The 72089-nt window shown below is 36.6% G+C and overlaps 1 protein-coding gene across 2 annotated transcripts; it reads left to right on the plus strand.

The window, feature by feature from the left end:
• Positions 1-2309: 2309 nt before the first annotated feature.
• LOC131062281 (ras-related protein Rab11A) lies at positions 2310-22929 on the plus strand. Of its 2 annotated transcripts, none has more exons than XM_057995902.2 (2): positions 2310-3082; positions 22185-22929. In XM_057995902.2, exons 1-2 carry the CDS (start codon positions 2856-2858, stop codon positions 22630-22632), a joined length of 675 nt encoding a protein of 224 aa, XP_057851885.1. In that variant the 5' UTR covers positions 2310-2855; the 3' UTR covers positions 22633-22929. The 2 variants fall into 2 exon arrangements, with proteins under 2 accessions (XP_057851885.1, XP_057851884.1); XM_057995901.2 differs by lacking the exon at positions 2310-3082 and adding an exon at positions 20230-20966.
• Positions 22930-72089: the final 49160 nt, after the last annotated feature.

The raw sequence follows: 72089 nt of genomic DNA on the forward strand, positions 1-72089 counted from the left end.
CAATAGGTTTTTTTCAATATTCATCCTTAGTGTGTAGACTTAAATCCCTTTATGACATCAAACAAGTCCTTAGGGCTTGGTATATTAAAGTGGATTCCTTCCTTCTAGCTTCCAGTTTCACTTTATGCCATTCAAATCATAATGTGTACTTCTTGTGATAGGATGATGCATTGTTGATACTGGTACTTTATGTTGATGATCTTTTAATTATAGGGAGTTCTTTTATTATTGAAGTAGTTAAGTTAGCTCTACAATGAAGATTTGATATGACTAAAGTTTAGGGTTACTGCACTACTTCCTTGGCATAAAGATTTCATAGTAAGATTCAAGGATTACTCTTTCTTAGCACAAGTATACTACTGATCTTCTTGCTTGGTTCCACATGGCTAATTGCAAGAAATCTCTAACTCCCTTTCTTTTTGGAGTCAAGCTTGAGGTTGACTATTCTTCACCATTGGTTGATGCTACTTTGTATGGAAAACTTGTGGGTAGTCACATTTATTTGACTCATACCATGCCCAACATTTCATATGTGGCCAACATGGTTTCAAGGTTTATGCATGAGCCTCATGAGTTGTATTGGAAATAAGCTAAGAGGTTTCTTTATTATTTTCAAGATATTAATAGGTTTGGGATTCACTGAGAGTTGGCATGGAGATTGATTTGGTTAGCTATATAGATTTAGATTGGGTTAGTGATTCACATAGTCACAAGTCCACTTTAGCTTATAGTTTATCACTTGGTCTTGGTCCTTTTAGTTGGTCTAGCAAAAAGCAACATGCTATTGCTTTCTCTTCCATAGACGCTGAGTATCGAGGAGCTATTAATACAACTACTAAGGCTATTTGGCATTTCCTTTAGACAACATATAGTAGCCATCTATTGTGACAATTAGAGTACTATTTGAGATTTATATGTATTTTATTAGGGAGTTCATCCATGGTTAGATTGAATTGACTTAGTCTTCTACCAATCTTCAGAGTAGGTTGCTAATATCTTCACCAAACCCTTCACTAACAAAAAATTCATCCATTTACAAGCTCTTCTTGGGGTGCATTCCACTTTAATAACAACATCCTCTTCCTTTTCCCTCATTTGGGGAGGGAGTTTTTTCCCATGAGATTTTCTCCTCTTTTTTATGAGCCACATTATACTTGGGTACCTTATCAGGCTATGTTACGTCACATATTTTACTATAGGTTAACTACTGCTAGTTGACATATGTAGTTGGAGAGATAGTTATCTCTCACTTCTTAGGTAGTTACAAATTTGAATGAACTTTTTCCCTCCATTTTGAGGAATTCGATTCACTCAAATTCCTTTACATGTACCTTCATTTCAATCAATTTAGCATCTCATTATTTACAATTTCTTTCATTTTCTAATTCATTTTCACATTTTGACAATATCAAGTTTGAGACATCTATGAAATCTAATATATGTGTTTCAAGAACCATATCTTTTAGTCTCCTTTAGAAATATGGATTTAACATGTTTTTGTTAGTTCTAGTTATATTGTTAAACTTAATTATACTAGTAATAATAGTAATAATAAGAAGTGTAATTAAGTGAATGAATAACACAAACTCATTAACTTATTGAATTTAATAAAATAATATAAATATCTCAAATACATCTATCCAAAAAATAATAAGAAATATCATTTTAACAACACTTTCTAATCTTTTCAATAAATCTTTTTACATTATAACTCTTATAACTCTTTATAGATAACATATGCCACCACAATAATTAGAAATAACCTCTTTATTTTATTTTAATTTTTGGTTGAGGTGGGTAACAACTATATATTGATGGAAGCATGTAGCAAAGATTACAAGTAAAGAAATCATTGATATTATGGTTGTACTAGAAAATAGCTCAGAGTCTAACCACTTCACATGGTGAGGTCCACCTAGGAAGAAATTCATTCCTCTAGAAAACAACTAAAATTATGACAACCCCTAATGTTTTGTATTTCCCTAAATCATACTCATACCCCACATAACACTCATACTGATACTGTATAATGCTAATGCTAATGCTAATTTTAAGAAAACATGATATCTACCCCACTCAACCTTAACTTTCAAGTGGTTTAGTCATGGGCAATTGTGGGCTCCATTTTTATATTATATTTTTCCCTCTTGTCCCTGGAGCGACAAGATCTACGTATTAGGCAACATAAAAAATATTTATCATGAAAATCCATTTCATTTAATTAGTGCGTGATACAGGATTAGTTAACGGTTCAGGTAAGGTTATTTGATGGACTATTTAATGGATTCTCCGCGGAACAACCTTAAGATTCTCCTCATTAGAAAAATCTGTTTGCTCAATTGAAGTGAAATAAAATCCCTCTTTACTGTTGCACAACCTTTTTTATGTAGTGGTTGAAGTGGTGAGGCCCTGCTGTACCGCTCACGTTTACTTTATGGAAAACAGAGGTACCATTTTAGGGTTGAACCATTGAAATTTCGCTGCTAAATTCTCTGAGGATTTCCGTACATGTCGATGCTTTTCCCGTGAAAAACGGTGAGTTTTCTTTTTGGCGGAACAGGCTCTAAATTTAGCGGTTTTTGTGGACATTCAGTAAGATACTTGCGCCATAGAAATAGCTTCGAGTTTTTGCAGAAATGTTAAATGCGTGCTCTCGGGCATGTTTTGTGACGGATTTGGAAATCTTTTGTAAATTTGACCGCTGATTGTGTTTTTGGCGAAGAATTTAGCGGTATTCTTGAGATTGCCGAGATTTTGAAATGTTCTGAGGTTTATTTATCTTTTGGCGGAGAAGTTTGAAGTTTTTGCTCGTAGAGGATACTTTTTGGGGGCTTTTCTGCGGTTCTTTTTCAAAGATGGCGAGTGCATATGGAGATTATAGCCATAAAATTGATTATGTGTTCAAGGTCGTTGTGATCGGAGATTCTGCAGTTGGAAAGTCGCAAATCTTATCGAGATTTGCGAGGAATGAGTTCAGCTTGGACTCCAAGTCGACAATTGGAGTTGAGTTTCAGACGAGGACACTTGTTATTGAAGATAAAACCATTAAAGCACAAATATGGGACACCGCCGGCCAAGAGAGGTTCGCCATTTTCTTTTAACCTTCTCACGTTTTTGTTCCGAATGATTTTTCTGCTTTCTTAAGCTCTTGATTTGTATGAAGATTTAGAAGTAATTGTTGAAATTTCCGTAGGCTTCCAGCTGTTTCTAAGGGTTTCGAGGAGTATTTTAGATGTTTAAATATGAAAAGTAGTTTGCTTGAAGATGTAAAATTGGCGATCTCGTTTGTGTAACCGTACGGTCTTTAAATGGTTTTGGAAAGCGTGTTTTTGATAGAAGTGTTTATTTTCGCTTTTATTTGCAGTTCAATGCTATTTATTTGCTTTTGGGATTTAGCAATTTGTTTTTACTGAAGTTTGTACTTAGGCAACTTTTCTGGATATATCTGCTACTCTTCCAAATGCTGTGCTGTTTGATAGTTGAAATATCTTATATTTAAAAGAAAAGTTTTACTGCAATTCTGTAATTAGGCCACAGTTTATGTTCACGGCTGCAAACTACTAGATTAATCGTCTCATAGTTTCTACAGTGGTTGGAACTTAAGACCTCTCTGCTGTGAAGGATACGGCATACCGATATCCACCCTTAACACTTCATTAGATATAAACCGCCCTAATTCTAGAGGCAAATTGGACCTTAATTGATTGAAATTCAAAATAAAATATGATTATGAATTTCAGAATATTGAATAAATATAATTTTAATTTATAATTATTTATAAAAATAAATTACAATAAGATTAAAAATTTAATTATAATTATATAAAAAATATTATAGTCTAAAAAATTAAACCTTTTTTAAAATTTATTTTTGAATTTCAATGAAAGTAATTCCTTCAGATTTATTTTGAACTGTTTCCCTTGTTTATTATAGCATATAATGTTGGAGCATGCTATTTTATAAGTAAGCCTGGCAACCTGTTTGAATGATCAATCAATTGAACACATTGATCTGAGCATATACATTAAATATTTAATTAATTTCAATTATAGCCAATTTTACCAGGTATAAAGTTCTAAATTTTTCTATATATATTTCCTTTTTATAATTAAATTAAAAATATCTGATATTTTACAAACCTTAAAAATGGTTAACAGTTGGGAAGAAATAAATATTTCATTTGCCCCAATATGGCTTGCTCCCTGGCAAAGCTCTGCAGCATTTGGGTTCTACATTTGCCTATTAATTTCCCTGCAGGCTTCATTAGAGTTCTTTTAGAGAATTACAGTGTGTCTATAATAAAGTTCATAAGTTTGGCTGATTTAATATTATGCCTTGAAACAGATGAGGCAAAAGTAGAGGTGGTTTTAAAAGGTCATTTGTAATTAATGTATTATTTTACATATTGATTTATCAGATCTTTAATTTTATTAATCGAAATCTTTATTATTTTATTAGTATATCTATATTTAAAAAATATAAGTAATTTATTGGGAGAGATATCTAAGAAAATGTAATGGTTTCTCTGTTCTATTAGAAGGAAATCTGACGATTGCAACAATATTAGTAGTATACAAGAGTTTCAAAAATATTATGGCTACGGTTTCATATAGTTGGAGACAAGTGGGGAGGGTTCTATTTTATTTTGAGTAATAAAATAACACCTCCATAAAAACCAAAGATGGCATATTTCATGCATCTACCTATGGATATTTTGATGTCATTGTAGATGCCTCTGGACATAATGATTCAAATAGACAGAATTAAATATCTTAATTATTTTATGATTCAAATAAACAGAATTAAATATTTTTATATTAAGAAAAGAGATTTTAGTAGTGTTTTTAATGACTTGATGTAAAATATGAAAAATGACAAATCCATATTTCTTTAAAATATAAAATTTCTGATATATCTTGATTTTGACTATATAACATATTTTATCATTAATATTTAAGAATATATTTCATATTCTATTATCAAAATAAATTAAATCCAACAAATATTTCCTATTTTACTTTCATATGAAACTCTGCTTAAATATCACTGGAGTTGCACCAATAAAAACAGAATCCTAATGATCTTCTAAGCTTGAAGATTTAGAGACATTTTTACCATCTAGCATTTATCTGATCGGGACGTTAGGATACCTGTCCGAAATGCTCTGCCTCTAACAAGCTAAAGTCATTTAACTTGCATGCTTTTAACTTGAAGATTCAGACTTTTGGGCTGTAGTACAGGGTAGCAAAGATTGGCTTGCATATGATTCATTGAAGTGATGTTCCATAAATGTTGGAACAAAAGTATCTCGGGCCTTCCAGAGTAGAATTATGAGTTTTGAATGCTGCTGCAAGAGTTGGCCTAGATTGTCAGTCTAGTCCACAATTCATATGGCAAGGATAATATTTCTGCATTTTGCAGTCCTTAGATTCAGCGTGCCAACAAAACTTTTGACATTATTAAAATGAGAGAGTTTTTGTATTCATCATTTTCTGTAAGTGGCATGGAATGATCTTTCCTCTAATATCATTAAATGGTGCTCTGGGTGGACCCAAAAGGAGTTAAGAGCATACTAACTTACCCACTTCCAGACAGGAAGATTTTAAAAACCATAATTTGCGTCGGTGGGCATGTGACATGTGACTGACAACCCGTCCACCGTTTCCATGGTCCAATGTCTTGATCTCATAAAAAGCCTTGATGTGCCGTAGCATAGAGGTTGTCTTTGATGAGTGGGAGTGGGAAGATTACAGAGGCTATACAACTAGGGAGGGAAGATAATATATTTAAACAAATCTCAATATCCAAACAATCTCATCGAAGTTTATTTGTTTCATTGATATTTTTCTCATCCTTATCGCTTCTAAGTTACAAACAAAAATCCACGTCACAGAGAGTAGCAAATATAAAGACAGCAGGCTGAAAATTATATACGGCAAAAAAAAGGTAGTTTTCATGAGAAGGTTTTGCAACTTATCACAAAGTATATCTGTTGTATCTTTCCAATCCTAATATGCTCAAATAACTTTAATATTAAGATAGATTAAAGTAGAAAAACAATGAAGTTTTGAGATGTAAGTTTTATTATAGGGTTATTGTCATCTTATTTTACTAAAAAAATTAATATATAATTTTAGTATATATAGAAAAATAATGTTAAAATTTTGTGTACAATTTTTTTAATTTGATGTGAATAGTGTAAAAAATATTATATATTATTAAATAAATTTATTAAAAAATATTTTAATTATTTTAATAGAAGATATTTTATGTTTTTGATTAAAAAAGTAGTGAGTAAAACTATTAATGAGACCACAATGCTCTACAGGGGCACCTTTCGCACCCCAGTGGCATTCATGGCACTATTCCATTCATTAGACATAAACTTATACAGGGCCTTAGCCTCCTGCTTATCCTCCTCCGTGTTCGTAGTACATTCCCTTAGCAAAGAGGGTGAGCGTCGAGCTATGTAAAACCTGCAGATGAAATTTGTTAAGGCCCGCAATTTGGGCATCCCAGGCCTCCATCTTGCTTTTGAGCCGATTGACACCGTCCATGATAGCCTACAATTCAAGCACAAGACCCAGGTTCTCAATCCTTTGTGTGATGTCCAACACGTCCGTGTGCAGCTTTTCCATTTGCTCCAGAGTAGGGACACCCTGGGGGTTCATAGTAGCCATGTCATCCATAGTCTTATCCATCACCTTGACCACATCTTCAGCAGGGGAACAATCAATATCATTGCCCAGGTCCATCAGGGGAAGAGAGAGGTCATCACCTATTCGGCCATCTTTATATCCGAATCCAAGTTATTAAAGTCCAGGGCTTTGGTATCAGAATTTTCCTCACCCATGACACCCACAGTGCCCATGTTCATAGGGGCCCTATCCTTGACATCAACAGTCCTGGGTTTGCATCTCGGAATTGCTCGTGCCAACAGCACCAATAGTGATCAGAACCATGGGGTCCCTAGTCATATCCACATTCACAACATCCCCATTAGGGGCCCCCATAGTGGAATTAGGGTCCTTTGCCTCCTTGTCCTCAATGGGGTCCTCCTCCGAGTCAATATTTTCGATCACATGGGTCTTCTTTTTGCGCAAGCTTTTGGAAGCCAATCTGGAGGATCTCCTTTTAACCTCAAAATCAGGGGAAGGATTGTCATTCTCAGCATCCTCAGAGGACGAATTGTCATCAAAGGCAATACGTTTGCGTTTAACAAAGGTTTTGCCTTTTCCCTTGGACAAGGAGTGGGAAATGCTGAGAGAGGCGAATAAAGTCAAGCTGGGGGAGACTGCAAATAAAGAAACAACAGAGGCATAAGCAGGTAGAGACATGGAGAAGTTGGTCGTAGCAAAGCCTTCATGAGGATATTGGAAAAATCTAGGGAAGGCCATAGACAAGGCGGCAAGTTGTTGAGGAGTAGGCATGGGGGATATTTTATGTTTTATCATAAATGATTTGATAATTTTGTTTAAAAAAATGATATATCAAAGGGTTGTTTTTTATTAAAAAAGCAGGATATATCAAAGGGTTGTTTTTTATTAAAAAAGCAGGATATATCAAAGGGTTGTTTTTTATTAAAAACGCAGGATATATTAAAGGGTTGTTTAATTGATTAAGATTAATAATAAGGATGATTGCATATGTTTTGATTACACCATCCACAAGGGTCAAACCTTATCGATATGATATAAGAGATGAGTTTGGTCCGGAACTCCGGTGTCTTCCATAACTTTAGAAAAATGAACATATTTCTATCTTTTATTCTCAACAATTACACTCTTCCAATCACAAATCTATCTTTAAACTTCAAAGCTTTTATCAATAAATACCCAATCATATTCAAATTATTTCATTCACTATAATCATTTTATAAATTGAATCTTTAATTATTAATATTTTTAGCAACATATCACTTTAAACATTTTATGTAGTATACCAAAGAATTAAAACAACATTGATAAAAATGATGGTAACGGAAATGCTGAATGATACCTATAAATCTTCCATTTAATAAAACTAAAGTCTATGCATGTAAATGCCCCACCACTCCGCGTAATTAATGCCCCACCACTCCACGTAATTAACCGGGTTTCATAGGTGTGCCACGACTCAAAACTTCCATCCATTCAGCCATACACTAGAAGCTGAAGTGAAATCTATGACATTAACCATGTATTAATTGAGGTGATTTAAAACCCCCTCAATGGTCAATTAAAACCCCCTCAATGGTGCACAATTACTTTTAAATAGTTGGAGAGATGAGCTTTGCGCTTTGCTATAACCTGTACCATTTTAGTGTTCAGCCATCCTTGATGCTATTTGCAATTGCAATTCCATACATGCTTATGCTTTTCCCGTGTAAACGGTCCTTTTTTTGGGAACATACTCCGAATTTAGCGAAATATGTAAGTCATGTAGTACGATTCTTCCGCTTTATTTATGTTTTTGTGGTTAATTTTGAAGGTTTTGCTTTTCGAGAAAGATAATCGAGTTAGGTTTGTGTTTTTTAAATTATGTCAGGAATGAAGACATCGAAATTATCGCCATAAATTATGTGCAATGTTTCCTTTCTTAGAGGAATGTCGGGATTTTTCTGATGTATGGCCGACAAAAGTAATTATGCATCCTTTTATGATATGATTAGAAGTGGCGACGTTTTGAATACCCTAAATCATAAAAAAAAAATTAACATGCCTTAAAATGTTATATGTTAATGCGTCTATAGATTCCAAAGTAAGTATTCAAATTCTATGAGAGAAATTAAAATGTTTATTTATACAATATATATTTTGAATAAGAGTTGTTTTCTTGTGGAACGAAGTTAGTTTTTATATGTGCATTTTTTTATCAATGCAAGAAAATTATACAATTTTAGGTGATCAAAAGACTGCCAAAAAATAAAAATAGAGAATCATGATAAATCTAACAACTCAAACTCATTACATAATCTTTAAACCTCATAGCAATGGAGCACTTTAGACTACAAACAATATCAAATAATGTTGTTCAACAAAATGAACCTCATGGAGGTGTAAACACCATTACAAAGGAATAGTCGTAGAAATCTAACCAAATACATACAATGCTGGAGCAAGATAAAACGGTTAGTAAGATTAGTCATCAATATAAAACCAAACCATTTTGAAGCAATATCAAGAAAGATTAAAATAGAAGCCTAATGAGAGATGAACGAAAAGAAACAACCTCATCACGAAGTTGTATTGTAAAGCCATAAAACGGTTAGTAAGATTAGTCATCAATATAAAACCAAACCATTTTGAAGCAATATCAAGAAAGATTAAAATTAAATTCTAATGAGAGATGAACGAATAAACTAATTATTATCCCTCATGACGCTTCCATTGTCGTCTCTTTCTTGTCCTCCTTGTCTTCACGAACCACGTTGCTTTGAGGTTGATGAATGAAGAGTGGGAGAGATAGGTGGGGGTGAAATGTGGATTGCTCACAATTGCATAACAATATAAGGATGTGTGGATGATGATTTGGACATGGTGGGTGTGCAATGGATATGATTTATGTTCTCATAAGGACAACATAAGGATACTAATGAAGTGGATATGCAACCAAAAGGGTAGCATAAGCTTATGATGAAAAGTGATGAAAATTGGATGAGTGTAGGCTTCGATTTATAGAGTTTGGAGATTGAAAATGGATGGTTAAGATTAAAAAGATGATGAAGGGCTCAAATTAAAAGGGAGTGTGGTACTAGATTTGAAGGCTTAGCCTTGTGACAAGTGTCGCAAGGAGAAGTGGGGTGCAAGGGCAAGTGTTCTCACACATGGGTAAACTCCTGAAAGGCACATGTCTATGACATGTGTAAGAGGTAAGGTGGTTATGAGGTGATTTGTGAGTCACATGTTGAAAAGGTCGAGGCTTGTGAAAATGACATGTGTAAGGGGTAGGCTGACTTGTGAGTCACATGTGGACTTGGGTAGATGTGTAGTATTTAAAGATTGAATAAATACTAGCAGGGATTAGGGTTAGGGTTAATTAGTTTAATGAAGGGATTAGAAGATAGGTTTGTAGGAATCACTAAATTAAACTTAATTAATTATTAATTAATTTAGCTAATTAGGATTAGGAATAAAATTGGAATATTCCTAAGGCTGGGGTCCCATGGGAGGGGCTTGGGCTCTATTTTTAAGGAAGAAATGGTCCCATGAGCAATTTTTTTTTCCTATATAGGATCAATTGGAATCTTTCCCCCAAAAAAGGAAGCCCCTACTTTTTAGGAAGCAGGCAAAAAAAGGGTGGGGCTAAAAATTGCCCCACCAACTTAGGAACTTTGTTTGCCACTTGTCAATAATATGCACATTCCATTTCCCACCAAAATCAAATGAAGAGGGAAAATGACATTTATTTAATTAATTTTACCTTTTTTTGTGCTCAAACTTCCTTAAATTTAGTAGTTCAATTTTTTAAGTTGGTTGCATAACAAAACTCATGAGACCGCCATGTTTAAATTTTTCCAGCTCTATTTTTAAGGAAGCCCCCCTCCATGGGACCCAACCTAAAGTTGAGTTTGATATATAAAAATAAATCAAACTTTGGGAGGAATGAGGAGGTATTAATTAAATATGATTTAATTAATTTAGGGGTAATAATAGGATAATATGATTAATTAAATTAATCAAGGGATAATTAATTAAATATTGATTTAATCAATTTTAAGTGTACATGTATAATATTGTATCAAGTTGGTACTTCAGAACTTGCTCCTTGATTTGCTACATGACTTTACGATTTTCTTTTTGCGTAAAACCTAGATTTGGGAAACCAAGAAAGCCACCTAAAGAAACTTGTTAGAGTAAAGCCTTAGAATACCAATTGCCTAATAGAAATTGTTAGGAGACATAGCTTCACATCTATCTTTCCATAAATGCTTTAAAATAACTTGTCTAATAGAATCAACAATAACATCATTTTGCATTCCAGACCCGAAAATAGCCTCTTTCCAATTAAGATTATGAGTAAAAACAACAACAAAGTCTTTAAACACAACAACCATTGCTTCTTAACATATATGCAATCCCAAAAGATGTGTTTTAGATTTTCAACACCTTGACAAAAAAGACAATTGATTGGTTGAACCATAATGTCAAAAACAAAAGCAATATGCATATGTGTTGGTTATTAACATTATCTCGAATGTTTAGGCTCAATAGTCATCACAAGAATGCAACACATATTATGTAGGTAAAATTTCATATTTAGTTAAAGTGGTGTGGAGTTCACTAATGTAGTTTGTATTGTCAAATGAGTAAGGATAAATGTTTATAGTTGTGAAACATTTTGGGTCAATAAAGTGGATTAAGGTGAAATAGTATTATTCAAAATTACTTGATATTTATATTTTCAAGCAAATCATTTTCCTTAAAATTACTAGATAGTTATTATAATTTAATTTTAAAATTTAAATTAGATTGAATTTATATAAATGTTTTAACTTAAATATTTTCAAGCAAAAGGATTCTGGTCAAAATAATTTTACTTGAAATTGTTCATGTGACAGTTTAGCCCCTCTTTTATGACAAAATGAAAAAAGAATCAATTTTAATTTTAGAATTTTCCAACAATTTTTTTTTTTTGAAAATATGAAAATATACTTGTATAGAGCCTATAGTCTACGTTATGTATGTATATATGTATGTACATGTATGTATGTATGTATTACATACACACACATGCATGTATAGATACATGCATATATGTACATACATATGCATGCATGTATGTATGTATGTATACACACACATGTATAGATACATACATACATGCATGCATGCATGCATGCATGTATGTATGTATGTATGTATGTACACACATAATAAATTTGTCCCTCTAAATATAAATCCTAATGCCAAGCCCCATCATGGCATTTTCATCTGACTACCTTATGTCAACATGCATGGGGTTTATACGACCTTGCCCCCTAACTATTCTAATAGAAACTAGGTATCCTATACAGGATGTGTATTTATCATTATTCCTATAAGCATGTGTTAGGTCATCAATTTTGGGTTACAATAAGTAGGCTATTATAATCAAACATGAGATTGATTAGAAAATCTTAAAACATTTTTAAATTTTAAGAAACATATGGTACACTATATCAGAGAATTTCAAGAAGATATACTTTTTTTAAATGATAAAAAAAATTTGAAAACAATTGACATCTCATGAAAACTATGATGTTTAAAGTGCATTCAAACAACTTCTCACATTTCCATATGTACTTAGAGAACCTTGGGCTACTTAGATCCAACATATTACTTGTCAATAATAAACAATTAAGGCCTCAACATTAGACTTATGGTGAAGGAGTTGGTTACGTGTTTGCACTTTCACTACACACATTAAAGCTCATTTTGGTGTTGCTTTCATGGGATATTGTCAAGGATTTCTCAAGCAATGACACTCCATTTTTTGTCAATCCCTTGTGTCACAATGGTCAACAATAAACCATCGCCATTGTCTTATCTTGTAGATGTTCTTTATGTTTTCAAAGCCATGTTGCCTTTGCACTCTAACAAGTGGCAAAGAAATCTCTTATGGTCATATTTTTAAGAGACTAATTTGTATGTAGTTCATGCCAAGAGGATCGATGCCCAAGGATATTTGAGTTTCTAGACAAATTCATGGTGGGATGACTTAGTCATAATCTTTATGTTGTGATTAAATTTGTTAAATATGAATTTTGAGTGAGTGGAGTTTAGTTTGTCTGTGTAAAATTCTCTTTCTTTATTGTGGACGAGACTTCTAATTACTCAATTGCCAATGCTAGCACCATAATATCTTAAATTTTGTGTTTAGGAGATGATAATTAAATGCATTAAATGGATATGTACTTTGAGTAAATATTATAGAGTATATAGTTGGTCAAATTAAATGTCTTAATGTGATTCACTCTTCTTAGTGTGTATAACTTGTTTAATGATCTCATACGATTTTGAGATGTGTTTGAATGCCAACTTGATTATATTTGTTTTAAGGAGGCCTACAAATGCCTCACTAGATGGACTTGTACATTATGTGAAGTCTTACATAGAACAAAGTTCGAAGATTGTATTATAGTAAAATGTTACTTTAGGGTACATCTTTAAGCTTGAGCATTCCCCATATCTACTAGTTATATCACTAGTTCATAGGTGTATAAACAATTCAAGACATTTCTTGTTGCAAATGTTGGGGAAGTATGAAGTTTTCTCATCATTTCCATCGATAGGTTGAACTCTCCCTTAACAACTAGATGGATTTAATTTAGATGAGCCTATAGAGTGGCATCTCATATGTAATATCTATCCAAGTGTTTCAATTGAATTTGATGAAATTGACATGCTTGGTCACTATGACTTTAACGACCACTACAATTTGAGTGCACCTACCTCTCACCTCTCCTTGTAGATGTCAATAGTTGATTTCATAGAAACCCTTGAATCAACTCATAGCTAGGAAAACAAGAGCCTTAACTTGACCAACACACAAGAACATTATATGAGGCAGTTGCTCATCCTTGAGATAGGAAGATGATCTCCCCCTCAATTGATCTCCCATAGGATGCCCCAACATATATAGGAATGTTTTTGATAGGTGACAATTAACCCAAATCATGAATGAGGATGAAAGAGTGAACACTTATAGGAATGCAATTGTCCATGGGAAAGGCTTTACATAGGTAACTACCATTGCAAACCACCAACATGGGTTTACTAAAACTCATTCAACCAATTAAAGTATATTGAATGAGGTTCATTAAAATGTAGTACCCCTAAGTATTTGTCTTAGATCTTCTTAAGATTTATTTATATTTTGGATAAGGAAACAATAAAATAAACAAGTTTAGCCATCTACTAGTGAAATAAAATAATCAATGCTCAAATGTGGTAATTTCATTATGGGGAGAAGGAATAGAGCCCTGAAGATCCCACTAAATGAATGCCAAACTTAAAATCAATCCTTTCAAGAGAAAACATAATCTTAATTTCAATGTCCTTAAAAGTTTATATAGATTATCAACATCTATAGTATAAAAAAGAATGTCACATTATGTGGAGAATCAATAATAGATGGAGCCCTAATTTTCTATCTCAATCATTTTAGTTTTCTCACATGTGGTAGTCATCACAACTCTCACTGGTGTTGGCCTTGAGCATCAAATGACATTGGATACGTCAATCATTAGTGACACATTCTTTATGATTTTGTTAGTGTAGTGTTTATTTGAACTTCATATCTCATCAAACTTCAACTACTAATAGTATGCTTGCATGCAAGTTAGTGCTTATGATCCATTAGGAAGAATGAGGGTGAGCATGTACGCATGACATTAGTTCAAATTACTAGACAATTCAATTGAAACATAATACAATCCCTAGTAATATACATTATGTTTAATGGTTGTTATTGCCACAAAATATAATGTTTACATTTATTTTTATTTTTTGATTAACTAAGCATTTTACTCATTACAAATACCTATCAATGTACTCATTATATATTAAGAAAAATTTGCAGTTTGATATGATGCATTGAAATAAATGAGGCAAATGTAGGAGTATTTATTAAATATTTTAGGTATTAAGGTATTATTTGATGTTATTACCGATATTCAATTGCGTAGTTTTTTAGTCGATGTCATTGACCCACATTTCATGGGTAGTTGCTCATATTAGATTCTCTCTCTCAAAAACTTGAATGATCTACTTAACGCTTGTTGCATCTAGGTGAAGCTCATAAAGATGAAGCATCAACACTTCCCAAAAGGTTACTCATCCTAATACTACTCGACCTGAGTGCACTTAACTAAGGAATTTCCCCCAAGGTCGATCTCATTTAGCTTGCCACCCTATTTACAACAAATATTGTACAATTGAATCCAAATAATAACACCACATAAATTAACGAATGCAAAAAGCACCATCTCCCTAATAACAAATAATTATTTTATTTTATATGTTGACCTACCTAACGTTTTTTTAAAAGGTTATCGACAATTACGATAATATTCTAAATATCCACAACTTTTGATTCTATTATGAAGTGTAGAGTGTCTATGTCGTTAGATTAACTAATAATGAAGTATAAAAGTCACTATTATTAGACTTTTCACGAAGTACAAGTGTATATGCTTTCATCATTACATTATTAACTCATTATGAAATATATATTATTATTAAACTATCTCAAAATAAAATACATCACTTCTATTATTAGATTAACTAATTTAAATTATGTTCACTATTAAGCCAACTCAAATTATATTCCATTATACATTATATAACTTGAGTTGGGTTAATGATGTATATCTATATTTTAAAGTATATTTTATTATCTATTTAATATAGAATATGAAATTTGAAATGTTGCAGAAAAATAAATTGAAATTATATATATATACCATCAAACTAATTTAAATTGTGTTCACTATTAAACCAACTCAAATTATATTCCATTATACATTATATAACTTGAGTTGGATTAATGATGTATATCTATATTTTAGTATATTTTATTATCTATTTGATATAGAATATGAAATTTGAAATGTTCCAAAAAAAAAAAAAATTGAAATTATTTGTTTTATCCATGAATCTTATAATAAAAATATATAGTTTTTTTATATTTCGTAACTATCTTAAATTAATATATTAAAATTTAAAAGTCAACAAGATTTCTAAATTTTGTAATGATTTTGAATTGAATGCTGGTAGTTTCTATTTTTTTTTTGACAGCCTTATGATTACCTTAATTGATATAATTATATTACTAAAAACTCCACAGACTACTCATTATAATTTTTTTTAGAAAACATGGAATAATTTTTCCTTATATATCACTAAGTTAGTTGACTTCAGACGCAATTTCTGCAGATCTAGTCAGAAAGTTTTAAATATAATATTTTGTGTCGTCGGGTACTCGATCGTTTTAAAATGTACAACTCGTTCACATGCAATAAAAAGCTATACTAAAGCTGCCAAGAAATATCTATAATAATTGAGTTAGGAGATTATAAACTTAGGTACACAACGGACATTCTCATTCTTTAATAATGTGAGGGGAGATTAGAGAACTTATATTACCTATATTTAAACAAACCTTGTATAAAAAAATTCGTTGTATACACAATCGTACAGAAGTTCCTCCGTTTTATTGCTTTCTGTCTCGTGCTTAGTGCATCTTTCCACTTTTTAAGGTCATAATTAATATGCTCAATTCTATTCAGATGTATAGGTAGAAGTTTTGAGATGCAAGTTTTATTATATGACTATTATATAGTTGTACCATTGAAGTTAAATTAATTTTGTAGAGGGAAAAAATATTAAAAAGGATAGAGAAGAGAGTCAAGAGTATTTTAGTAAATTTGTTTTCAATTGAGGAGTTTGATCTTAACAAGATTGATCAAGAGGAATCTATTATCTAATGTGATTGATCCACATTCAACTTGATCAAAAAATCAACTTTGTTATTTTCTCAAAGGATGTAATCAATTCTTTTTTCAAATATGAATAAGAGACTTTTGATTTCTTGAAGGTAGATGTTAAGATGCCAGTATATATCATTCGTATTGTTATTCTTACTAAGGAGTTACACCAAGATCATGGAATTAGTTTCAAACTAGACACAAAAAACAACATTATCCAAGGCACACTAAAGACCATTTTGAATAATGAAAGCCTCGTGTTGTGCAATATCTTTATAATTTATAGGCTAAAAACCAAGTTTCTAGCATTTCTAGCATTGCTTGTAGAAGCACCACCTTAACTGATCTTGATTCAAGGATAAGTCAATGATAGCCACACATTAGATCAACTGACACTAGTAATAGTTGAATAGGGATGATCATTTGCCAAGAAACCCAACTTTTCACCAAGTTGTCTCATAAAATGAGCAACGATTTTAGAATTTAGAAGGCTCTCCCTATCTTGACAACATAATAGATCATTTGCATCCAAATTTGACCAACAAATATAGAGACATCTTGGAAGATTCTATGATCTTTTACACTAGCCAAGATTACATCAAATATTTTGAAAGCAAAAATGCCACAAAGACTTCACATATCTCAACAAAATCTATATTTTGAACAGGTCTTTAGATTTGACTAAAAGTTTCAAAATAGCAAGCCCAAAGAGGTTGAATGAATGACCATTTTGAAATTAAACAAGAAATTGTTTTCCAAGTAGATCTAGTAAGAAAATATCAGAATGGTTGTTCCATCCACATTTTTTAAGATTTCATGAGTAAGAAATTGTACGTTAGGAAATAGGAAATCATCACAAACATTATAAAAACTAATCTAGCTCAATCACAAATGCATTCATTGCAATGATCTATCCTAAACAACACTCAATAGAGACATGAAATAGAAACATTCAAAAGCAAAGATTATGCAAACCAAAGATGTGATTTGAATGCTCCTTCATGCGGCTCCATTGTTCTTCTTTCCTCTCCAAATAGTTTTGGTTGTGGATCTCACCTACAAGTGCACACACACAATTGAAAGCATGTAGATGAGATTTTTGATCAAGAGTACTAGAAGCGTAAATTCGATAGTCTGATTACCAATTAGCTTTGATTGATGAAGATCATCCAATTTATAGAAGAATTGGAGAGATGACAAGATTAGCATGATTCAATTCAAATGGAAATTGCAAATCAATTATGTCAATTATGACAAATTATGACAAATTATGCACTTTCTATGCAAAATTTGTTGATTGATAATTTATGACAAATTATGACAACTTCTATGTCAAAATTGATTGATTGTCAATTATGACAAATTTATGACAAATTGACATGTCATTTCCATGAATTTAGGAGAGAAATAGGAGGAAATTGAAATTAGGAATTAGAAAATTAAGAAATTAGGAAATTGATGGAAATTAGAAATTAGGTAAATTAATTAATAATTTGTCATTTATTAATTAATTCACAAAGAGGAATAATTAGCCAATTAAATGAACATTTAATTGCAATGAGAAGACTTAGGATAAATAAACAATTTATTAATCCTAAAGGAAGAAATGACACACACAAGGTTAAATGATTAAATCACGAAACCCTAGAAGATGAATTAGGTCTTGATGAAAGATAATTGACTCGATCATGATTTGATTTTGGATTGATAAATGACCAATGTGATAAATGATTTGATTGAGAAAATGCGCCAATTGACGAGGAACAATGACAAATTGATCCAAATTGACATATTTGAGACAGACAACGATCGATGACAAATCGATCGCAAAATGACAAGATCGAACAAGATGACAAGAGTTGATGATAAATAGATTGCAAAATGACAGGATTGAAAATGACCACGATCAATGATGAATTGATCGCAAAATGACAAGATCGAACATGACAACGACCGATGACAAATTGATCGTTAAATGACAAGATTGAAGGATTGATGATAAATCGATCGCCAGATGACAAGATTGATAAGAGGACAACGATCAACGACAAATTGATCGCAAGATTGACAGGAGGACAAAACCCTAATTAGGATTGACGATGTCCAAAATGATGACAAATAAGCACGCACATTGATGCAATAGGATAAGATCGATTAAAATCATGATTGGATAGTGTTGTCGACAAGACCAAATTCGAGAGCGAGATAAATGAAGAATGTAGAAGAATGACTCGATGTTCGCAAATGATAAAAACCAAGTACGAATCATAGGAGAAATGTTAATGCGACGCAAAAACCTAAAATGAGGCAATGCGCAAATGTTAAAGTATGACTCCGCAAGCGTTGACCATTTTTAGGTGTCTACAGAAACTTTTTGTGCACAAAATATCAACTTTTGACCAATTTAGAGGATTTCAAATCATGTGCTTGACAACACTACTAGATGTTACCCCAATAAGAGCTTATAACTAGGCTTAATAAAAAAAATTACTTGATCCTTTCGATACCTAGCCAAGGACATCCTCACTAGCATTCTTGAGATCTTCAATATAAGGTCTACTTTGGAGGACTTTCTAAAATTTCTCTCTAAGTTCTATTTGACCTCTTTGAGGCAAAAAATGTCCATGTGCATCCATTTCTTGATGAGGACACCACTTAGATCTTTGAAGGAAAAAATAATAGCCACTTTGCTCTAGCCAAGAGGATCCCAAATTTCTTTGAAGGCATGGATTTAAAAAAAATCAATTTCAATAAAGTTTGAATTCTTGTCTCTTCCATTAGAATATATAAGACTGACTATGGAACCCTTAAGATCTTTATCTAAGACAATTGTGAAAAAAACAACAATCAAACTCTAAACTTTGAGCTTTGCTTGCTTCCTCTCTAACCAATCTCAATTTCATTATTTTATTTTAATTTAATTATTCTTCTTATACATTTTTCTTATATACTATTGAAAATAATAATCATACATAACTAAAATTAATTGAAGAATTCGTCATAAAATTTAATCTTTTTTATATACTGAGTAAATTTCATATTTTACTTTAATATAAATTGTTATTATAAAATATATAATTTTATACAAAATAATAATTGTTTTTATTATAAAAGATGTTTATATTTAATAATTTTTTTATTATTATTAAGAGCTTGATTGCCATAAAAATGAATTAAGAACTTCCTCTAAATGTCCCTCCATGGTTTTAGCATAACAAAGGTTAAAAAAAAATAAAAGGCAATTACAAACAAAACGACATCGATCAAACCATCTTAATTAGATATAGCATCTAAATTAGATTGTGCAAGAAATTAATTACAAAATTTTAATTAATTATTACAAAAATTAAACCAAATTAAAATACACATATAATTCTACTCATATTACTTCACCAAAAAAAAAAATATTTTTTAAAATCTAATTAATTATTTATTAAACCTATAAAATGTAAGAGGACATTTATGTTTTCCACGATACCATAAACTAACATTACCTTAAAAATCCACACATACTTTATATATATATATTTTTCATATAACTAGAACCGCGTGGGGAGGTCCACCTTACTATTATATTGGGAATCTGTGTTAACCCCTTCACACTCAAACTCAAATTTTAAGGCGTTCACTAAAGGTGCCCAAATATCCGGACGTGTAAGGTGTAGATTCATTCCAAAGAGCTTGAAGTACATTCCACAGAGCCTGGAGTGCATGTACACCGTCCGTACAATGTGCCTGACAGAAAGTTGAGCTTCCTTGCAATTCCAGATTTTAATGAATCGTAACGTGACCTTGTTTGCCAAATTTGGCCCACATTAAGACGATTTCCCAGCCTGGTAATTATGGTTTGTTTCTCCTAGCTGCTTTAGCTACTGTTTTAATAGCACGCTGGGCTCTACTGGTCGCCTTTTTAGCTTAAGCAAAATAAATCAACCGTTTGATTTGTTCAGTCATCGGATCTTCCACGCCATAATTTCCTTAAAGTACTCTTCTGGGTAGAAAATGGCGATCTTTTAGGTAGAGTGCTTCAAATTGGGCGGAATTTACAGGAGTCCTTTGGTCGAATACCAGCCTTGGAAGAGGGATAGACAGAAGTGTCAAACGCGAGCTTGTTGCTCATTTTCTGGCGGAATTTGACCATTTGTTGTTGAAATTTTTAGTGGGTTTTGAGATCTCCAAGTTTTAAGACGTCATTTGGAGAAAAACTGATCTTCTTTTGCATATTTGACGGATATTTTAGAAGTTCTCTTCGGCGTTGGAATTTTGGTGGACTGGAGGGGGTTTAGTAGAAGATGGCCGGTGGGCATGGAGATTATAGCCATAAAATTGACTACGTGTTTAAGATTGTTGTGATTGGAGATTCTGCGGTTGGAAAATCGCAAATACTGGCACGGTTTGCAAGGAATGAGTTCAGCTTGGAGTCCAAGTCCACAATTGGGGTTGAGTTTCAGACGAGGACAGTCGTTATTGACGAGAAGACTGTTAAAGCACAAGTATGGGATACTGCCGGTCAGGAGAGGTTTACCACTTCTATAACTTCACCTTTTTATTTGCAGCAATGCTGCCTTTCTTAAGCAAGGAATTTTGAAGAAAGAAGCAGTAGTGCTTTGGTGTTTAAGAAATTAAAAAAAGCAGTGTAGTAATAGATAATAGATATAACACTGACGATTCAAAAGTATGGGTTCTGAAAAGTTTTCTTTTGTGAGATTGTTTAATAGCTTTTTATGTTTTCCAATTGCTGAGATTCGTTGTAGATAGCAGCTAATTCTTGCTAATTAAAGTGCATTTTGGAATCGGATGGTTATGTTTATAGTGATTAGAATAGAAGAGCGGGCATTCTAGTGTATAGATGATTTTCATTGTGAAAGACATGGAAGTTCTGAGATAAACTAGTTGTTGGTTAAATTCTGAGTACCCTTTGTTTTAAAATATCTGGTTTTCTTCTCTATCCTATCACTATGAGCTAGGATTCAAAGTTGACAAATGGACGATACAAATGTGATTACAGCATTGAAAAATGCCATTGTGTTCATCTGTTATGAAGCATTTTCTATTTGAAAGTCACTTTTCTCTTTCCTTTTTCTTTCTCTTTGTAATAAATTTATAGCATTATGTAGAATCTGGAAGTTTGTTTGGCTTGGAGGCTCTAATTTGTTCTAGAGGATATTTCAATTTTGTTGAATGCTGTAAAAGTAAACTGCTGGTTTCAGAAGATCCTAGAATGATGAGAAACACTTGCTGTTGACTTACTGAGTGAAACTAATTTGTCCCAACTCTTAGCCCATGTTATCTATAGCTTACTGGTGAAGCTGTGCATTATTGGGGGTCTTAATTTGTCTGAATTTATTAAGGGTCTACACCAAATGCGTCAGGTGTCCTAAAAAAGAAAAGAAGTGATAAAATGGCACTCAATTGGTACAGTACAATACTGTGAATGAGATTCATAGTTGGCTGCTTTGTCACTATTTGTTGAAATGGATGAAGGACATAGCTACCTGCTGTAACAAGAAGAGTTTCATGAGGCGCATCTTGTTAGTATATACTGTGGAGAGGCTATAGAACCTTTTCTTTCTTTCAATTAGGGCAGAGATATAAGTATGTTTTTTCAAGGCGTTGTGATCTGAATTTTGAAAGCATAGGGCTTGCAGATCAGTTTTGTAGCTTACTTAGCTGACATTTATCTTCAGACTTGAATAGCATATCTCATGTGGGTATTGTTTCTTTTCATTTGGAACAGATACAGGGCAGTTACTAGTGCCTACTACAGAGGCGCTGTTGGTGCGATGCTGGTATATGACATAACCAAGCGACAAACCTTTGATCATGTGGTGAGGTGGCTTGAGGAGTTGAGAGGCCATGCAGACAATAATATTGTTATCATGCTGATAGGAAACAAATGTGATCTTGCTGACAAACGTGAAGTGCCTACAGAGGATGCACAAGAATTTGCTCAAACAGAGGGTTTATTCTTCTTTGAAACATCGGCACTAGAGGCAACAAATGTGGAGGCTGCATTTATGACAGTCTTGACAGAAATCTACAAGACAATAAGTAGGAAAGTCCTCACCGCAAATGAAGAACAAGGAAATGGAAATGCAACTTCGTTGACTGGCACAAAAATTGTTCTTCCCAGCCCAGTGCAAGAGGTCAATGCCAAGAAAAATAACTGTTGTAATTTAACATAAGTATTCGTTTTCCTACTAGAGGTCTCAGCATATCGTCATCCTTATATATTGGCTTGCATTTCTGTCCTTAAGGCAGAACCTATTTTCCAGAAAGTATCTTTATTTATGATGCTGATTTTGGTTCTAATTTTTTGTTCTGGGGAAGTCTCTGGTCCTATACTGGTGAGTTTGCATTGTAATTTGTTGTATTCATCTGTTCCGCTTTTGTAAAGGGTCATAAAGTTTACTACACAAGGTGAAACAGTTCTAGTAACAAAACTCTTACATGTTATTGATATTTCTTTGGTTACTGTGTTTCGGGATTTCTTGTCGTTAAAGAAGACCTTATTATATTTTCTTAGATATAACTGCAAAGTTTCAGATCTGAGTGTAGGGATTTGTTTATAGGATCTTATTCAGATTGTAAAATCTTCCTCTGAACTGTCTACGTTCTTTGAGTTTATTGTTCAACAAGGTCGGTTTTGCTTTTATGTTTTAGTTATGATGTGAACATTTCTGATTTTTACTTGAGATTTATCCCCAACTATGCAATCTGAAAATTCTAATTAATATCATAAATGGGTCTGAATTAATTAGATATCCCAGTTCATATTTGCGATTGGCACAAGGACAATAGGCTGTTGTTAGGAATATTGCCATGATTTTCGAGTGGTGAACATCCAGGCTACATGAGTTCTGTACTTCTAGTCACTGTATGCTGAACGATGTTTTGGAGCTTTCTGTGGGCAGAAGAAATCTACCTTGAAATTTTCCAGGCCCCTGAAAATTCTTCAAAAATTAGACACTTGTGTAGTTTGTTTATATATTTATCATTTCAAATAATGCTACCTGTGCCAAGAAAATCTAACAGTCCTGTTTTAGCATTTTTCTCTATTGTTCCATCACAAGTTCATGGTTCATTTGAGGATTTCTATGTCATAAGCAATGTTATTGCCCAATTGAGGTTTGGACTCTCATGATTTAGGAAGAGCATCTTAGAATTAGTAGTAATAATCCCTAATTTTTTTTACTTCATCATAAATAAAGCTGATTTAATCACCACAAATGAAATTAACATCTGACTCTCTGACCAGGGTTATATTGAAATTTCTTTTCTAACAAGACTTCAGTGTTTGGCTCAAATCATGGAATACAGCTCTATGGATTTTCCAAAGATCTCAACACTTTGTGTTAGAGTTGAATGGAATTGTTTTGGGACACTAGATGAACTCAATTTTCGGGCCACAGCACCGAAGGACTAGTAAACCCCTGAAATTGACAGGCAAGAGTATGTAATTGTTTTGGCTGTTGAAAAACAGTTCATACTCACAGGCTGACCTTACCTCTTTATCCCTACTCCTTATCCTGAAAAGATAAGTGAACATTGGATTGGTCTGAATTTGTACGATGCCTTTAAATGAAACTCAAGGCATCATTAAAGACTACTAAGGGAACATCATTGCTAGTTATGTCACAGGTCTGGGCTTCACGACGAATAATATTTCAGAGATTCTGTCCTTAATACATGGGGAGAAATCTTCTCCTCTTAGCTATCAATAACATTTATGCAGAAGGGGGAAACTATGCTCTTGCCTTGGTCATCTGATGATAAATTATGAAGTGATACAAAATGTTGTAAAAATTTGATACATGGTGTTCTCCAAAAGCTTAAAATATTCATGGATATGGATTATCTAACGGCCTTAATGTTCTTAATAGATGACTTTTAAAGATTGGAATTCATTTAAGATTTTGGATGAGTCTCTTTGGAAACTTGACTGTCAACGTGTGCCCCAAAACATCCAAATAACCGTACTCCATTCTAGAAGATTTATCTTGGTTCAGCACTCCATGTATGTACATGAAAACCCAGATAAATGTTATATAGTAAAAGCATAAGAGATGTATAGAAATTACCTTTCAGTGTCTATGCTTGCAGACAGGCAGATTCATAGCGCTTAATTAGCATGATGCCTGTTTTTAAAGTTTTTGGACTAGGCCTATCAATCCTTTCTGTCAGCAAAATGTTCTATGTACTGGTGAAGGCCCCAAATAAAGCTTTAAGTTTAATTTTCCTGTTTTTGAATTGTTATAGGTATTATATTCTCAAATGTGTTGCATTTACGTATCAGAAATAGATGGCTTCCATAGGTAAAATATAGAATTGGAGTAATTGAGTATTTTTCTGCCATCAAGATAAGAGAGGAATCCGGCACAGGTATCAATTTTGGATAAAGGAGGTTAATAGAAATTGAACTCTTTAATCGTCGATTATGTTGAACTTAGAAATAGGTAAAATAGGGCCTCATAGTAGACTGTGGATAAGGACAGCATTTCCATTTCTGTGGTTTGTCATGGATGAGTAAATTTAGGTATAGGTATAACAGGGCTCTGAGAATCTGATTAAGAGTAAATAGTGGACTGCAGATAAGAATAGCAGTGCATTTTTTAAGTTTCATATATGAGTAAATTTGGGAAAAGGTAGAAGAGAGCCTCATAAAACTGAGTAAGAGTAAATAGTAGACTGTGGATAAGGAAACACTTACATTTTTAAGGTTGTCATAGACGAGTTGAAAGGAAATTCAGAGAGTTGTGCATATCTGATATTGGAGTGGTTTGATTTTAGGTAAGAAAATGAGTCAGAGCTGAGTGGCAGCAAGATGTTTGTGGCTGATGAAAAGATTATTAAAATCACATGAAATCTTTTTTTCTCTTTTTTTTTTCCTTTTTTAAAATCACAAGTTGGAGGTTGTGCATCCATCACTATAAATGACAGTCTTTCATATCATTGTCCATGTTCAAAGCAAAAGTGAAAAAAATTACTTTTTCTTATTTTAAAAGATTCAAATTCCTTACTCCATGACCAAACATAGACACCTCCAACAACAAAATGTAGAAAGGTCAAAAAGGTGAAAGAGAAATCCCAACAAAAAATTTAGAAACCCACATCACGAATAATGCACTCACATTTTAGGAATACTTGCATATATAGTTCTTGAATAATTAATTTGTTTGTGATTTATATACTAAAATAAAGTAATTAAAATAATAAAAAAGAGAATAATATTTATAAACATAAATGAATTAAATAAATATTAGAATAAAGATGCAATATAAAATAATAGAAAAAATAAAAAATAAAATTAACATATAAAGTTAAATATTTTTTTTAGAAAAAATGAAATCGATCTTCATTGTTTTAATAACATTTGATAAATTTGATGGTTTGGCAGATTTGATGGTTAAAGATTGATTAGTAAATTTCAATCCTTGTCAATAAAAACACAAATATATATAAACTTATAATTATTAATTAGTAATATTAATAAAGTTTGTATAAAAATTAATGTTGTGAAAATTATTTGTCAATTATAAGTAATCTAGTTTGTAAACGAATGTCTATCATAGTAGGTGGCAACAACACAAATTGATAAGTGTAGCAACCCATTTAAATAATTAGGAAATTTGAGTTTGTTATTCGATATTTATATGCAAAATCCAAACTCCTATTCACTATTTATATAATCACATACATAAACAAATGCAATGTTGATGATTGATATGTTATTCAATTTTAAAAGTAGTATCTCAAGTTTGAAAAATAAATCTATTGTGAGACAATCTTAATTTTTGGGCATGAATGCTTACATAAGAAGCATATCATCTTATTAATGTTGTAGTTTTCTAACTTTTAATGTAAAGTGTCTATAGTATAGTAAAATGTATTCCTTCACAATTTCACACTCACTTTGAACCCACTTTGGCGGTTTGTTAATGTGAGGATCCAATTAACACTAAGAGGGGAAGGGGGGGGGTGGGGGTTAGTGATAACAATAAACTACAAACTTTCACCAATCTAAACAATACTTCACAAAACAGTTCATAACCAGCATCGGTAGTTGATCAAACAATCACCAAAACAGATTTACCAAACTAATACCGGTAGCAACTTAAGTGTTCATCATAAAGTAAATATAGTAAAGACATCAAATGCATAATCCATCCACAACATGAACACAAGGTTTTTTCACATGGAAACCCAAATGGGAAAAACCACAATGGGAATTGGTACCCACAAAATATTTGCACTCTTTCGGAATGCGCCTTGTTAGGAGCCTAGCCCAGTTAGGAGCTTTGCACCAATGCTTGGTTAAGAGCAGACCCTGTTAGGAGTCACCTGGTCAAGGGATTTTACAACTTAGCTCTATTAGAAGCTTTACCCTGTTAGGAGTAACCTCGCTAGAGGATTTAAACTCAAGTTGTTGAGCTACCCAATTAAGGGATTTATACAATCAGGCATGTTAGGACCTACTCGGTTAAGGGATTTTAATGTTGCTGCAACTATTAGGAAATGACATATAAATGATGTGGATTCGGCACTTCATAGCTTGCTATAACAAATCCTTGTCAACTCAAATTTGCTTATCTCATGCAAACATCTCAATCTGATTCGACACACACACACTTCTTTGATTATCGACACACTTAGCCTTTTCAAACTCAACTTGAATACATTTTACAATTAGGTCGGTTATAAAACCCTAACCTACAATGAATCTACATCATAGATCATATCAGATTATTACAAATCATTACAGATCATTACAAGAAATGACAAGACAATTATAGATGTTGAATGATCATAACTCATCACCGCACATCGATCCGATAAGTTGTCAAACCCTTATTACATTCTGTTAAGCACTTCATTGTTTTCCAATAAATTCGATCCTTGTACGCTCCAAAACAACATCTTATCTTTTCACATAGATTCTGACATGTCATCATCAACTTATGAACATGAAAAGAATCACCACCAAACCATAAAACATCATCGGTCAACGATCTTGATATCGGTTCTCAAACCCTAGTTATTTATACAACAGTCAATAACAAACACAACTTCCGGTTCTCCAAACATGATGTGGTTCATATCATAGGCTCATTATGATGTCATAAACACACATTCCAAACCGCAACACCTGACTCAACACGGATCACTACCGCAACCATCTCCTTCTCTGTTCCTACTTACCCGTTCACTATCACTTGACAATTTTGCTTTCCAATTCAATCTAATTCAATCCATTACCGATTAGACTTGACCAGTAGACTTAGATGATATACCAAGCATAAACAAACATGGACAAATATGGTTGTCATCAATGACAACACAAATAACTCATCATCATATCATAGTTATATCATTACCATCAGTCCTTTACCAGTACACCATCATCTCCATCAGTTATGCCAACATGCCAACAATCTCCCCCTTTGGCATTGATGGCAACACCAAAATCTCATCGTGAAACTTGTTATGTCACTGTCCGGTCATCATTTCTTCTCCTTTTCTCTTTATTGCTCTTCACCCCATGAATGTTACATTTCTTCTCCCTTTGACAATAATGCCAAAGGTCCTAAGGCATCTTCTATCATCATCTCAGCTGCTCCCCCTGAGGAGTAGCCCACTTCTCATCAATCCACAATGAAAGATATTCATTGATTCCATTGGATTGATGCTTCACCATCATCCTAGTTGATCTTGGGTAGGGTTATAACCCCTAACTTACCTCTGAGATATTCAAAGGTAGCCTTAGGAAATTGGCTTTGTGAATATATTTGCCAACTACTCTTTACTTGATACATGCTCCAATCTCGCTTTCTTTTCCTACACCCTTTCTCTCAGAAAGTGATACTTCAATTCAATATGTTTAGTCATTGCATGCAGTATCGAGTTCTTAGAAATGTTTATAGCACTAGTGTTACCACAATGTATAATCATTGGTTATGTCATATCTTGCTTGAAACCTTCCAAGACATGTCCCATCCATATAGCTTGTGTATAATTCATGGATGCAGCCACATATTCCGCCTCAGTTGTAGACTGAGATATACAAGTTTGTTTCTTTTTGGTCCAAGATACCATTCTATCACCTAGAAAGAATGCACCACCGGTTGTGCTCTTCCGGTCATCTACATTCCTTGCCCAATTAGCATCAATGAATACCTGCAAAGAAAAATTGCCTATGTATGGATACCACAATCCATAATCAATTGTCCCTCTAAGGTATCTGAATATCCTCTTCATTGCTCTCATATGTGTCTCCTTAGGGCTCTTCTGAAATCTTGCTACTAAACCAACTACATGGGCAATATTCGGTCTACTATGAACAACATAATGCAATTTCCCAATCATGGACTTGTATTCCTTTTCATCCACAGAGGGTGAATCATCCTCTTTTGACAATCTGCAACCGGTAACCATAGGGGTTCCAACTGGTTTATAGTCTTCCCTTCCAAAGGTCTTTAACACTTCCTTTACATTCTTTGACTGGCAAATAAAAATACCACCTTTTAGTTGTTGGACCTGCAATCCAATGAAAAATTTAATCTCACCTATTAGAGACATCTCAAATTCTTTCTGCATCTCATCTGCAAAAGTCATACTCATATCATCATTTCCACCAAATATAATGTCATCAACAAATACTTCTGCAATCAACATCTTGTCTCCTTCAGTCTTCAAATAAATATTGTTGTCCTCATTGGTTCTCTGGATTCCTATCTTTATCAGATGTGCATGAAATCTTTCAAACTATGCTCTTGGTGTTTGCTTCAATTCATATAATGTCTTATGCAGTTTGCATACCATATCCTTATCTTTTGTCAATGCAAACCCATCCGGTTGTTCAATATACACCTCTTCTTCAAAAATACCATACAGAATTGTTGACTTTACATCCATTTGATAGACTCTAAAAGCTTTAAAAGCTGCAAATGCAAGTAGCATTCTAACTCCTTCAAGCCTAACAACTGGTGCAAATGTCTCTCCATAGTCTTCACCTTCTTGCACATACCCTTTGCATACTAGTGTTGCCTTGTTTCGAACAACTTCTCCATCCTCATTCAACTTGTTTCTAAATACCCACTTTGTACCAATTACATTTTTATCATCAGGTCTAGGAACAAGTGACCATGTATTGTTTTTTCTCAATCTAATCAAGTTCTTCATTCATTGCATTTAACCAGCCATCATCCTTAAGAGATTCTCTAACTGTCTTCGGTTCAACTGTAGAAATCAGACAAGAGATTTCTCTAATTTTTCTTCTAGTCTGCACTCTAGCATTCTTGTCACCTATGATCTGGTCTTCAGAATGATTTAGCCTTACATACCTAGGAATTACATGTTTCGGTTCAATAACCTCTTCTTGTTCTTCATCTACTGGTTGAGCATCTTCATCTGCACTGTTCTACTCAACATCTTTTTGTACATTCGGTTCAATAAACAAAAGATTTTGTTCATCATCTGTTGGATCAGATTTGCTGGTATCATCAGATTCATCAGGAAATTCATCAACTTTTACATTCACACTCTCCACAATCTTCTTTGTTCTTTTTTTGTAACTCTTGAAATATTTTCTTTTAATGGAGTAGCCAAGAAATGTTCCTTCATCACTCTTAGCATCAAATTTACCAATATAATCATCTCTTTTTATAAAACATTTGCTGCCAAAAACTTTGAAATAACTAACACTAGGAGTTCTACCATACCATAACTCATAGGGTGTCTTATCATTACCTTTCTTAACAAGTACCCGGTTAAATGTGTAAACAGTAGTGCTAATTGCTTCTCTCCAAAACATCTTAGGTACATCTCCCTGTATCAGCATAGTTCTTGCAACTTCAATAATGGTCTGGTTTCTCCTTTATGCAATTCCATTATGTTGTGGTGTCCTTGGAGTAGATAACTGCCTCTTAATTCCATTTTCATCACAATATCTCACAAACTCATTAGATGTAAACTCTCTACCCCGGTCAGATCTTAGGAACTTAAGATTCTTACCGGTTTCATTTTCCACTAAGGCTTTGAATGCCTTGAACTTGCTGAAAGCATCTGACTTTTCCTTCAAAAAAGTAACTCACATCATTCTAGAAAAATCATCAGTAAATATCATGAAATACATGTCACCATAAAAAATTCTAGTCCTCATAGAACCACATAAGTTAGTGTGCACCAAATCTAGAATATGCTCAGAAGAAAGAGATTTTCTCTTAAAAGAAGATGTAGTCATCTTACCCAACTGACATTCTTTACACAACACATCGTCTGGTTTAACAAGTTGTGGCATACCTCTCACCATACTAGATTTGTTGACCTTAACCACATTATCAAATTTCACATGACAAAACCTTCTATGACATAACTAGCTATCTTCAACCTTAGCAACCAAACAATCGTTCACATTAGCATTCAGATGGAATAAACTACCTTTAGTTTACTTACTAGTAGCAATTAGTTCTTCTTTGCATCCTAAGATCCTGCAAACTCCACTCTTAAACTCAAGATGATAGCCTTTGTCATTCAACTGACCAACACTCAACAAATTATGTTTCAAACCTTCAACCCAAAATACATCATCAACATTACTTGTACCATTCAAATTGATAGAACCTTTACCTTTAACCATACAAGGTGAATCGTTTCCAAATCTTACTACACCGCCATCAAATTCTTTAAGAGAAATAAGCTTGTTCTTATCACCGATCATGTGGTGTGAGAAACCACTATCAATAATCCATGTGTCACTATTGTCAATGCAAGATACTAAAACCTTCTTATCAGACAAATCTTCCTTAACAGCAACAAAGGCAATCTCCTCATTGTCTTCATCCTCAGATTCCTCATCAGTGGCACCTTCATCAGCTGCAACATAACACTGTTTCTTTCTTTTTCCCTTATATTTTCTAAACTTTTCCTTTTGACCATTATTAGGACAGTGTGCAACAATGTGTCCTATCTTGCTACAAGAGAAATATTTGAGAGGCAACTTACCTTTGTACTTACCACTGCCTCTAGGAAGTCTTTTAGCCAATAGAGCTTCAAATTCCATCAGATTGCCTTCATCATCCATATCAACTTTACTACCGCCAAGATGACTTGACCTACATTCATGACTTTGACAAACATCTTTCCCTTTTCTCATGAGTACACTAGATACAGATGCTTTAAAAGCATATTATGTCTAAGGTACACTATTATCAAAACTATTTAACTCAAAAGTAGTGAGCTTACCAATCAAAGAATCAACAGTAACCTAATTTTTAGTAACTGATCTCAACTCTTAAATAACAGACACTCTGATTGCATAGGCAGGCAATAGGGTTCAAAACATCTTACTCACAACAATGTCTTCTTCAATAGTACCACCAACACTTTTGATTCCACCGACAACTTCTTTAATCCTCTGTCCATATTGAGTAATATTTTCACCTTCCATCATTCTCATATCATCAAACTTTCCTCTAAGACTCTCTTCTTTAGCCTTTTGAACATGCTTATCACCACCATAGATTAATTCTAATTTCTCCCAAACTTCAAAAGCAGTCTCTAAACCATGGACATCAATATATTCAGTATTAGCCAGTGTACTTACTATGGCTTCCAGTGCTTGAATTTTTTCTTGTTGCTCCTTCAACTGATCTACAGTTAGAGTACCGATAGGAGGTACATACTGAGTAATAACATGCTGCCAAAACTGAGCACACATACCTTTGATATATATCTTCATTCTATCACTCCATATCCGATAGTTGTCCTTAGTGAATTTGGGACTCTCCTTCTTCATCATCTTCCTCGGATCTTTTCCTCAAGTGATTAAGCTTCTGCACAAAGAGGACCTAATGCTCTGATACCAATTGTTAATGTGAGGATCCAGTTAACACTGAAAGGGGGGGTGAATCAGGGATAACAATAAACTGTAAATTTTCACCAATCTGAACAATACTTCACAAAACAGTTCATAACCAGTACCGGTAGTTTATCAAACAATCACCAAAACAGATTTACCAAACTAATACCAGTAGCAACTTAAGTGTTCATCATAAAGTAAATATAGTAAAGACATCAAATGCATAATCCATCCACAACATGAACACAAGGATTTTTCTTGTGGAAACTCAAATGGGAAAAACCACGGTGGGAATTGGTACCCACAAAATATTTGCACTCTTTTGGAATGTGCCTTGTTAGGAGCCTAGCTTGATTAGGAGCTTTACACCAATGGCCGGTTAAGAATAGACCCTGTTAGGAGTCACCCGGTCAAGGGATTTTACAACTTAGCTCTATTAGGAGCTTTACCCTGTTAGGAGTTACCTCGCTGGAGGATTTAAACTCAAGTTGTTGAGCTACTCGGTTAAGGGATTTATACAATCAGGCCTATTAGGACCTACCCGGTTAAGGGATTTTTAATGCTGCTGCAACTGTTAGGAAACAATAGATAAATAATTTGGACTCAACATTTCATAGCTTTCTATAACATATCCTTGTCAGCTCCAATTTTCTTCTCTCATGCAAACATCTCAATCTAGTTCGGCAGACACACACTTCTCTGATTACTGATACACTTAGCCTTTTCAAACTCGACCTAAGTACATTTTACAATTAGGTCAGTTACTGTATACAGTGGAAATGGATAACAACAATGTTGAAAGACTAAATGAATTCAACCACAAAACCCTAGCCTAACAACAACAAAAATCCACCATAACATATGAAGATTACCTAAGACAATGCAAATCAAATGAAATCACAAAGATTATACCATCACATGTCCAATAGGGTTTGGATCTCCATTCTTCCTATCTCCATTGATCTCGCTTGATATATTTGCTCTTAGATTTTATGTGCACAAGAGCTCAACAATGGTTGCAAGTAGGATCGCATATGAAAGTTCAAAAGCGTAGTGTAGTCGAGTCATTAGCGGGGTAGGTTTTGATAATGAAGGAAGCATCTTCTTATATAGAAGACACTATATGAAATAGAGGGATAAGATTGAGAGGTGTAAAAGATAAATGGTCGGCTATGATTAGAGGGTAGGTAGAGGAAATAATAAAATAATGAAAGGGGTAGGTAGTGTATGAATTAAGAGATGAATGACATGTGTCATAGGTAGAAAAGGTTGATGAATTAATTAAATAAATAAGATTTATTTAATTAATAGAGGAAGTGGGATCAAATTAAATAAATAAAATATTATTTATTTAATTTAGGAAAAGGATAATTTAAATAAATAAAGTATTTATTTAAATGAGAAATAAGGCTAGAAGAGGATAAATGAATTAATTAAATAAATAAAGATTTATTTAATTAATAGAAGAATTAGGCTAAAATAATTAAATAAATAAAGATATTTATTTAAGTAAACTGGACAATTTTAGGTGTCTACATTTTGCCCCTCTTTGAGACAATGCAGCTTGTCGCGTTGTTTCAAAGAAGATAAGATTAACTGATACAAAGTTGCCCCAAGATGGGAATGATATGCCCCCTCAAGAGATTGGATGAAAATGTCTGAAAAGATCGCAAACAATCTCTGGATAAGAAAGAAAGGGTAGAATGAACTGACCGGATGGGATAGAGTGACAGAGTCACGGGATAACAAAGACTGACTTGGGAGACGAGGTCTAGGGCTAGGGCTAGGGCTAGGGTAGTCTATAAGATAGACCATGAGGGGAAAACATCCTCATTGTCATCCACACATCCAAGAGATCAGAGTGCAGAGCGAGAATTGAGCAGTAGCAATCAACAGTGATGGCATTGGTGCATAGATTCAATTGTGTTCATCGATTTCAGAGGCCAGCCGACGCAGGAGAGTCGGTGAGTACCACAAAACCTCCTTGTACTTTGTCACAAGAAATGCTATCATTAATGCATCTTAGGTAATGCAATAAATGCACTTTATGGTAATGTCAAAAACGTGTAGGCGCGTCTGCGTTGGTGCCAGGCGCATCTAGGTTGGCTAGGCGCGTCTATGCTGGGAAAATCATATGTGCCAGATGCGAGCGCGTCTATGTTGTGCAGGTGCGTTTGTGAAATGTGGGCACGTCTGTGTAGGACAGGCGCGTCTGTGTAGAGTAGAGGCACGTCTGTGTATTTCAGGCGTGTTTGTGCAGTCTGTAAGCGCGTTTATGTCATGGAGGTGCGTTTATGTCTTCAAGGTCAAATTGGCAGTTCTGTGATGAACATACACTGTCGATTGGATAAGCTGCTGAGAGGATACACTCAAACAGGTCCTCTAGGGAAGACTAGGATAGCAGATAGGGCTAGGATTGACAATTCTGTGATTAAACATACGTTGCCAATTAGGAAACTACTCAAGAGGATACACTTAAGTAAAGCCCTAGGATAGGATAGATCGAGACACTTTGTGATGAACAGGGAGTACCAAGACATAATACTTTGTGATGAACAGGGATTACTAATAGGAGCAACACTTTGTGATGAATAGTGAGTGCAAATATAAGCAGCACTTTATGGTGAATAGTGAGTGCAAATATGAGTAGCACTTTGTGATGAACAGGGAGTGCCAAAAACATGTAGTACTTTGTGATGAACAATGAGTACCACTAGGATAAAAAGCAGCATTTTGTGATGAACAGGGAATGCCACTAGGATAGAAGCAACACTTTGTGATGAACAGTGAGTGTCACTAGGATAGAAGCAACACTTTGTGATGAACAATGAGTGTCACTAGGATAGAGTATCATAAGCACTTAAGATAAAAAGCAGCATTTTGTGTTGAACAGGGAATGGCACTTTGACTGACACAGTTGATTTGCTTGACTGCAGGAGTACCTTGATGAATACTAAGAGGGGGGGTGAATTAGTATGCCAAAAATCTTTGCACTTAAACACTTTGCAATACTAACAGTAAATCGACAAAACAGTTTAACAGACAAACCGGTTAACAAACATGCAAACTAAACAGCTAATAATGCATTCACCCATAGAAGCACAAACACCATAACACAATATATTTTGATGTGGAAACCCAAATGGGAAAAACCACGGTGAGATGGAACTCACAAGTCACTATCTGCAAAATAGGAACCAGACCGGTTAAGGTCTTACAATGTTCTTTACCAGAACAGATTCTGTTAGGAATCTCAATCTTTGTTAGGAGATAAGTCCGATTAAAGACTACCTTGCTAGAGGATTTTAGATCCATAGATGTGAACCACCTTGTTAGAGGATTTACAAAAAGGCTTTTGGGCCTACCCAATTAAGGGCTACAGACTTGTCAAAGATGTAAGTAATCAACAAGTGTTTGATCTATCTAATAGCACAAATTGCTTGGTTAGATTATTGATATCTCGTTCTTAAAGCACTCCTACATTACTTCAGTCTTCTACACATTCATATTCTTTCCAACTCCTCAACCACCTTAAACCCTAGCAATAACATAAACATTTGTTGTGACCTCATCAACAACATAAAACCCTAGACATGATGTCCTTATAAAGGAATCTGATTTCATGTCGGTCCAATAAGATTACATTACAATTTCCTAGGTTCAATGAACCTGGACATACTTGGTACCATGACACAAAAAGCACCGTTAATGTGTCGGCACCATCAAACAATCGGTGGATGGTAACTCATCACAAAATGCCAGTTGGTAACTCATCATAGAGTATTACCGGTTCATACAAAATACCAGTTGCCAGTTTGACAAAAATGAAGACTGGTAAAAATGTGTTATGTTGCTTTAATCCCTCGTACCGCTTGGGATCCACAAACCGGTTGGGGTCAACATGCCGCTTCAGACCGGGAAAAACATTCTGCAAAGCACCAATAGTCTAAAGACTATAATACAACATATCGGTTGGAACAAATACTAGTTGTGCTCTAACTTATACATATAAAGAGGATCTCAATGCAAGTGTGTGTCCATCAATGACAATCACAACAAAAACATCAAAAATTTCAACAATCTCCCCCTTTGGCATTGATGGCAACACTTAGGAAAATAAAATTTTGACCTCTAAGTGTTTTACAACAAAATCATGCCATTAGCAAAATTGCTCCCCCTAAGCATATACACTAACCTTTTAACAATACAATGTATAGCACTTTTGCATATAGAGCATAAACATTGAGATATTCAGAGCATATAATCAAAATTTTGATTACTAGATACTTCTCTAAATAGAATTCTTCTCCCCCTTTGCCAACAATGACAAAGTACAGCTGAACAACCCTGTTTTCATTTGCTATTAAAAATAATAAAAGTTTATGAAAACAAGGAATGATACTTGTCAAAAATAGATTTAAAGTCCTGCAAGAATTGTTTCATTGACAAAGACCAGGACTCAAGTAGAGAGGTGGCTACTTCTTGCTCTATCTGCATCTGGGAGACTTGTTCTTCCATGGCATCAATTGTGCTCATCTCCTGTGTAACTGTTAAGGCATCCAGGTTAAGATAGCACTTCTGAAGAATTTGCAATCGTAGGAGTAGAACTAGTTGTAGCTCCTGCAAATCTCTAGACTGAGTGTTGATCTCTTGCTCCATTTTAGCTGACTGGATGTGAAACCGGTGAACGGTTTGCCCATAAGTTGTAAAGGAGTCATAAGGTAGCTTGAATGTGCTCAAGTAGGACTGCAAGTCCTTTTCAAGTTTTTGCTTTTGAGCTAGCACATCATCATAGAATAGATGGGGTTGGCAGATTTTGCTGAGTAGCAAATTCCCCTCATCTAGAGCATCCTTTATATCCTTTTGTTCTTTCTTCAGTTCAGTCCGGAGCTCATTCAACTTCTTCATCACAGCTATATTAAGAGCTTTTTGATGCTCCTTCTTGACATTAGCCTTTGCTACCTCTTCAAGGCTTTGCACCTGATCATCCACTACTGTGCATAGGAGCTTGAGTTTAGCTAGTGATGAATCAGTGTTGGGAAGATTTGTACTGGGTATCAAACTGGTAAGCGTATCCACAGCCGCTTGAATTACATCCTGCTCCTTCTTCCGTCAAATGATTTCAAGGTGCTCTTGAGCTACCTTGATGCTCTATATTAGCTCTGTTTCACTTGCAGACTAGAGATCGATAGGACTAGAGAGATCAGCTTGTTTGGCTTGACTTCTGGTTGCCTTCGGAGTCTCCATCTGGGTGCTCTTCTCCGCTTGTCCTGCCTTGACCTCTTCCACTTTCTTCTTTTCCACTTCTCTTCTCTTTTCCTCTGCTTTTTCTTCCTCTGCCTTTTTCCTTTCTGCTTCCTTTTGCTTCTCCTCTTCTTTCTCTTCCTCTTCCTTCTTTTTCCTTTCATCTTAATGCTTCTTTTTCTTTGCATCTTCTTTTCTTTTCTCTTCTTCCTCCTTTTTCTTCTTCTCTTCTTCATTCTTCTTCTTTTTCTCTTCTTCATCCTTTTTCTTCTTCTCCTCTTCATCCTTTTTCCTCTTCTCTTCTTCATCCTTTTTCTTCTTCTCCTCTTCATCCTTTTTCTTCTTCTCTGCCTGTTCCTTTGCCACAGCTGTCTGTCTTCGGCTTGCTTATTAACCTATTCAGCTTGTTGCTCCTATCATGTTGCCTCAGATGGTGTTTCCTGAGTAACATCTTCTTCATCCAGGGCATCGACATCAATAGTGTCGACTGGTTCATCAATCAGATTTCGTTCATAATCAAGTGCTTCACCCGGTTTGGATATAACCGGTTCTTTCTTAGCTTGCCGGTTGGCTTCAGCCACTCGATGCATCTTCAGAGCATCTAGAGCATGAGTGTGTGTATCCTTGAGCACTTCCTTACCTTTTCCTTCCAGTAACAGGAGTCTTCTTCTTCTCATGAAGAAAAGACCTTTGTATTTGTTCATTACATCAAACAGTTCTGAATTTTATACGTCAGGAAAATGTTCAGCAAAATCTTTTTCTCTTATTTCCTGTTCCTACTCTATGGCAATGCACCATTTATTGTCTAAGGACTTATACAAATAATCCGGTGTTTCAGATCTAATTTCTGAAGGGGACCGGTCATTAACACATAAATACTGAATTATTTCTTTTTCAACTGCCTCCTTTTCATCATCATTAAAGTCATCAAAATAATCAATTAAATCATTCAATACTTTTCTCCTAATGTTTTTGATGGTTCTTTGACAATGTGTCAAAGGTTTGTAGGAGGAGATATCAATATTTACCGGTGCAGATGATGTCGGTTCATTCTTTATCTTCTTTCTTATCTGTCTTGCCTTCTTGGGCTGCTCCTCAGACACAGTTTCTTCTGAGTCTGGAGAGGTATTCCTTGTCTTCCTCTTTCTCTCGAACACTTTAGCCAGTGCTGCTTCCAGTTTCTTCTTGGCTAGTGACCGCTTGGTCACTTTTGGAGTTGCAGTAGTAACCAATGTTGATGCTGCAGGCATTGCCTTTGCCTTCTTTACTGCCAATTCTTTTTCTTTTATTACTGGTGGTTCCTCAACCGGTGTTATCCTCTCTAAGTAGGTGTCGGTTCTCTTTGCCTTAGGATCAAGCGGTGAGGCAATAAGGGTAGAGGCATACCCTTCCAGCATATCGTACATCACCTCATAGCCCATTTGCTCCACTTCTTCCTGTCTAGGCTCAACAGCCTCCATTATGCATTTATCTACTTGGATGGTGAAGTAGATATCATCTTCATATTTCTTGACGATGTCACTTGATATCCTCATTCTTTGGCTCATTTTCCTTTTGAATTCATCAAAATACTTGTTCAGAACATCAGGGTAGCCGGTTCCAATTACTTCAATGCTTTCCTTGATTTGCTTGGTCATCGGTTGGTCACTAGACCATTGGACATCTCCTACTCTTGGAAAGTAGCCTTTGAAATAGAAGAACAACCCAACCAGTAGTTGTCCAAACTTTAACCTTAGTGCATTATCCTATTTGATCGACTTCAGATTCAACAGGAGTTGTCTCTGCATACCAGTGCACATATCAAATGATGCATCCTCCTTTATCATCTGGTAAGCGGCATTTAGCATTGCAGCAGATACAGAGTTAATTTTGTTGGCTAAGAATGTCCGGTATCCAATCACCATGCATGCATACTTCACCAGATCATCCTTGATAGAATTTACTATCATGCCTCGTGAGTCGCTCATTGAATCGATGAGCTTGGACATTTTAGTTTTGCTTACAGTCCTCATGGCTGGCACTTCCCCTGTGTTGTAGAATTCGGTGACTGCATGAATTTCCTATGGAGTGATGTCATGTGCTCTCTCCAGGTACATCTTGTCACCATGGACTCTACTCAGAATGATCCTTATATGATCCTCTATGAAATCTTCTAGGAAGTAAACAGCATTGTGGAGCTTTTTCTTCTCCAAAATATTAAACTTCGGTTTGATCTTCTTGTCTTTTCCACAAAATAAGCCTAACTGGGTGTGGATAGCTAGAGACCCTAGGTCTTTTATCTTGCAATCAATGTAGTCAGAAATTCCCTCTTCTACTATCACACCAGTCGGAACTTGTGATAGGGCATTATACTTGGACTTCCTTTGAATAAAACTTGCAGACTCGACAGATGCACTAGAAATGGTATGAGATGCGGAAGCCATGATAGAAATCTTAAGAATTCAAGAAATACCTTTTGAAACACGTGAAATCAGGGCTTGCCGATTCTCCTTTACTTCACACTCTGTCGGTTGCTGAATCACCGCTTTGTGTTTTCCACTTGACCGTTTCTAGTTTGAATTTGAATCTCCTTCGCGGTTTCTCAATTTCTCAAAATCTCTGCTCAAATCGCCTTTTCGTCACTCTGCTATTTGAAAACTTTTCTTCGCTTGAAAACTGATAGTGAGAAATGATTGAAAAATGCTTTAAAACATATTCCTCACCTACCGTCATTAATGCTCCTCCATTAGGGCGTAAATCCTAATTTGCCTTTTTACCGTTTCCAGTCTTCTTCCAAACAACAAGTATAACATACCGGTTAAGGTCTTTTACCAATGTAAACTGGGGGTTCGAAACATTTCACCATTTGCTCCCCCTAAGCCTTTGGAAGCTTAGTTTGTCGGTTCCGTGATTTCCACACTAGGTGTAGAAACTGATTCCTCTTGTAACACCGCTGGTTTCTCCTTCCAAATTTTGTTCATGTCCGCTTGAAAAGTGTCAACATCAATGTTTCCTTTCGGAGTGACCATTATATCATCAGATATGTTCTTTCTTGATCTACAGAATCTGACAATGTGACCCGGTTTGTTGCACTGATAGCAGACCAATCCAGGTGCTCTCCAAGGTCCATTGTTCATGTTTCCATTCTTTCTTCTACATGTTGCAGTAGTGTGACCATGACCATGACAAATCATACAATTTGCTCTCCATTCGGTTGTTGCTTGATAACCACCGCTTCTTGGCTAATGATTGAAGGCATTAAACCGGTTGTGATTCCAGTTCACAAAAGGTTCAGGACCAGCTCCTTGGTTCCTCTGAGGATATCCTCCAGTGTTGTTCATAACAGACCTGCATTCTGATGCTCTATGCCCATACTTGTTGCATGCATAATATTTACCATCAAATCTATAGGATCTAGGTTTATCATTTAGGAAATAAGGAAAATTGTTGTAAGCCTTACTCCTACACACATTTGCAGTATGTCCTTTAAGACAATTGAAACAAACAGGTTTAAACTTTTGCTTACCTTTATCCTTTGATGTCAGTTGTTTCTTTGATGTTCCAGCATTTATACCAGAGGTCTCACCTTCCTCATGACCGGAATAACCAATTCCATTGGTATTCTTGACCGATTTGGCAGATTCAAGCTTTTGCTCTAGCTTGACAGTGCTCTTGTTGAACTTAGCAAGTATTTCCTTTGACTCAGAGAGTTCTTTGGAAATAGCAGCATTTGTTACCAACAGGTTTTCATTCTCAGAGATGGCAGTGTTCAGTTCTCCTTGCATGTCTTCCTTTTCCACTTTGCTTGTATGGAGTTGAGCATTTAGGGCACTGATCTCTTGTTTCAACTTGGAGATCTCATGATCTCTTTCTTTCATCAGAACTTCAGTTTTCCTCTGGTTCTCAAGCTCTTGACACATCTGGATAGTCAGTCCTTCCAATTCTTTTATCGGGTTGGAGTTTGATTCATTCAACTTATTTACTTCTGCAATTAGGGTTTCCATGTCTGCGTCATCTGCAGAACTATTTTCAGATAGCTCCATCAGCTTTTCTACATGTTCTCTCCTTTTTGCTGGAGATGCCTTGTATTTGACCATAAGATCATCATAGGCTTGCTCAGACTGAGTAAGTTGTTGAGTAAGTTCCCTCAAAGTGTATTGCCCCATATCTCTTTCCAAGTGGTTAAACTTATAGAAAGGTAGGCTCTGATACCAATTGATGAATACTAAGAGGGGGGGGGGGGTGAATTAGTATGCCAAAAATCTTTGCACTTAAACACTTTGCAAGACTAACAGTAAACCGGTAAAACAGTTTAACAAACAAACCAGTTAACAAATATGCAAACCAAACAGTTAATAATGCATTCACCCATAGAAGCACAAACACCATAACATAATATATTTTGATGTGGAAACCCAAATGGGAAAAACCACGGTGAGATGGAACTCACAAGTCACTATCTGCAAAATAGGAACCAGACCGGGTAAGGTCTTACAATGTTCTTTACCAGAATAGATTCTGTTAGGAATCTCAATCTCTGTTAGGAGATAAGTCCGATTAAAGACTACCTTGCTAGAGGATTTTAGGTCCATAGATGTGAACCACCTTGTTAGAGGATTTACAAAAAGGCTTTGGGGCCTACCCGATTAAGGGCTATAGACTTGTCAAAGATGTGAGTAATCAACAAACGTTTGATCTATCTAATAGCACAGACTGCTCAGTTAGATCCTTGATAGCTCGTTCTTAATGCACTCCTGCATTACTTCATTCTTCTACACATTCATATTCTTTCCAACTCCTCAACCACCTTAAACCCTAGCAATAACATAAACTTTTGTTTCAACCTCATCAACAACATAAAACCCTAGACATGATGTCCTTATAAAGGAATCTGATTTCATGTCAATCCAATAGGATTACATTACAATTTCCTAGGTTCAATGAACCTGGACATACTTGGTACCATGACACAAAAAGCACCGTTAATGTGTCAGCACCGTCAAACAATCGGTGGATGATAACTCATCACAAAATGCTGGTTGGTAACTCATCACAAAGTATTACCGGTTCATACAAAATACCGGTTGCCGGTTTGACAAAACTGAAGACTGGTAAAAATGTGTTATGCCGCTTTAATCCCTTGTACCACTTGGGATCCACAAACTGGTTGGGGTCAACATGCTGCTTCAGATTGGAAAACACATTCTGCAAAGTACCAATAGTCTAAAGACTATAATACAACATACCGGTTGGAACAAATACCGGTTGTGCAGTAAATAACTTATACATATAAAGAGGATCTCAATGCAAGTGTGTGTCCATCAATGACGATCACAACAAAAACATAAAAAATGCCAACATACTTACCTATGCTAGAGTCACGAGAGAGATTCCCATCGACTCAAAGGTTACGACCAGAGTTGACATTCGAGGACAGGGTTGCCATTGAGGTTATGGGTCTGCGATTTATTATGTATGTGCCTGAGTTTTGGGCAAACATGGGGTTGCTGACTGCGCTGGCTGAGAGGTGGCATTCAGAGATGTGCACTTTTCATTTTCCTATGGGTGAGATGACAGGCACCTTAGAGGATGTATATAGGATACTGAGGATACTGATCGATGGGGAGTTGATACCCTGCGATTGAGATGGAGACAAGGAAGCATTGAGATGAGTGTTTCGGGATCTGGGACTAGAGATGAGGGTTGGACATGTGGCGTGGGACACGATGACAGCGATAGGACTGGCGCTACCAGTAGTGCTAGGAAGAGTGATCAGTGGGTTCCTGTGTCCGGATAGGGCGACACAAGGGTTGGCTGTGGGCTAGGGGAGCACCTTGGAGACACTGGTTATACAGCATACCATATATGCCTGGGGACCGTACGTGCTGGCACACTTGTACTATGAGCTTCATCAGTTTGTATATCATGGATCCGTAGGATTGGGCTGCGGAGTGACATTGCTACAGGTTTGGGCATGTGAGCATCTCCCAGTCACACAGCTGATACATTTTAGAGGTTGGGGTCATGGATGCAGTTTTATTCATCTATATGATATGATCACCTCACAGCCACGGATTGGCAGGTTGGAGCTTTGGCGTCGAGTGATCGATGAGATTGACACTGTGATATGGAGGTTGTATTGCAAGTGCAAGCAATGGGAGGATGATGTAATGGAGCTACCCTATACCTTCAGGAACAGATATCTGATTGGGTAGATGCCCTATGTACTGAAGAGGCAGTTGGTGGACAGGGTATGCAGGCAGTTTGGCAGGATCCAGCAGATGCCACAGGGTTCTGGTATGTATGCGTGCATAGTGCGAGACCAAGCACACTTTGGGCCACCGTTATCATATGATCAGGCCGTGATGCAGCTGGTAGAGATGGTGCCCATGCCATGGGATATGTGGCCTGAGATTGAGGATACAGGGATGGATGTAGAGTATACTGCATATTGGGTAGAGCATCCATTTCCACGCCTGATAGATCTGGGAGAGCTGATAGATGGAGATGGCGGAGGGGATGAGGATGATGATGGAGATGGTGGGGGTAGAGGCCGACAGAGGAGGTGGGGTGTAGTTGGATAGAGGAGGGTGGCTCCATGGAGAGAAGATGGGGAGGAGAGACAGGCTCAGGTGGTGAGGGGTCACAATGGATTGCCATTACAGGTGCCAGTAGCATAGGGTCTCAGACAGGTGCATGGATAGGGATAGAGGCAGGTACAGGTATAGGCATAGGCACAGGCACAGGCACAGGCACAACCACCAGTACAGGGGGAGCCACAGGCACAGGGGGCCAAGGAGGAGGAGGATGAGCTATTTGGGCTGAGGGAGATCTGCCAAGGACAGGCAGATGAGATTCAGGATCTGGAGAGGGAGATAGCCAGGCTCAGGAGACAGCTGAGGGATACTAAGCGGGAGTGAGATCAGGCTATCTAGCGCTACATTGAGGCTGAGACAACACTGAGGGCTGGGAGATAGGCGGCAGAGGACACAGGGGCTGGATATGCCTATGTTCTGCGGGCAGGGGAGGAGATAGGTTATTGGAAAGACCTATACTACGGGGCAGTGCCACCAGAGCAGCGGGCAAGGAGCTTCCGCAGACCATCACGGACAGTGATGACCACTAGAGGGAGTCACAGGAGACAGGCATCTAGTGGTGAAGTCATGTGTCCTCCACCACCACCAGATAGAGGGGACAGGAGAGATGATCCTGGGGCGGGTCTTTCTAGGGCTCAGACTCCGTCGAGGCCAGGTAGCTCTGAGGGAGGGAGTTCATCATAGCCATAGAGGGCTCCCTATGTATCAGTTTTGTACCATTTTGTATTATGATGTAGACACCTTCGGGTGATTGTAGCCATATGATTTTGACATCATTGTATCATGACATTTTTTATTATATATATATGAGATGATTCATCTTTGCAGCAGCTATATGCATGTGTACCTTTGTGATGAGATGTTTTATGATGTATGTTTATGTTATGGATGCAAATATGTACATGAAGAAATGCAATATTTTTTATCTTTTATGTTTTTAATATGTTATGTATGATGCAAATGTGAATGTATGAAATGCAGATGAATATGATGAGATTGTAGAATGTGCTAACATGTGTTATGTGCAGGATGTGATGCAATTGTGATATCTATATGTATGTATGAACTTTTAACATGTGGTAATGCAGGTGCAACTACGTGAAATGCAAATATTATTGGTGTGTCATTATACTTAGTCATGTGATAGCAGGCAACACGGACTCAAGAAGGACGATGGAAGTCAATCAAGAAAGGGGGATGGAAGAGAGAAGATATGAAAGTGAAAGAGCTTCTTGTGCGTTATTATCATTGAGCTTTATTATGGCAAAATAGGTTATGACAATCGAGGCATATGTTCAACCCAGAAAGTCATTGTACCTATAAATCGGAAAAATCGAACCCTAGTTGTTCTCCCCTCCCCAACTCCAAGGAGAGAGAAGGGAGAGTTACTAGGGTTGATGGTTTTCACTTAGGAGAGAATTTACATTCAAAAGAGGGGTTGAAACCCACAAGATCCAATCCCACACAATGCAAGATTGGATTCTAAATGAGTTTCAAGGGTTGTGACATCAAGGATACCCTCTTTTGTAAAGAATGTAGATAGAAAGATTGAACTAGGAATGCATGTAAAGTAGGAAAGATTCGCTGATAAATAGAGATGGGGATATGGGATGAAGCTGCGGACCTAGAATTAGCAGTAAAATGTCGATACGGTGCTGTTCTGCAAATTTGAGCGAAAGTTGATAGGACGATGGCACCCGGAGTGCACACGGTCCTCCAAAAAATCCGTGAAACGAAGGTGGATCTGTTCGTCTCTGCACAAGGATTCCAGATCTTCAATTACAGCCGCGTACCTGCAACCTACACACAGAAAAGAGAGGACAATTGGGGGGTTAGGGATTAGGGGTTTGCCTTAGGTCAAACCCCAGTTTTGGAATTAACCAAGAAATGAGAATGTTGTAAATGTAAATGTTTGTAATGTAAACAAGTACTGATACCTTGTTGTAAGAATGTTTGTATTCTTACATGCGAAGGTGTAATATATGTAGTATGTTGTATGTTGTATGTGATCTCCTCTTCAATGGTTGAATCCTTGTCTTGAATGCAACACCTAGCCTTGAATGGAGACTTAGAATGCTCAATTGTTTGAAGGAATGCTTGAATGCTTGAATGTTTGAATGTTTGAATATTGCTTCCGCCTTTTGCACACATATGTCCTCCTCCCTTTTTTGGAAGAGGAAATGTAGTTTATATACTTGTCAATTAGGGTTGATAGACTGATTTTCCCAACCTTAGGCCGACCAGGAAACATTATTTCCCGAATTGCAAACTTAAAGACCCGATGCCCAAAAGAGACCAGGCCCAAAATAGGGCCAGGGACCAGGGCGCTGGGTGCCATGGTCCTGGAGGACCAGGGCACTAGGCGCCCTAGTCCAGAAGGACTGGGGCGCTGGGCGCCCTATTCCAAAAGGACCAGGGCATTGGGCGCCATGGTCCCACCTCCCAGGACAGCAGGGTGCAAGGAGGGATCATGCCAAGGTGCAAAAAAATGCAGTTTTTGGTGTCATAAACAGGTTTCGGGGTCTCCATTCAAGTTCAACGTTGCGCCGCCATCGTGAAGACCCAAATGCAGTCAAAATTGCAAGTGTCACAATTTTAGGACGCTACATTTAGCCCCCACTTTAGCGGGAGTATAAGCATACGCTCATACTTCCAGTAAAGTACAAGAAAACAACATTGAAAAACTTTCACCACGTCAAGGAGGCAAGATACACCAAGCCCCCAGTGGACTAAGGATCTTACGACTTCGATTGACAAAGTAAAAGGGAAGATTACAAGGGAGAACCTTGACTATCAGTAGTAAGGTTCCCTCACTATGAGTCATGCAAGAAAGATATCAAAAAATTTCAAGGCAAAGCTAAATTTGTCAAGAAATTTTCAAGTATCTTGAAAAGATATGAATGGGATGTATGCCCCCCTACGTTAAAGCGATTGCACATGCCTCATCGGGGGTGATTTCTTTAAGGTAGTGATACATATAAGAAATGAGAAGGGAAAGGAGCACGTTATCACAAGGATTTAGCCCCTAAGTGTGAGATAAGCCCAAGGATAATAGACACAGAACACAAAGCACAAGGTGACTTCACTTTCCTCGGGGTCAGTATGTTGTATGATAATTCATGTATATCATATGTATGTATGCATAATTGTTCTTCATTCCCCAATCAAGGAAGGTCACCTAGAAGAAGGGGACACATGTGTCTTTTGAGTCAACATGAGAGAGACCAAAAGAGATCTCAATGTTTTGCATCGTACTCAAGTAGACAACACTAAGGACAACAAATAGAAGAATGAGAATAACACATAGAAGAAGTAACAAAAGAGATCAAGAGAGGAGGAGAGTGTCTGTTATGCTAATGAAACTAGTCTAGCACGTCATCTACCCCCTGATCTTGCTGATCAATATTTCAGGAAGGCAGGAAACACACTAGAGGAGGAACATCCAACACAGCAGATGGAGCTATCACAAGATCCAAACAAGGGCTATGTTCATGTTCCGAGCCACGTTGTTCTTGTCTAGGAGCTAGGATAAGTGCTTTAGAAAATTCAATAGATAGATGGTTATCAATATCAACATATTCATATTCACTATCAGAATGAATAGGAGTAACATTTTCATCATGATAACATTTTCATCTATATCATCATCAAGATTTATAAAAATAGGATCTTTAACTCGCATAGGATCAAGACCATCATGCATCTTATGTTTAGGAGATTTTGGCTCAATCGTCGGCTGAGCAGAAAATGGAATAATACTAGCTGAAGGTGTTTTTGGGGATTGCAAAGTTTGAGAAGCAGCTGCCTGAGCTCTAAGACGATGCTTTCGTCGGCGTTCACGTGCAGAATGATTTCGTCTAGTCTTAGTAAGGAATTGAGAAGATTGAGGAGGAGGAATGTTCTCATCCTTATCACTTGGGTGTTTAGGTTGTGGTCTCTTAGGTTGAACAATAGGAGAAGAGGAAGGTTTCTTCTCTCCATAAGAGGAAGGAGGAGGAACTGCTCCATATAAGGGAGGAATATTTGGTTTAGGAAGGAGACCAAGCCCCTCATGACGAGGAGGTATAGGTCTACTTTTAGGAAGTTTATTAGTCATAGGCATAGTCACATTCATAGGGATGGGTTGGGAATCTTCTTGAGGAAAGACATTAGTTTTATCTTTCAAAGGAAGAACTTCCTTCTCTAGAACGATAGGAATATCAAGTTTGGGTGTTCTAGGTTCGCTTAGAGATAGGATCATATCTTTTTTCCACTTTTGATAAGATTTAAAAAGATGATCACTTCGCGGAGGAAGAGATTGGAATTGTTTAGGCCAAAAGTAATCAATAGGAATGCTAGAAGTTCTTTCAGTTGGTTTAAAGAGGCTATGATTGACAGTAACAACTTCACCATTATGGGGAAATTTCAAACACTTGTGAATAGGAGAAGCAATAGCTTTCATGGAAGATAGCCAAGGATAGCCTAGCTTCACATGAAATTGTTCGGACGATGGAATAATAGCAAAGTCCACATCAAGGGATTTGTTATGGACCTCAATAGGTAATGTAATAGAACCAATTGCAGGAGAAGAAAATGCATCAAATAATTTCACAACCACATTTGTTTCATCGTAGATCACTTGATTTAATTGCAAAGTAAAAAGAAATTCTTCAGTAATGATATTAACCATACAAGAAGGATCAATAAGCACTCCACGGCAAGGTGTATTCTTGACTTTTGCAACTATATATAAAGGACCATCAGGTGCCCTGATAGTTTCACTGGAATCAAATGTGATGGAAGGTTCTTTAGGGATTTTCTGTTGCTCTACAAAGTTAATCACATTCGGAGTCATAGACACAAGATCATCAGGTGAGACAGAGGAATCATTAGTATCAATCGCATTAGAGGTATGAGAAGGCAATGGATCAGTAAAAATCTTAATATTTTGGTTAGGAGGAGCTACAGATGTGTTGCCTTTATCATTCACACCAGAAATAGAGATAGTATTATTATCAATCAAATCTTGAATTTTACCCTTTAAAGCAAAACATTTTTCAGTATCATGCCCAAGATGACGATGAAATTGACAAAAAGATTTGTTATCAAAATAGGGTGAATTAATCTTTGTAGGATCTATTTGCTTTATAGGAGGGAGAGTAAGCACATTTTGTTCCAATAACTTATTCATAATACTATGCAATGATTCATTCAAAGGAGTAAACTTTCTTTCTTTGTTGAAAAACTTAGAAATAGGAGGCACACCTGATGCTGCATTCACATTGTTGTTGATGATGTTTTCATTGAATTTAATTGACTCTCTATTCGGTTTAAACTTCCCAAATGGTTGTTGACTACTATCACCCTTATCACTCGGAGCCATAGGATTTGCTTGTTCCATTTGACTCACAGTCAGTTGATAATTGTGAAGAGTTGCGCACAACTGTTGGAAAGAAGTAAACTCAGAAAACAGAAGTTTTTCTCTAATATCTTTTTGTAAATTAGAAATAAAGATTCTTTGAATATCATTGTCAGGTACTGGAAAAGGAATTTGAGCATACAAATGCTTATATCTACCAATGAAATCGGTCACTTATTCTTTAACACCTTGTTTACAATGCATTAAATCAATCAAAGTAACTTTAGGACTTATATTGTTTTGAAATTGTTGAATAAAAGCATTTGCAAGTTGTTCAAAAGATGTAATAGAATAGGAAGGCAACGACCAATACCATTGTAGGGCTTTATCTCTTAATGTTCTAGTAAACAGTTTTGCAAGCAACCTTTGGTCATAAGCAAAATCAGTACATATTGTTTGAAAGGTCTTAACATGTGTTAGCGGATCACCTTTACCATTATAAAGCTCCAAATGCGGAATTTCAACATGTTTAGGGGGGATAGCTCGAACAATGTCAAGAGAAAGTGGGCTCGCAACATCAAATGTGGGCACACTAAACTTAGATTGATTCATAGAGGCAATTTGTTGCTGTAAAGAAGAGACAGTTTGTGCAAGATTGTTAATGGTCGCTTCAGTCGAAGAGTTCATATTAGACGTGTTAGATTGTGATGGAGGTGTTATGTTATTGAAAGAAGGTATTGATTGAGAGTACAGTGGTGGGACACTATGATAGTTAGTCATAGGAGATGATTGGAAAGGAGGAACACTACAAGGAGGAATGGAATGGTTAAATGAATTGCCCCCTTGTGTCATGTTCATTTGCGGTGATATAATAGGAACACTCATTGAAGGAATGAATGAGGAAGTTGGATTAAATGAAGGAAGAGGGTTGATTGAAGAAGAGGGATTGCCCCCATGACTGGTGATCATAGGTGGAATGTCTTGTATTGAAGTAGTCATTATGTTTGATGTAAAAGTAGGTATACTAGCAATAGGAGTTGTCAAAGGAATAGAATGATTGACTTGAGTAGGAGGTTGTGTATAACCTAAAGTTTCAGCACAACTGTTCATAGGCATCACATTCGAATCCACAATGTGTGCAATACCACGCAAAATATCAATTCCATTCTTATCATTTTGAACCATACGTTTTAGACCCTCAATTAATGAAAGAGCTTCACTATCGGGGTATTCTTGAGACATCCATTGTCGAAAATCATCAAATTGGTTATCCAATTTTGAAAGTTGTTCTACAGAAACCTCATGGAGAGCTTCTTCATCATTAAGAGGATTAGAGGAATTACCCATGTCCTCGTTAAAAAGGCCATTCAAATTAGGTTCCATCTCCTCAGTAATTAAACCTTGGAAGGACTTAATTCTAAGGCTTCGTCTAACGGGAATATTGTAAGTAGGGCTTATTGTTGTAAAACTCATGCACTAAAGAGAGAGAGAGAGAGAAGATTTTGAATTTTAGAGGTAGCAAATTTCAATAAAATCAGCCAATCTCCTAGATTTAAGCTGTTAAATGCAATCAGGACAATCTCCCGAAATTTCGGAAAAAATGTCAAGGACTGTGGCGAACGGAGTGCACACGGTCCTCGCAATTTTTTTCAAAATTTTCAGGGATGAAAGTTATGATGATTTTAAAGCTAATCTGAAAAAACTGAGTGATTTTAAGATCTGTAGATAAGCCAAATTAAAGTTGCAATCTCAAAATTGAACCCTACCAAGATTGTTGAAAAATGCAAAATTTGAATTTTGAAAAAGAGAGGGAAACTGAAATTTTGAATTTTATGATTTTAGAGGGAATACTGAAAGCAATGCAGGCTTTGAAATTTAAAAGTTGACTCAATTTCATGCAAAATTCAAATTTGAAAGCGGAAATCAAAGTTGTTGTAATTAAACACTTAATTTCAAAAGTCACAAATTGTAAAAATTTGAATAAAGCACTGAAATTTCGAATGAATGTCAACACACTTTTCAGATTTAGGACAGTAAGGAACACAATTTTGATACAAATTTCAATTTCAACAATTTTTGAATGATTATAAGCCTTAATCCAAGCAATCACTAGACCAACTTTGACTTTAATTTTGAAAGTGTTAGAATTGATAAAATCAGCCAAAATTCTGGATTTTAGCAGAAAAATACAGTAAGATCTAGCTCCCGAAATTTCAGAAAAAAATGTCAGGGACGATGGCGCTCGGGGTGCACACGGTCCTCACAACTTTTTTCCAAATTTTCAGGGATAAAAGATATTGTGATTTTGTTGCGGAATCCAAAGTTACAGCTGATTTGGAGGTGTTTTGATCAGTGAAATTATCAGTCAAAGGTTGAATCAAGAAGGTTCTAAAAATTAGGGTTTTGACATTTAACCACTTAATTTTCAAAATTAAAGCACAAATATGAATTGACAATTTGCAATAGAAGGGTAGATCTGAAACAAGCATTAACAATTAAACATTTCACAAGCTCAATTACTAAAAAAGAAAATTTTAGGGTTTTTATGCAATCAACCTCTAAAATTTGCAAAAGATCAAACATGGAAATGTAATTAAGGAAGCAAATTTTTCAGATCTAACCATGAATAATCAGAATTAGGATGTTCATGTCGGGTTCACCAAAATGTAAAGCAGAAAAATCGAACCCTAGTTGTTCTCCCCTCCCCAACTCCAAGGAGAGAGAAGGGAGAGTCACTAGGGTTGATGGTTTTCACTTAGGAGAGACTTTACATTCAAAAGAGGGGTTGAAACCCACAAGATCCAATCCCACGCAATGCAAGATTGGATTCTAAATGAGTTTCAAGGGTTGTGACATCAAGGATACCCTCTTTTGTAAAGAATGTAGATAGAAAGATTGAACTAGGAATGCATGTAAAGTAGGAAAGATTCGCTGATAAACAAAGATGGGGATATGGGATGAAGCTGCGGACCTGGAATTAGCAGTAAAATGTCGAGACGGTGCTGTTCTACAAATTTGAGCAAAAGTTGACAGGACGATGGCACCCGGAGTGCACACAGTCCTCTGAAAAATCCGCGAAACGAAGGTGGATCTGTTCGTCTCTGCACAAGGATTCCAGATCTTCAATTACAGCCGCGTACCTGCAACCTACACACAAAAAAGAGAGGACGATTGGGGGGTTAGGGATTAGGGGTTTGTTTTTAGGTCAAACCCCGGTTTTGGAATTAACCAAGAAATGAAAATGTTGTAAATGTAAATGTTTGTAATGTAAACAAGTACTGATACCTTGTTGTAAGAATGTTTATATTCTTACATGCGAAGGTGTAATATATGTAGTATGTTGTATGTTGTATGTGATCTCCTCTTCAATGGTTGAATCCTTGTCTTGAATGCAACACCTAGCCTTGAATGGAGACTTAGAATGCTCAATTGTTTGAAGGAATGCTTGAATGCTTGAATGTTTGAATATCGCTTCCGCCTTTTACACACATATGTCCTCCTCCCTTTTTTTGGAAGAGGAAATGTAGTTTATATACTTGTCAATTAGGGTTGATAGACTGATTTTCCCAACCTTAGGCCGACCAGGAAACATTATTTCCCGAATTGCAAACTTAAAGACCCGATGCCCAAAAGAGACCGGGCCCAAAATAGGGCCAGGGACCAGGGTGCTGGGCGCCACGGTCCCACCTCCTGGGACAGCAAGGTGCAAGGAGGGATCATGCCAAGGTGCAGAAAAATGCAGTTTTTGGTGTCATAAACAGGTTTCGGGGTCTCCATTCAAGTTCAACGTTGCGCCGCCATCGTGAAGACCCAAATGCAGTCGAAATTGCAAGTGTCACAATTTTAAGACGCTACAGTACCTGTTTGCATGGAGATAAGATAGTCACAAACAAGGAATGCCCCAGTTCACACTAGACTCTCAGTGTCCTCATATCCTTGGACAAGTCATAGCATTACTAAGAGGCAATCCACAGACAGCAAAAGAAAAATAGGTGATGATACCCCATCCTTGCATTTCTAGTTAAAGACATCCTGGAGATAGAATCTCTAGTCAGAGACATCTTGGAAAAGCTAAAAGACATGTCACCAAAAGATAAAATCAAAAGAAAACCAAGACTCAACACCAACATCCATTGTAGTCCTCAAGTTTAGTGTCTCTTGTCACTTGTATAAGTCTATTTGATTGAGGTCACTATGTTTACTTTCACAAAAGGATAGATAGCACTGAACCATATGTTGTCTGAGTCTGTTGAAAGATTTGATTTGTTGAAGCCCATTGTTGTTGATGTGTCTCATCTGAAACTGACTAAATCCATGAAACTGATACTTTATTGTAGATCTGTGATTCAAATGCTGCTTTATTGTGGATTGTGAGCAGAAAGATTGAAGAAAATTGAAAGAAATTGTACTCCTCAAAACATGTGATGCTCTCAGTTCCACACCCATCACTAGACATAGGATTTGCCTTATCCATAGATAGGAGCTGATTTATTATGGATGGAAAGGGTGAAAAGGAATGTTTATTATGAATGGCGAACCAATCTAGGGTAGATCAATAACAAGCCATGATGGGCATGTGTAAAGTTTATCATGGATGAAGAGGATGTGAGTGTGTGCAAAGTGAAAAGATGAAATGGAATCCTGAAGAAGGGAGGAGGAATGTCTCTATGCATGGCGCCGGTGATCCGATTTTCACCATGGTACTTGCTTAGGGCGCCACCGAAGTGGTTTTCACTGTTGGACGAAATGTTTTTCTGTTTTCCAATTTTTTTGTGTCACAAGGCACCTGTTTGCCAGGTTTTCACCAAGTAACGATTTTTTATGTTTATGATTTTTTTATTTTTTTATTTTTTTTATTTTATTTGAATTGGGATACTCTGAAGAGCTATGTGTAAAACCTGTGAAGGTGCATGTTGTTGATAGGATCCTCCAAAGGTTCACCCTCTATAGTTGAGAGTTGATATGCACCAGATCCATATGTTGTTGTGATGATGTAAGGACCAAGCCAGTTTGGTTCGAACTTGCCCTTCTTCTCTCTGTCTTGCTAATTTTTAGGATTTTCTCTGAGAACTAAGTCCCCTACCTCAAATGTGCAAGGCTTGACTTTATGATTGTAGTTGTGTCATTCCTTGACTGAATGATGTGTAGCTTGAGTGACTGTCTTCCTTGATAAAGGAACTGAGACAGAATTACTAGTGTGTGAACTACGTTTTCCCATATGCGTGTCACCTAAAGAAGTCTGGGCATCCTTGACAACAAAGTCCTTCGAGGAAGCTCCATTAAAGGTCCATGATGTATCACCATAAGGGAATGGATATGTGAAACAAGTGGATGAGTTATGAAGGCTTATGATTGCGAAAAGAAGTGAAAGTATCATGACATGTTGGAGATTTAGGATCAACAAGTATTCTTTTTTACTTGAAATTGTAGAACTTCTGCCCCCAGTTATTTTGATATTAGGGTAGATCAACTCTTGTTCCTTTTCTTTCATAGGATTTTTATCCTTGACTTTGATTTTTGCAGAGTACAATAGCTTTTGATTTTGATTTGGACTAAAGGACTTCTCTTTATTTTTGACTTTTAGATTTTTCTTTTCAAATCTTGATATATGATCCCCAATTAGTAAGGGATTTTGTAATTCTTGTTGATCCAAGTCTAGGAGTGGAGTAGAAATGGAATGAGCAGATGAAATGGTAGAGCTCTGTGAGTTCTCAAGAGGTCTGGCGATACGCTCAATAGATTCTTTTCTAGAACCACTCTTAGGACTATTGATATCAAGAGATGCTTGCACCACTATAGGAGATTTGCATTCAGACTTAGTAGCCACAACACTAGGTCGTTCACACCCAATTCCTTGCAAATTATTTATAGATTGTTCCTATCGACTGAATGTCTTAGGAGATAGTGGGAGTTGATCAACATGAAAGATATACTCACCACATCCCAGATCTTTAATCTTGAATTTTTCTTTGAGCTCTACTTGCTTTGATGTAGAAGGTTTCAAGGATTTTGGATCCACATATGTTGATGAAGGAATAGCTTCTTGATTGACTAGGATTGTTATTTCCAATTGAGGTCACAGATTGTTGCAATATATGAATGTATTTGGATCCGCTTTGACGGTCACTTCAACTCCATTGTGTGGAAACTTGATAAATCGATGATATGTAGATGGGACTGTGCTCATCTCATGAATCCATGGATGTCCTAGCAATATGTTGTATGTGAGATCCATGTCTAGGACTTGACAAACCACATCTTTTGTAATTGGCCCAACTCTGAGAGGCAAGGTGATTGTACCTTTGGATGAACGCTCGTCATCATCATATGACTTCATGGTAATTTTGTTTGTAGAATACACAACTTTGTCTGAATATCCCAATTGTATTATTGTGTTCAAAGTACATATATTGAGACGAGCTCCTCCATCTATCAGGACTTATTTTATTTGATGTTTGTGTAGGAAGGCTTCAATGTGTAAAGGTGCATTGTGTGGCTGACTTACGGAGGCGTCGTCGGCTTCTGTGAATGTAAGGGAGTGTGGAATGGAAAGGTATCCCACCATGGCTTGAAACTGGTCCACATTCAGATTAGTAGGGACAAAAGTGTCTCTCAATATTTTGTCAAGAATAGCTTTATGTGTGGGGGATATGCGTAAGAGCTCAAGGATGGAGATGAGCGCGGGTGTCTTCCCTAACTATTCTACAAGATCGTACTCAGGCTTGGTTGATGAGGAAGTAGTGTTTTTAGCTGGAGCACCTTGCAAAGTGAATTTACCTTGACGAGTTGTAACATTACATACAGAGGTAGGTTCAGAAGAAGATCCAATGCCTTTTAGGATAATCTTGGGTCTTTGGGTATAATTATTAGGCGTTTTGTCCTTGATGATAATGGTAGAGACATAATTATCCATTGAAATGTGATTGATAGTTGAATCATAGTTATAAGATGCTCTGATATAATTGGTTTGGTCATCTATGGCTTTAGATTTTCCCTTGTCATGTTTTGGGAATGGTTCCTTAAACATCTCATATTCTTGGTTAGATGAGTGTCCCTTGATCTCAATGTCACCTCTATCAATGAGATCTTGTATGATGTTCTTCAGTCGATGACAATTTCTAGTTTTATGACCTTTGTTCTTATGAAATTTACAATACTCATCATCATTCCACCAATTTGGTTTGACCTTTTGTTCATATGGAGGAAAATCAAGAATTGTGATTATCTTGTTTGCCACTAGCTTTTTGAAAACAGACTCAAGTGGTTCTCCCAATGGGGTGTACTTCCTTCGTGATTTGGAAGTTGTTTGAGTATTCACTTGTTTGTTTGTAGGACTTGGTCCAGAAAAAATGATTTTGGGTCGCATTGTATTGGCATCAACAACACCATCATTGACTGTGTTCTTGTTTTTATTCCAAAATCTTGGCTTGTCTTTTCCTTTATAGTCCTCTTTGTTTTCTTTGAATATTTTGACGATGCCTTGCTTAATTAGGACCTTCTCTGTTGCTAAGCCTTTTTCAATGATGTCCTTGAAGGTGGACAAACAAGCTTTTCTCAGGTCATAACCAATGTCCTTGTTAACATTTTGGGTGAACATCTCTACCATTTGTTTTTGTGGGATTTCACAAGAGCGTCTGCTAGCTTGATTCCTCCATCTTTGTAAAAATGATGAAAAAGATTCTCCATCCTTTTGCTTGGTGTTGCGCAAAGTGGTGACTGATATGTCTATCTCTATGTTGTATGAGAAATGTTGGATAAATGCCTCTGCTAAGTCACCCCATGACTTAATTCCAAGTAGGAGTTGAGAGAACCATTCCATAGCTTGATCACCTAAGCTTTGTGGGAATAATCTCATCAAATATGTCTCTTTTGCTGCTACCTCAATGCAAGCTGTGAAAAATTGTCTTATGTGTGCCTTAGGATCCCCTTTTCCTTTATCAAACTTAGGTGTCACAAAGTGTGTAGGAAAAGGAGGCATTGAGTGCTTTTGTCAAATGGATAGGGACATATGTCTCTCAATATGTAAGTTGGCTTCCATGTATTTATGTCCTCCATTTTCTTTTGTAAGTCCTTGATTTGTTGTTCCAAATTGTTCTTAGGTGGAGACCGACTTCTTGGACCAAACCCCATACCTGAACCACCAAGTGGAGGAGTAGCATGTTGCATATATAGATGATATTGTTCATACACATGTTCTTATGGAGGAGGTCTATAATGATGTTGTGTATATGGACCACTTGGTATAGAGTCATGGTGAGGAATGGAATATCTGTTTTGTCCATGTATACCATACTCTATAGGAATGTCATGAGTTTGTTCTAGTGTGTTGCCCCCAAATTTGATGTGGGGTTTCCTTGTGTCCAAATTTTGAGCATGCCTTTGAATATCCAATTGCTTTCGTGGTTGATCCTTAGAATTGGTATGTGATTGAGCATATTTTTCTGTATAAGACTTCCATAATGGTCTACGAAGGTGAGTATCATATGCTTGACCATGTGTGTATGGGACCTCAAGTTTTTGAAACAAAGATGACAGTGATTCAGGCATAAGATATGGTCCTCTATTGCCTCCACTATTAGGTCTCCCTTGATCCATGTTGAGGTGAGTTTGTTGCAAAGGTCAATTTTCCATTATTTGAGACATGTCAAAATCATGAGGGATCTTGGCTCCACTTTGTGCCATCACTTGTAAGAAGTATTGTCTATCTCTCCTCATTATTTCCTCAACCAATTGATTGAAATGGGGATTCATAATGGTGTCTTCCACTTCTACTGAATGTACTGAAATGTTGTCCATATTGTCATTGTGTGTATCATTGTTGTTTGTAGTGTCCATGTGCTCAACATTTGGAATGTTTCTATAAGCATCCATGTCGGGTAATGTAGTATGATCAGAATTGAAAAAGATATCGTTGTCATATTCATAGGAACTCATGGTTGCGGACTCTTGAGCCTCTTTAGCTTCTCTCCTAGATTTTTGGGAACGGGTTTGAACCATGAACTAGGTATTGACCGAGATGTTTGAGACTAGATGAAACTGGAAAGATTATGGAAGACCAAGAGTTGGATGGAATGTAAATGAATCTGAAGTGTACTTGCAATGTCCAAAGTGTAAGACCAAGTATGTATGTAGTAGAGTAGGTGTGGCTTCCAAAGAGATGATAGTTTCTCTTGATGAGGTAAGTTGACCTTGACTCTAAGTAAGACCAAATGAGACCCAAAGGTGATAGACCTTGATGAGGGACCACTTAGCAAAATGTTGTTGTATGTAGTGTGTTGACAAAGTATGATGAGGACAAGCAAGTGACCTTTTGACTCAAGTTTAGACAAATGTAAATGTAATGCAAGGTGTAAAGCAATGATGAGCTTTGTAAGACCTAAAGACAAGTTGAATGCTAGATGAAAACCCAAAGAGATAACCTAGGAAGCTCAAGAATTGATTGTTCTTGTTTGCTGAATTATGAAAGTTTTCAATCCTGAACACATACGTGCCTGTATACTTCATAGACGTGCCTAAACGACACAGATGCATTTCTGAGATGCTGGAAATGCAATGTTGCTCAAAAGACACAGACGCGTTTCTACCCTTCACAGACGCATTTAGATGACACAGACGCGGTTCTGTCAGACACAGACGCGTTTCTGCAAACTTTGTGCAATTTTTTCAATCTGTGAAGTTGCTTGTTGTGACCAAATCTGAATGTTTGACTATTTTTCATCACAAGAGGACACATTGTTTATGAGGACTCAATGTTTGCAAGTGTTTAGACTCCAAAATGACTCAAAAAAAAAAAAGTGTGTTGTTTGATGTAAAATTGTTTTGCATACACTTGAAGACATAAAAGACACAATGTTTTGGTGCTTGGTCTTGAATGTTTGATTGTTTAAAATAAGTCAAACACAATTCTTATGGCTGGCCAAGACAATAGTTGTTGATCCCACATGGAGTTTCCCCCGAGGCTACGCTATTCAGAGCAGATGCTTAGATGTTTGACCCCACTGGCTCCACCCTCGGCACTCACTTCTCGGGGCAGCCAAGCATCAGTCCCCATGACAACTCCTAATGGTAAACTTTGTATCTCTACTAAGAACCATATGTGTGTGGGCCGCTACCAGAGGTCCGACCTCCTGCCCCAACAACTAGAAGGATTTTGGCTTCTAAAACAAAAAGGTGCTAGTAAGGGCATCCACTCATGTGGCCATACATGCGACACTTTTAGCTCTGTAAATATAGAAGGCTCCCAGTTGGTAGGGGTTACACCCTACAAATGATCAAATAAATTTGATCAAACGGGTTTATGGGGAGACATAGTGTCGGTATGAACTAATCAACACACGTTATCCATAGTTTTCACCATGAATACAATTATTTATAGTGGTTTGGAAGAAGATGGTTTTTTTTTTGCTACCACTTGGGTCGTTCTCTCCTCACTAGTAGTCCTAATGACCACATGGGGAGACAGGCCCTCTAGAGATTAAACAAAAAGAGCCTATTGCTCAAGACACAAAAGACAATGGTTAAATTTTAGTGCACCAATTGAAGTGTTTGCTAATCTATGAAAACAAGGCACACAATAAAGATCAAAAACCCTTGCCAAGGTCCTGCAATAAAGATCTATTAGTAGTTCAGATTGTTTCAAATAATCACCCCTTCCTGCAAACACACAAGTTAGGCAAATTTTAGATCCAAAAGACTTTGTGAAAATAAAAGCCTTCAACAAAATGATTTTTCTTTCAAGACAAGCTGCACCAATTTCGTTAGCTAGATCTGAAGATGTTAGCTCAGAATAAACCAAATCTGAAATCTGAATGACGCAAAACCGAATCAAAGAAAACCCAAAATGTAACAAATTCACACAGACGCGGTTATCAGAAACACAAACGCTATAAAATTTCGTAGATGTGGCTAAAGCCAACACAGACGTGGTTCTAGAACACAGACTTGGCTCCTGGACTTAGACGTGACTAAGGAACATAGATGTGACTTTCAGAATCTGCAGAAAAATAAAATACTGTCGAGGACACAGATGCGATTCCAGATGTTGTAGATGCGACAGAAAATCAAAAACGCGATCCGAAAGTATGCAGACGCGAAAATATCAAAATGTTGTCGGAAATGTCAAATCTGCAACTTCAAAACACAAAATCTGCAACAAAAGATGTTAAATGCAAAAAGGGACAAGAGTCCCACCGGGCGTGCCGAAATGTATACGGTGAAAATGGATAACAACAATGTTGAAAGACTAAATGAATTCAACCATTAAACCCTAGCCTAACAACAACAAAGATCCACCATAACATATGAAGATTACCTAAGACAATGCAAATCAAATGAAATCACAAAGATTATACCATCACATGTCCAATAGGGTTTGGATCTCCATTCTTCCTATCTCCATTGATCTTGCTTGATATATTTTCTCTCATATTTTATGTGCACAAGAGCTCAACAAAGAACGGAAATGTGGTTGCAAGTAGGATCGCATATGAAAGTTCAAAAGCGTAGTGTAGTCGAGTCATCAGTGGGGTAGGTTTTGATAATGAAGGAAGCATCTCCTTATATAGAAGACACTATATGAAATGGAGGGATAAGATTGAGAGGTGTAAAAGATAAATGGTTGGCTATGATTAGAGGGTAGGTAGAGGAAATAATAAAATAATGAAAGGGGTAGGTAGTGTATGAATTAAGAGATGAATGACATGTGTCATAGGTAGAAAAGGTTAATTAATTAATTAAATAAATAAAGATTTATTTAATTAATAGAGGAAGTGGGATCAAATTAAATAAATAAAATATTTATTTAATTTAGGAAAAGGACAATTTAAATAAATAAAGATATTTACTTAATTAAATTGGACAATTTTAGGTGTCTACAGTTACAAAACCCTAACCTACAATGAATCTACATCATAGATCATATAAGATCATTACAACAAATCACAAGACAATTACAGTCGTTGAATGAGCATAACTGATCACCACACATTGATCTGATAAGTTGTCAAACCCTTATCACATTCTGCTAAGCACTTCGTTGTTTCCCAAGAAATTCGATCCTTGTACGGGCCAAAACAACATCTTATCTTTTCACATGGATTCTGACACATCATCATCAACTTATGAACATAAAAAGAATCACCACCAAATCATAAAATATCACCGGTCAACGATCTTGATACCGGTTCTCAAACCCTAATTTTTTATACAACAGTCAATAACAAACATGACTTTTGATTCTCCAAACACGATGTGGTTCATGTCATAGACTCATTATGATGTCATAAGCACACATTCCAAACCGCAACACCTGATTCAATATGGATCACTACTGCAACCATCTCCTTCTTTGTTCTTGCTTACCGATTCAATGTCACTTGATAGTTTTGCTTTGCAAGTCAATCCAATTCAATCCATTACCGGTTAGACTTAACTAGTAGACTTAGATGATATACCAAGCATAAACAAACATGGAAAAATATTGTTGCCATCAATGACAACACAAATAATTGATCATCATATCACAATTATATCATCACCAACAGTCCATCAATATATCATCACCAACAGTCCTTTACTAGTACACCATCATCTCCATCAATTATTCCAACATGCCAATACGGTTGTGCTTAATGCACCTACTTCGCATTTGATTGTGCTCAGTTTTGGAACCACTTCTAGAAACTTGGTGCAATTCCCTACTTACAACCTTCGCTTTGGCTCAAATTGTCAAGGCTTGGCCACACAAATCCCCTATCCAAACATTTTGGCCCTAAATTTTTAAATTATGAGTGTTAGCTTTGCAAGTAGTGAGAAATTGCACCTAGATGTCGATCTTCTCTAGAAATCAAATTCAAAAAGGTGTATGTTGCATATAAATACCACTCCCTCTCTAATTCAAACTTTAAGTCTTCTTGATATATTCTTATTGAGCACAAAAAAGGAAGATTGAGTACCAATATGCAATCAAGGAACCAAGCGTTCAAGTTTCAACAATCATAATGTGATCCTCCATGATGAAAGTATACATTAACTTCACTTGAGCAACATCAATCCTTATGTGAGACTTCTAGCCAAAGCTTTCATATTTAAGGTTCATATCCAATTGTGGAGAGTGTTATAAGTGTGCAAAGAAGATAGTGATAGTGTTGGCATATGTGCAGAAGTTTGATGACATGATGATATTGTATGTTGTCAGTGATGTCAATATGCTGAAGTATGAACCGGTATATTGAAGTAAGCAAACTGGCAAGAGAACTGGTATGATGATGTGAACCGGTATATGTGAAAAAGTGAAGCGGTATGTTTGTTCAAGTGAACAGGTATGTTGGAATGTGAACCGGTATATGGAAAGTTTTGTATCGGGGTTTCATTTGGTATAATTACTGGTTGGTAGTCTCAGCTTTAGGGTTTCCGGTTGATGCATTTTAAGTCTGTGTGATTCGACTGACGACATTATGTGATGGGTTTGATGAATACTAAGAGGGGGGGTGAATTAGTATGCCAAAAATCTCTGCACTTAAACACTTTGCAAGACTTATAGTAAACCGGTAAAACAGTTTAGCAAATAAACCGATTAACACAAATGCAAACCAAATAGCTAATAATGCATTCACCCACAGAAACAAAAACACCATAACACAAGAGATTTTGACATGGAAACCCAAATGATAAAAACCATGGTGAGATGGAACTCACAAGTAACTATCTGTAGAATAGAAACCAGACCGGTTAAGGTCAGACCGGTTAAGGTCTTACAATGTTCTTTACCAGAACAGATCCTGTTAGGAATCTCAATCTCTGTTTGGAGATAAGTCCAATTAAAGACTACCTTGCTAGAGGATTTTAGATCCATAGATGTGAATCACCTTCTTAGAGGATTTACAAAAGGCTTTTGGGCCTACCCGATTAAGGGCTACAGACTTGTCAAAGATGTGAGTAATCAACAAGTGTTTGATCTAGCTAGTAGCACAGACTGCTTGGTTAGATCCTTGATAGCTTGTTCCTAATGCACTCCAGCATTACTTCAGTCTTCTACACATTCATATTCTCTCGAACTCCTCAACCACCTTAAACCCTAGCAACAACATAAACTTTTGCTACAACCACATCAACACCCTAAAACCCTAGACATGATGTCCTTATAAAGGAATCTGATTTCATGTCGGTCCAATAGGATTACATTACAATTTCCTAGGTTCAATGAACCTGGACATACTTGGCACCACGACACAAAAAGCATTGTTTAGGTGTCGACACCGTCAAACAATCGGTGGATGGTAACTCATCAAAAAAAAGTCGGTTGGTAACTCATCACAGAGTATTACCGGTTCATACAAAATGCCGGTTGCCGGTTTGACAAAAATGAAGACTGGTAAAAATGTGTTATGTCACTTTAATCCCTCGTACCGCTTGGGATCCACCAACCGCTTGGGGTCAACATGCCGCTTCAGACTGGGAAATACATTCTGCAAAACACCAATAGTCTAAAGACTATAATACAACATACCAGTTGGAACAAATACCAGTCGTGCTCTAACTCATACATATAAAGAAGATCTCAATGCAAGTGTGTGTCCATCAATGACAATCACAACATAAACATCAAAAATGCCAACAATCTCCCCCTTTGGCATTGATGGCAACACTTAGGAAAATAAAATTTTGACATCTAAGTGTTTTACGACAAAATCATGCCATTAGCAAAATTGCTCCCCCTAAGCATATACACTATCCCTTTAACAATACAATGTATAACACTTTTGCATATAGAGCATAAGCATTGAGATATTCAAAGCATATATCAAAATTTTGATTACTAGAGATACTTCTCCCAAATAGATTTCTTCTCCCCCTTTGCCAACAATGACAAAGTACAACCCTGTTTCCATTTGATATTAAAAATAATAAGTTTATGACAGTAAGGAATGATACTTGTCAAAAACATATTTAAAGTCCTGCAAGAATTGTTTCATCAACAAAGACCAGGACTCAAGTAGGGAGGTGGCTACTTCTTTTTCTGTCTGCATCTGGGAGACCTATTCTTCCATGGCATCAATTGTGCTCATCTCCTATGTAACGATCAAGGCATCCAGGTTCAGATAGAACTTCTGAAGAATTTGCAATCATGGGAGTAGAACCAGTTGTAGCTCCTGTAAATCTCTAGACCGGGTGCTGATCTCTTGCTCCATTTTTGCTGACTGGATGTGAAACCCATGAACGGTTTGCCCATAAGTTGTAAAGGAATCATAAGGTGGCTTGAATGTGCTCATGTAGGACTGCAAGTTCATTTGAAGCTTTTGTTTTTGAGCTAGCATATCATCATAGAACAAATGGAGTTGGTAGATCTTGCTGAGTAGCAGATTCCCCTCATCTAGAGCGTCCCTTGTATCCTTTTTTTCTTTCTTCAGTTCAGACCGGAGCTCATTCAACTTCTTCACCAGAGCTACATTGAGAGCTTTTTGATGCTCCTTCTTGACATTTTCCTTTGCTACCTCTTTTAGGCTCTACACCCGATCATCCACTACTGTGCATAGGAGCTTAAGTTTTGCTAGTGATGAATCGGTGTTGGGAAGATTTGTACCAGGTATCAAACCGGTAAGAGTTTCCACAACCTCATGAATTACATCTTGCTCCTTCTTCCTTCGAATAATTTTAAGGCACTCTTGAGCATCCTTGATGCTCTGCATTAGCTCTATTTCACTTGCAGACTGGAGATCGATAGGACTGGTGAGATCAGCTGGTTTGGCTTGACTCCCGGTTGCCTTCATAGTCTCCATCTGGGTGCTCTTCTCGGCTTCTCCTGCCTTGTCCTCTTTCACTTTCTTCTTCTCCGCTTCTCTCCTCTTCTCTACTTCCTTATCTTCCTCTGCTTTTTTCTTTTCTGCTTCTTTCCTTTTCTCCTCTTCTTTGTCCTCCTCTTCCTTCTTCATTTTCTCTGCTTCTCTTCTCTCCTCTTCTCTTCTTTTTCTTCCTCTTCCTTCTTCTTCTTCTCTACTTCCTTCTTCTTCTCCTCTTCCTTGTCTTCCTCTTCTTTCTTTTTCTTTTCATCTTCTTTCTTCTTTTTCTCTTCTTCATCCTTCTTCTTCTTCTCCTCTTCATCTTTCTTCCTCTGCTTGGCCTCTTCCTTTGCCACTTCTTGTCTGTCCTCGGCTTGCTTATCAACCTATTCATTCTGTTGCTCCTGTCCTGTTGCCTCAGATGGTGTTTCCTAAGTAACATCTTCTATGTTCAGGGCATCGACATCAATAGTGTCGACCGGTTCATCAACCAGGTTTCCTTCATCATCAAATGCTTCATCCGATTTTGTTATAACCGGTTCTTTCTCAGCTTGTCAATTGGCTTCAGCCACTTGATGCATCTTCAGAGCTTGTAGTGCATGATTGTGTGTATCCTTGAGTACTTCCTTTCCCTTCCCTTCCAGTAACAAGAGTCTTCTTCTTCTCATGAAGAAAAGACCTTTGTATTTTTTCAATACATCGAACAGTTCCGAATTTGATACATCAGGAAAATGTTCAGCAAAAACTTTTTCTCTCATTTCCTGTTCCTACTCTATGGAAATGTGCCATTTATTGTCTAAGGATTTATACAAAGAATCCGGTGTTTCAGATCTAATTTCTGAAGGTGACCGGTCATTAACACATAAATACTGAATTATTTCCTTTTCAACCGCTTCCTTTTCATCATCATTAAAGTCATCAAAATACTCAATTAAATCATGTAGCAATTTTCTCCTAATATTCTTTGTTGTTCTTTGACAATGTGTGAAAGGTTTATAGGAGGAGATATCAATATTTACCGGTGCAGATGATACCGGTTCATTCTTTGTCTTCTTTCTTGTCTGTCTTGCCTTCTTGGGCTGCTCCTCAGACACAGTTTCCTCTGAGTCCGGTGTAGTGCTTTTTGTCTTTCTTTTCTTCTCGAAGACTTTAGTCGGTGCTGCTTCCGATTTCTTCTTGGCTGGTGACCGTTTGGTCACATTTGGACTCGTTGTTGTAACTGGTGTTGATGATGCAGGCACTGCCTTTGCCTTCTTCACTGTAGGCTCTTTTCCTTTCTTTGCAGTGGGTTCCTCGACCGGTGTAACTCTTTCTAGATAGGATCTGGTCCTCTTAGCCTTAGGATCAAGCGACGAGGCAATAAGGGTAGAGGCATACCCTTCCAGCATATCATTCATCACCTCATAGCCCATTGGCTCCACTTCTTCCATTCTAGGCTCAACAACCTCCATTATGCATTGATCCACCTTGATGGTGAAACAAATATCATCCTCATATTTCTTGATGATGTCACCTGATATTCTCATCTTTGGCTCATTTTTCGTCTAAACTCATCAAAATACTTGTTCAGAACATCCGGGTAACCGGTTCCAATTGCTCGAATGCTTTCCTTAATTTGCTTAGTCGCCAGTTGGTCAGCAAACCACTGGACATATCCTACTCCTGGAAATTAGCCTTGGAAATAGAAGAACAATCCAACCAGAAGTTGTCCAAACTTGAACCTTAGTGCATTATCTTGTTTGATCGACTTCAGATTCAACAGGAGTTGTCTCTACATACCAGTGCACAAGTCAAATGATGCATCCTCCTTTATCATCTAGTAAGCGGTATTTACCGCTGCAGCAAACACAGAGTTAATTATGCTGACAAAGAATGTCCAGTAGCCTATCACCATGCAGGCATACTGAACCAGATCATCCTTGATAGAATTGACTGTCATGCCTCGTGAGTCGCTCACTAAATTGGTGAGCTTGGACATTTCAGTTTTTCTTATCGTCCTTAGGGCTGGTACTTCCCCTGTGTTGTAGAATCTGGTGACTGCATGAATTGCCTACGACGTGACATCATGTGTTGTCTCCAAGTACATCTTGTCACCATGGACTCTGCTCAGAATGATCCTTATATGATCCTCCGTGAAGTCCTCCAGGAAGTTAACAGCATTGTGGAGCTTCTTCTTCTCCAAAATATCATACTCTAGTTTGATCTTCTTATCCTTTCCACAAAATAAACCTAACTGGGAGTGGATGGCTAGAGACCCTAGGTCTTCAATCTTGCAATCTATGTAGTCAGAAATTCCCTCTTCTACTATCACACCAGCCGAGACTTGTGATAGGGCATTATGCTTAGACTTTCATTGAATAAAACTTGCAGACTCGACAGATGCACTAGAACTGGTATGGGATGCGGAAGCCGTGATAGAAATTTTAAGAACTCGAGAAATACCTTTTGAAACACACAGATTTAGGGCTTGCAGATTCTCCTTCACTTCACACTTTGTCGGTTGCTGAATCGCCACTTTGTGTTCTCCACTTGACCATTTGCAATTTGAATTTGAATCTCCTTTGCGGTTTCTGAATTTCTCAAAATCTCTGCTCAAATCGCCTTTTCGTCGCTCTGCTCTTTGAAAAAAATTTGTTCACTCGAAAACTGATAGTGAGAAATGATTTGAAAAATCCTTTTAAACATCTTTCTCACCTACTGTAATTAATGCTCATCAATTAGGGCGTAAACCCCAATTTGCCTTTTTACCATTTCTGGTCTTCTGCCAGACGATAGGTATCACATACCGGTTAAGGAATTTTACCGATGTAAACCGGGGGTTCGAAATGTTTCGCCGTTTGCTCCACCTAAGCTTTTCTGAAGCTTAGTTTGTCAGTTTTGTGATTTCCACACTAGGTGTAGAAACCGGTTCCTCTTGTAACACCACTGGTTTTTTCTTCTAGGTTTTGTTCATGTCTACTTGAACAGTGTCAACATCAATGTTTCCTTTCGGAGTGACCGATATATCATCAGATATGTTTTTTCTTGATCTACAGAATCTGGCAATGTGACCCAGTTTGTTGCAGTGATAGCAGACCAATCCAAGTGCTCTCCAAGGTCCATTGTTCATATTTCCATTCTTCCTTCTACATGTTGCAGTAGTGTGACCATGACCATGACAGACCATAAAGTTTGCTCTCCATCTGGTTGCCGCTTGATAGCCACCGCTTCTTTGTTGATGATTGAAGGTATTAAACCGGTTGTGAATTTGGTTCACAAAAGGTTCAGGACCAACTCTTTGGGTCCTCTGAGGATATATATCAATGTTGTTCATAACTGACCTGCATTCAGAAGCTCTATGCCCATACTTGTTGCATGCATAACAGTTACCATTGAATCTATAGGATCTAGGCTTATCATTTAGGAAATAAGGAAAATTGTTGTAAGCCTTACTCCTACACACATTTGCAGTATGTCCTTCTTTAAGACAGTTAAAGCAAATAGGTTTAAACTTTTGCTTACCTTTATCCTTTGATGTCGGTTGTTTTTTTGATGTTCCAGCATTTGTACTAGAGGTCTCACCTTCCTCATGACAAGAATAACCAAGTCCATTGGTATTCTTGACCGGTTTGGCAAATTCAAGCTTTTGCTCTAGCTTGACAGTACTTTTGTTGAACTTAGTATGTATTTCCTTTGACTCAGAGAGTTCTTTGGAAATAGCAGCATTTGTTTCCAACAGGTTTTCATTCTCAGAGATGGTAATGTTCAGTTCCCCTTGCATGTCTTCCTTTTCCACTTTGCTTGCATGAAGTTGAGCAATTAGGGCACTGATCTCTTGTTTCATCTTGGAGATCTCATGATCTCTTTCTTTCACCAGATCTTCAGCTTTCCTCCGGTTCTCAAGCTCTTGACACATCCAGATAGTCAGTCCTTCCAACTCTTTTCTCAGGTTGGAGTTTGGTTCATTCAACTTATTTACTTCTGCAATTAGGGCTTCCATGTTTGCTTCATCTGAAGAACTATTTTCAGATAGCTCCATCAGCTTTTCAGCATGTTCTCTCCTTTTTGGTTGAGATGCCTTGTATTTGACCATAAGATCATCATAGGCTTTCTCAGACTGAGTGAGCCGATGTGTAAGTTCCCTTATAGAGTATTCCCCCATATCTCTTTCCAAGTGGTTAAACTTATAGAAAGGTAGGCTCTGATACCAATTGATGAATACTAAGAGGGGGTGAATTAGTATGCCAAAAATCTCCGCACTTAAACACTTTGCAAGACTAACAGTAAACCAGTAAAACAGTTTAGCAGACAAACCAATTAACACACATGCAAACCAAATAGCTAATAATGCATTCACCCACATAAGCAAAAACACCATAACACAAGAGATTATAACATGGAAACCCAAATGGGAAAAACCACAGTGAGATGGAACTCACAAGTAACTATCTGCAGAATAGAAACCAGACCGGTTAAGGTCTTACAATGTTTTTTACCAGAACAGATCCTGTTACGAATCTCATTCTCTGTTAGGAGATAAGTCCGATTAAAGACTACCTTGCTAGAGGATTTTAGATCCACAGATGTGAATCACCTTGTTAGAGGATTTTCAAAAGGCTTTTGGGCCTACCCGGTTAAGGGCTACAGACTTGTCAAAGATGTGAGTAATCAACAAGTGTTTGATCTAGCTAGTAGCATAGACTTCTTGGTTAGATCCTTGATAGCTTGTTCCTAATGCACTCCAGCATTACTTCAGTCTTCTACACATTCATATTCTCTCGAACTCCTCAACCACCTTAAACCCTAGCAACAACATAAACTTTTGCTACAACCACATCAACAACCTAAAACCCTAGACATGATGTCCTTATAAAGGAATCTGATTTCATGTCGGTCCAATAGGATTACATAACAATTTCTTAGGTTCAATGAACCTAGACATACTTGGTACCACGACACAAAAAGTACCGTTTAGGTGTCAGCACCGTCAAACAATCGGTGGATGGTAACTCATCATAAAATGTTTGTTGGTAACTCATCACAAAGTATTACTGGTTCATACAAAATGTCAGTTGCCAGTTTGACAAAAATGAAGACTGGTAAAAATGTGTTATGCCTCTTTAATTCCTCATACTGCTTGGGATCCACGAACCGCTTGGGGTCAACATGTCGCTTCAGACCGGGAAATACATTCTGCAAAACACCAATAGTCTAAAGACTATAATACGACATACCAGTTGGAACAAATACTGGTTGTGCTCTAAGTCATACATATAAAGGAGATCTCAATGCAAGTGTGTGTCCATCAATGACAATCACAACATAAACATCAAAAATGCCAACAGGGTTAGCATTGAAATGAAGATCAGATCATGTTGCCACGTCAACCTTGTGCTCGTGAAGGATTTCCTTGAGGATCTTCCATGAAGAAGATTGATCCTATCTACCTCGGGAATGTGTGAAGTTTCAGTAAATGGTGGAGAGCGTGTGATGGGTTATCAGCCTCCAGAAGCGGCATAGAACGAATGATGGAGAACGTCTTGAGATTTGTTCAAGACTGTTTTATTCAATGCAATGTGTTTGAATGGTCAGGATTGGACCGACTATATTGATAACCTAAATGTTTAGGGTTTAGGGTTTATGCTACCGACCTATCTGTTTCCTATAAGGTTGATGATGATTTGCATTATGAAGTTGTTGGCAAATATTATGTGTGTATCCAAGTGAAAAGATACTTGATTCTTGCTAGACCGGAGAAGTGTGTTGTTGCCTACAAAGTGTGATTGTAGAAGTAAAGGAGCTAAAGTGGATCTGCCTTGGCATTGTGTGTTGTTATCAGATCAGTGTATTACCTATTGACTTCTAACCATTTTAGCAGTTGGAAAATCCCTTGACCGGGTAGCTTTAACAAAATGTGTAAATCCTTTAACAAGGTGACTCAATTCAATGAGTTCTTTAAATCCTCTTGCGAGGTAACCTTTAACAGGGTTCTAACCTTTAACCGGGTATTTAGCCATCCCTTAACCGGGTGATCCCTAGAAAGATCGGTTCCTAGCAGAACCTATTGTAAAGTCCTTAATCGGATTAGGCTCCTAATAGAGCGGACTTCAGAAGAGTTCAAAGAACAACTTGTGGGTATTCATCCCCACTATGGTTTTTCCCAGTTGGGTTTCCAAGTGAAAAATCAGTGTGTCATGTGTGATGCCTTTTTATGTGATGATTAGTATTCTCTATTAAATGCATGTTGATCCATTGGTCTTTATATTTATGATGTATTACTTGTTTATGCATATGGGTGAAGTGGAAAGGAGATATTAGGTGTGGTGAAGATCTAAGTGTTACCGGATTATGTCTTTCACAGTCATTCTGTGTTTTACCGGTAGTACCCTGATTTAGATCGGTGATACTGTTTACCGGTTAGTGCAGTCTCTGTTGTTTGAGTTGTTGAGAAAAAATTTTGTCTATACTAATTCACCCCCCCTCTCAGTATCTATTGAGTACTTTCTATTCATCATTATTCATCAAATAGACCATCCCAAATTTCAAATAGGAAAAAACACTTGGATTACGGTGCCCTCCAACCATGTGTGACATTGTTTGGCTAAGTTTTGAAGAGACAGACCTACAAGATCTCCTTATCATAAATCTGGAATTTTTTATGAGCATGGACACCCTCCAACCATGGTCAACATTTTCAGGTTCATATTGTAGTCGTAGGTTTCTCTCCATCTCCTCTTTACAAATCCAAGCTATTGTGTTGGTTTTTTGGTTTTACATTTCATTATTATTGATAGAAGTATATATTTCTTGTTCTAGGAACTCCATTAGTAGTTGTACATGCTCAATTTACTTAAGATCCCTATCTTAAAAGTGC

The sequence above is a fragment of the Cryptomeria japonica genome, chromosome 11, assembly GCF_030272615.1.
Source record: "Cryptomeria japonica chromosome 11, Sugi_1.0, whole genome shotgun sequence".
Lineage (NCBI taxonomy): Eukaryota > Viridiplantae > Streptophyta > Pinopsida > Cupressales > Cupressaceae > Cryptomeria > Cryptomeria japonica.

Bases quoted from the DNA above. Each gene is read 5' to 3' on its own strand.
- LOC131062281 (XM_057995902.2), top strand. From the start codon at position 2,856: ATGGCGAGTGCATATGGAGATTATAGCCATAAAATTGATTATGTGTTC. The intron at 3,083-22,184 runs GTTCGCCATTTT...CATTTGGAACAG, and splicing joins GACACCGCCGGCCAAGAGAG to ATACAGGGCAGTTACTAGTG.